This window comes from Papaver somniferum, chromosome 2 (assembly GCF_003573695.1).
Source record: "Papaver somniferum cultivar HN1 chromosome 2, ASM357369v1, whole genome shotgun sequence".
NCBI classification, from domain to species: Eukaryota; Viridiplantae; Streptophyta; class Magnoliopsida; order Ranunculales; family Papaveraceae; genus Papaver; species Papaver somniferum.
The window spans coordinates 71,050,770-71,122,858 of NC_039359.1; the positions used below are offsets into that span (position 1 = coordinate 71,050,770).

The 72,089-nt window shown below is 38.1% G+C and overlaps 2 protein-coding genes and 5 long non-coding RNA genes across 11 annotated transcripts; 4 read left to right on the forward strand and 3 right to left on the reverse strand.

The window, feature by feature from the left end:
* The first annotated feature begins 20,153 nt into the window (after positions 1-20,153).
* LOC113347982 lies at positions 20,154-21,517 on the forward strand. The gene is made up of 3 exons (XR_003359369.1): positions 20,154-20,921; positions 21,180-21,260; positions 21,410-21,517. It is a non-coding gene; the product is annotated as an uncharacterized LOC113347982 (long non-coding RNA).
* Positions 21,518-21,638: 121 nt separating this feature from the next.
* On the forward strand, positions 21,639-23,253 carry LOC113347983. 2 transcript variants are annotated; one of them, XR_003359371.1, is made up of 3 exons: positions 21,639-21,776; positions 21,983-22,048; positions 22,179-23,253. It is a non-coding gene; the product is annotated as an uncharacterized LOC113347983 (long non-coding RNA). The 2 variants fall into 2 exon arrangements; XR_003359370.1 differs by lacking the exon at positions 21,983-22,048.
* Positions 23,254-30,259: 7,006 nt separating this feature from the next.
* LOC113351353 (uncharacterized mitochondrial protein AtMg00810-like) lies at positions 30,260-30,789 on the forward strand. The gene is made up of 2 exons (XM_026595356.1): positions 30,260-30,560; positions 30,719-30,789. The coding sequence occupies exons 1-2, from the start codon at positions 30,260-30,262 to the stop codon at positions 30,787-30,789; spliced, it is 372 nt and encodes a 123-aa protein (XP_026451141.1).
* Positions 30,790-32,516: 1,727 nt separating this feature from the next.
* On the reverse strand, positions 32,517-35,312 carry LOC113347984. Of its 3 annotated transcripts, XM_026591676.1 has the most exons (8): positions 35,249-35,312; positions 34,719-35,100; positions 34,462-34,595; positions 34,213-34,329; positions 33,941-34,103; positions 33,749-33,820; positions 33,210-33,600; positions 32,517-33,039 (listed from the first exon to the last, which is right to left on the reverse strand). In XM_026591676.1, exons 2-8 carry the CDS (start codon positions 35,046-35,048, stop codon positions 32,669-32,671), a joined length of 1,578 nt encoding a protein of 525 aa, XP_026447461.1. In that variant the 5' UTR covers positions 35,049-35,100; positions 35,249-35,312; the 3' UTR covers positions 32,517-32,668. The 3 variants fall into 3 exon arrangements, with proteins under 3 accessions (XP_026447461.1, XP_026447462.1, XP_026447460.1); XM_026591677.1 differs by lacking the exon at positions 35,249-35,312 and having other exon boundaries at positions 33,749-33,817; positions 34,719-35,194; XM_026591675.1 differs by lacking the exon at positions 35,249-35,312 and having other exon boundaries at positions 34,719-35,194.
* A 585-nt stretch (positions 35,313-35,897) lies between these two features.
* LOC113347986 lies at positions 35,898-38,158 on the forward strand. Its single transcript, XR_003359372.1, has 2 exons — positions 35,898-36,123; positions 37,748-38,158. It is a non-coding gene; the product is annotated as an uncharacterized LOC113347986 (long non-coding RNA).
* A 10,984-nt stretch (positions 38,159-49,142) lies between these two features.
* LOC113353500 lies at positions 49,143-50,164 on the reverse strand. Of its 2 annotated transcripts, none has more exons than XR_003361338.1 (2): positions 50,065-50,164; positions 49,143-49,452 (listed from the first exon to the last, which is right to left on the reverse strand). It is a non-coding gene; the product is annotated as an uncharacterized LOC113353500 (long non-coding RNA). The 2 variants fall into 2 exon arrangements; XR_003361339.1 differs by having other exon boundaries at positions 49,654-50,155.
* Positions 50,165-65,638: 15,474 nt separating this feature from the next.
* LOC113353501 lies at positions 65,639-66,672 on the reverse strand. The gene is made up of 3 exons (XR_003361340.1): positions 66,201-66,672; positions 65,863-65,939; positions 65,639-65,707 (listed from the first exon to the last, which is right to left on the reverse strand). It is a non-coding gene; the product is annotated as an uncharacterized LOC113353501 (long non-coding RNA).
* Between the last annotated feature and the right edge of the window lie 5,417 nt (positions 66,673-72,089).

Genomic DNA, 72,089 nt, shown 5'->3' on the forward strand with positions numbered 1-72,089 from the left:
CAATGATGATCTGAGGAGTTTAGAATTTTGAAGATTGTTTTTTTCCTCTTTTTTGAGCTAAGAATTTGTTTTTCAGCTAGGGATTTGTTTTAAAATTGTTGATGGGTAATTCGTTTTTCGAGATTAGGTTGAAATTTTAGGGGTTTATTTGATTTTAATTGGTTTTGGTTTTTGATTGAGTTGAAATTAGGGATTTCTCGTATCTGATTTGGTTGTGAACTGTGGAAATTACAGCGAGAATGGTGATATGCTAGTGTTGTTGGTTTGATAATCAGATTGGATTGACAGTGTTGATGCTGGTGTTGTGGCTTTGTGATAGAAGGGAAGGACCAGATGGGTAATTACAGATTTCAAGCTTTTGCCATTGAAATACAAGGAAGAATCTGTGAGTTGATCTGCTTGTGCTGGTACTGAATGTGAGAATACTGGAAGATCGAAAGGATATGGATTTGTAAGTATTTTTTTCATCTTCTGTTGTGGGTTTATGTTACTTATTCATAATCTTGATCAATACTGACACTTGTGCTTGATTTTCTGGTTATTAGGTTACTTTTAGTGATCCTGAAGCTGTAACTAGGGCTTGTTTGGATCCAAGTCTTGTTATTGATGGTTGGAGAGCTAATTGCAATTTGGCTTCGCAGCCGGCTTCAGTAATCTCCGCATCCAGTAGGTATAATTCTTCAAGACCCTTGTTGTGATTTTTTTTTCTTAATTTTCAGTTTCAATTCCCTTGGAAATGACTTATTACCCTTGAGTTTGGGTGATATATTGTTTTGTTTCTTGTACTGATTATGATTGTTTCTTTTTCATTCTTCTTCTGTCTAGGATTAGGGATGAAATTGTTGTTGCAAGAATGGGTGAATATGAATGACTGAATGTGTGTGTGTTCGATTATGATTTGTCCCATGATATTGCAAGAGACAGTGAACTGTGATCTGAGATGGAGTAATGGTGGTAATGGTCTCAAACAGTGACCATAAAGAGAGGTTGAGATTCAGAATTGGCAAGATGGAGCTGTGAATGGATTATATAGATGTGTCACTCTTTTTCAGAATTGGCAAGATGGAGCTGTGAATGGATTTGGGTTTTCCAATGGGTCATACTGCTATGGTGGGTACCTGATTGTTCACTCTTTTTTTGATTCTTATTCTCAACCTTTTCGATATATCTCTTATGTGGCAATGAATGAACTGATGCCTGATGTTGTGTAAGTCTCAAGGCCAGGGCTATTTCAAGATGAAAATCCACCAAGAAAGTCAGTCAGTAAGCATATATGAAGTTGTTATCATAAATGGTATTGCTTAATTTTCTGCTGTCAGAGCACGTCCTATCTCATACTGATGTCTCCGCTATCAGTTTGTCGAAACTTGTAGACTCGACTCGTGACAGTGGTTGGACCTATCCAAATTGCAGAAATATTAATTTCTCTTTTCGAACAGTTTGCAACATGAGAAAGTGCAGTACCCCTAAACCGCGGGATCACAGGTTTGTGCTGTTTTTTCCCCAAGTGTTTGGAATTGAAATTAAAATCAAAACAGATGTTGAAGTAAAAGGATCAAGTAAATCGTTCTTAGCTGCATCTTCAACAACAATGAACAAGAACAAAATCGCACAATACAGGGGCTGGTGACTGACACAATGGATATAAGAAGAATGTTGCTTGAAATACAGGGAAACCGTCAAAGCACTCATGAGAACCATCAAAGCACTCCTGAGAACCGTCAAAACACCTCTTGAGATGATTGTTGAGGGACCAACAGTTGAGATGTGCATCTCTGTTTCTTTTTTTAGCTTTATGTAAAATCAAGTGGTATCGTGTTTTTCTTCAGTTTAGAATTAGCTTTATGTTTCACTTTTGAAATTTGTAGTGGTATCATTTCTTTTCTTCAGTTTAGAATGTTAAGTTTCTTAATTAGTGGTGTCATTTAATGAACAATGTAGATATTTTCTATTAATGATTTGCTTCTTTTCGAAAAAATTTAGTAGTCTAACTTTGATGAATTACAATTTCTGAGTAAATTTGAAAAATATGAGACCTACTTTTATAAATTTGTAATACGACGGATAATTCCTTCCCAAAAATTTGAAGCTCTGCGTTGCAAATGCGTATATATATTCCACGATTATAAACGTGGCCCATATTATATTTGTATCTACAAAAATTATGCGTGGTAAATATAATTATTTATATGATATAATAATACGTAGTATATAATTATTATTCACGATGTTATTACGTGTTGAAAATAATATATATTAGCGACGGGTGTATCCGCAGCTTATGCGTCAATTTTATAACGCATTAATGCGTTGAAAATAAGGATTGTTTGTGACATCTTCAACCGTTATACATAAGATTTATTACCGACGGGTGTAACCGCTGTGTATGCGCTCATTTTATAACGTATTAATGCGTTGAAAATAAGGATTGTTTGTAGCATCTTCAACCGTTATACATAAGATTTATTATTGACGGGTGTATCCGCTGCGTATGCGCCAATTTTATACGCATTAATGCGTTGAAAATAAGGATTGTTTGTGGCATCTTCAATCGTTATAAATACAAACTTTTTGTTACATACAGGAATGTCACATAAAGGATTTTTCGGTATAAATGAAAAAAACAGTATTTGTGACGAAGAAACATTTTTGTGACACAAAAAACTACTGAAAAAACCTTCGACATAAGTGACGCTTTTAGCGTCGGTTGGATTATTTGCAACACCTGTTTTTATAACGCACTTCTCGACAGCAAAAAAAAACGTCAGAAAAATATATTTGTGACATAAAATCAAATATTTGTGACGATATTTTTCATTGAAAAAACCATGTTTTGTTGTAGTGTTCACAAGCTACATCCACGGCCAACACCATCAAAAAAACTTCCATTAAATCAAAGACCGTTACATGCTTTTTCTGCAACCCAAGACAAGACCCGAAGAGTTAAAATAAATACCCGAGAACACCACTGAAGAAACCTACTCTTCAAACTATTCATCAAACCAACCTCATATCTTCTCTTCTACACCGTCTTTACAGCTGCTAATAATAGGGAAGAAACATGGAAACACAAAAAACTTTGTTTAGGGTAAAGCCCTACCGATCCACCAGAATCCTAAGCACAAGAATCTATCACTTTTCTAGGTTTGATTGTTTCTACGTCTCTAATTCTAATCATATATATCGATTCTTTATTATATAAATGAGAAATCTTACGCTGATGTGGCGGCTCCACATTTAGTCTCACAAACTCTGTAAATATAGATTGCCACTTGGCATATTATTGGTTAAGAAAACATAATAAGCTATAAAAAAATTAAGATGATATTAGTTGAGCTATAAAAACACTAGCCATATTATTTGGGACTAGGGCTGCACAACGAGTAGGGTGGGTAGGATATGGCCTATTTCGCCACCCTACTCGCTAAATGGCGGCTAAGAAAAACTTTAGCCGCCACCCTACCCGCCTCTAAACGGGTAAGATCCTACCCTACCCATAGAATGGCGGGTCGGACAGGGTAGGGTGGCGGGTATAACTTTTTTTTTGTCTTTTTTTCTTCCAAAGTTTGGAAGATCATATACTCAGATTACCCAGTCAAATTCGGACTCGGGTTTATTAATCATGGAATTTTACCACTTTGTACAACAAATCTTTCTAAAAATTGTTGCAACCAATCACAAGAATCTTAGCAGCCAAGGATGAAGTAACTCATAAATGAAAAACATCAGGACAACCAGCCAGTATGTAACAAACTAAGGAAACAGTCGCAGCCAAATCAATGTCCCCTCGCAATCCCAGTAGCTCTGGTGGATTGACAAGATCACCAAACAACTAGGCATGTAACCTTATTCTTCAATCATCATCTACGATGATGGTATAAGCACTAAGATCACCAAACATCTCTGGAACATAATAAAATCCAGTCAAATCTCAATAACCATTGGCACCAAAATTCAATCATATCTCAATAATCATTGGCATCAAAATCACTCAAGCTCAAATTGCCCAATCGAACATGAAATAACACACAGCAAGACCTCGGGTATTCAGTTTTGGACTTTTGCTCTTATGTGTAGTGAGAATGTTCATTAATGTACTTACAGTAAACATTCACTATATTCAGTTTTGGACTTTTGCTCTAATGTGTAGTGAGTGAGAATGTTCATTTACAGTAAACAGTATCCAAATCTTATCACTAATCAAAATATCAAACATTAATTAGATTGTTTATACCTGACTCGATGGCATCATCGTCGTCCTCCTCAGCTCCAACCGAAGAAGAGATCCATATGAATTGGTCTTATGTGTAGTGGATACATTCATCCCATTTATTACCCTCTGCATTAACACTCTACTCAAAGTGCTTCCATGCTTTAGATGTCCTCTTACTTTTCTTTCTGCCGCTGACCTGAGATTGAGAAGATGGTGGAGGTGCAGATGGCGGTGATGCAACAGTGCTAACCCTTCGTTGCACATATTCAGATGCAGCTTGATGGGGAATTGGAGGCTCACATTAAGCCTGCACTACACGTCAAAGCCAATCATTCGTAAGTTCTAATTTCAGTACATAGCAATCCAGCACTTGAAATGAGCCGAAAGGGTATGTGATACCAACATATGATAGTAATAACAACAATGATATAGAACTTTAAGAGTGACAGAAAAGATGCTGAACTTGTTTTCTAATTCCACTAAGCACAACAACAAAAAATACCAACACACTGCAGATTGTAACTTAAACATAAATCTCCACCTGCTTCTCAATCCTATCCCCATCATTCAATAACACTCACACCACAACCTGAAACACACAAGCACCAATCACTCTCCTTATGCGCATTACACAGCTGCTCTATATTACTACCTAATTGAACCGACTCCCAATAAAAACTAAATTATTCCAGAATTAAGCGAGTCCTACAAGATTTATCTTACTTAAGTGGTTGAAGCTATCTAGAAGTCAAAGTACTAGAAGTCACATTTCACAAACATATATACAGTAATATGAAAATCATGATGATAGAAGTAAAAATAGTCCAGTCACATTTCACAAGCATATATACTGGACTCCAGTATCAACTTCCTATTTAAACTAAATGAGACAAGCGACTCATATGATAGTAATAACGATGTCAAGGGATAACATCTGTGCAATTTTTAACACGTAAATATAGTACAGTGAAAAACGTTGATAGTAAGGGTTAATCCTTTTTTGAAATCAGCGAAACTACAAAAAAAAATCTCTCCTTTTCTCATTCACCTGGAAAAGGTCTTAAATGTACACCCTCACCTAACCTGATGATAATGTTCAATCTACTACTGCTGTGAGCAGAAGCTAAAGCTAATTCTGAGTAGGAAAAAAGCATGTCTCCATTTAAAGGCATGGGTTTTAGAGACAAATCATGAAGAGACAATTTATCAATCAGTTTACATATGACCACAAATTTTAAATCCCATTCAATTGCCTTTTGTTCCCATCTCCTAACAGAATCGCATTGAAACTCGTCATTCATGAGGAACAAACTAAATTTCTATGAGAAATTTCATCAATCAGTTAACATGCATGTCAATTTCTCACGATAGCAATAATGTTACTCAACTGATTTCAACTAATTTCTTCAAATACAAATGAAATCACCAAGCAATACAACATATAAAAGAAAAACTCATTCAAATTATTAAAAAAAAATGATACTTATGTGATTATCGGTGTGTATACATATTTCATCATCAAACACGTGTATGTGAGAAGACACGTGGAGAGCATGCGGACCAAGTCATCAAAACATAATGACACACGCCCACAGCCAAGAAGCCCATCCCATCGACGTCGGATCTTCGCCCAAACAAATCCAAGGGCAGAAGTTAAAAGATGTACCAAAAGCACGGTGTACTGCGGAGCACCAAATAACTCCCGAAGAGTTGCTTTATCTCATCCCCCAAAAAGAAGCCAAGATCAACGGTGAAGAGAAGGTTTACTGACATGGACGTGACAGGGGCAGAAGACACTTGTCTGACACGAGCATGCGTCTCAACTACCCGCATTAAACACTCTGAGCAGTGTACCTGTCGATCAACCCGTGGAACGAACGAGGATGACTCTGCGTGATCAAGCAATGAACAAAGACCCTTGCGTGATGGACACAAAGCACAAGAAGATAAGGTTCCAACGGCTCTCAGAAACGGGTCCCACACTCTAACCCTATAAATACCCCATCTCCACCAAGAGAGAGGGGATCGAAAAAAGAGAGGGAGGTTCAGAGGGAAGTCGAGAGAGAAGAATTGTTAGTGTAAGTTTACCTTTTAAAATTCGCAGACCTATGTAAACTCCAAAGTCATTCGACTACCTCTGTAATCATCAAATGCATAGTGAAAACGACAACCCCGTGGATGTAGGCCTTAGTGCTGAACCACGTAAATCCCAGTCTTATTTACATTTCATCACTTTACATCCATTTCATACTCCACGAGTATTACTTTTACACTTCGTTTTCTTTATCTTCCTCTATGTGAACGCCTCTGGTGATGATATTAGACGAGGAAATGATAAACCCGAAGGTTTTGAGCCAAGGAATCAATACAATCGTCTCATCAGTGCGACCATGTGTATAGAATGCGAACATTGTTTGTGAACATATAGATGCCTTCGTGATTCACGTGTTCACAATCTGGCGCTAGAAACAGGGACTTCGTCCCGGTAAAAGTTTTATCTTATCCTGTGATTTCACCTTAAACTAGCATATGATTGCCCTGCTTCATTAGCTCTAGCAGTATTTATCTTTTGTTAACTTTATTATCTTCAAAAACACACCCATTATCTTCATTAGCTCTAGCAGTATCTATCAGTGCAGTTTAAACTGGTTAAAAGATTTATTGCTTAGATCCACGGATTTACATTTTTTAGATCTCGTACGAATCTGTTTCTTCGGTGGGTTTTCGTACATTTTCAAAGGATCTACGTGCATCTTCCAAGGGATCTTCACGCGTTTTCATATATTTTCAATGAGTTCGCACTTTTAATAGACCTTAACCCATGTATTTTAACTCATATGTTTTAATCAAGTGAGCCTCCCTAAAGTTTTCTCTGTGGCCCTCGGGCAGTTTCTCCCCATCTTGGAATAGGGTATTTCGCAAACTAACCCGATCCGCACAGACATTTCTGTTTCTCGCTGTTTGAAATTCCCTTGTGCAGAAAGAAAGCAACAAAAGGACCCAAGATGGAAAAGACGCAGGAGGCAGGAAAATCCAAAGCCTCGTCAAAGGAAGCACCAAGGACAACCCCAGTCATCACCCGCAGCAAGCAGAAAGGATACAAAGCCAAAATGACTAGTCATAGGCAGGATACTGCGGAAATCACTTCGCCTATGAACGCTAACTCCGTTGCAGCCGCGGCTCTCAGAGAAGCGGCGACAAAGTACAGTACGGCTGCGGCAGCCCCGAAGGCTGCAGAAACCAGCAAAACTTTTGCTACGAATCAATTCCATCAACCAAAAGAAAAGGTGGATGAATCCAGAACACATCAACCCGCGCATCCGCCAACCTTCGGAATGCCATCAACAAACGATCAGAATCAAATTGTGCTGGAGGTTCTAACACCGCAGATGGGAACTCAGCCTGATTTGGAAATGCCAACAATCGAAGCTGATCCTCTACCACCTTTAGTGCAAACCGTAGAAGAAGGCGGCACCATGGCCGTAGTAGCACGAGCTGGGACTCCTAATCAGGGGTCAAACCAATCACATCGATTGATGGCTGAGCTTGAAGAATTGAAGAAGAGCCAGCAGGTTTACGCAGATGTCGTAGCTTTGCTGGCCAGAGAAAATCAAGATTTAAAAGACCGGATTTCCCTAAGCACGAAGACCATCCAACAACTTGATGAAGCAAATTCAAAGGCACCAGAACCTAATCGAGACCGAAGAGTCATCGTAGCAGACGCGGCTAGGGGAAGTAGCACATCCGACTCAGATTATAATGACGAAGAGTCAGACTATCACGGGAAGGAGAGCGTAGGGCACCACCGCGCGATGGAAGAGCTGCGTGATGAAATGATGGCTCAGATCAGGCAGTTAAAAACAAGACAAGGCGGGGGAAGGTTAGAAGATGTCATGATAGAAGCTAACTCCACGCCCCTAACTCATCGCCTGGCCAACACCCCTATTCCGCTGAAGTGACCTGTCCCGACCTTCGAATGCTATGACGGATCCAGTGATCCCGCTGCACATATTCGGTATTACAACCGTGTCTTAGCCAGATGGAGTCAGAACGACGTCGTACTCTGTAGATACTTCCCATCAAGCCTGAAGGGATCAGCTTTGTCTTGGTTTGATAATTTTCCGCCTGACTCCATCCACTCCTACGATCAACTCGCAGAAAAGTTCTTAAGAACTTACATGTATAACAAGGCTGTTAACATCGGAATGGATAAGCTGTTTCGCTGGCAATTGGCTACAAGGAAAACACGAGGGAATACACTAACAGATGGCACAAGATCTGCCAAGCCATAGGGAGTGTGGACCCAGTAGTAAGTATCAACTGCTACAAGTGGGGATTAGACCGAATGAGTCCACTGTTTGTTGAGATTCATGGAAGCGTGCCTAAGACAGAAGGAGATCTTCGAATAATTATTGAAAAGTACGCTCGTCTTGAAGAAATCCAGTGTGATAACCCGAGGGCATACCCGCAGAGGTCTCACCGTACCAATTCCGCAGAACAAACCAATGGGGCCAAAAGAAATAGTTCAGTGGAACGGCCTCACGAAGATAAGAAGGAACAAAGAGATGAACGACGAAAAGACGATCGAAAATTCGAAGATCAAGTTTACACGAAGCTCAATGCTAGCTATGCTCGGATCTTGCGAGAGATCAAAGGAAGGGAAAATTTAGAGTGGTCGTGGTCTAAGGGAAAACAGCCTCCAAGAACCGAGAAGTCTAAAGATTACTGTGAATATCACTGCTTCAACGGACACCAGACCGAGAAATGCAAAAACCTCAAAATAATGATCCAAAAACTGATTGATGCTGGCGAACTCCAACATTACATACGAAAGGAGGCCTCCGAGGATAGATCCAAACGGACCAAGTCAGTCCAACTGCCAGAGGGAAACCGCACAATCAACACCATCTCGTGTTCCGAAGCCGCGGGGCCCTCCCTTACAGCGCATATAGGAAAGAGGCTACGGAAGCAGTTCGAGGACCACTGCGAATTATATAAGATTGATGGTGTAGAGGTGGACGAGCACGAAGAGTGCATGGACGCACCTATTATCTTCGATGCTGAAGATATCGAAGAAGATATGGAAGATCATAACGATCCCTTGGTCCTAACACTACCAGTGGCTGGATGTAACCTCAAAACTCATAGACGGGGGAAGCTCAGTAAACGTTCTATTCTACGACGCATTCAAACGAATGAAGCTCCCTGATGAACAGCTAATGACCTCTTATTACACCATCTACAGATTCAATGGAGCACCCACGAAGCCATTGGGAGACATCGTGTTGCAGGTTAACGCCGGACCCATGAAAGTAGAAACACGATTCAGCGTGGTTGACGCCCCATCCCCCTATAACGCCATTATTGGAAGAAAGTGGTTACATAAACTCAAAGGAGTGGCGGAAACTCACTACCAATATCTCAGATTCCCTACACCTGAGGGAGTGATGGAAATCAAGGGAGATCGGGTCTCTGCAAAAGAGTGCCAAACCACTCAGGATCGTATCAACAGCGAACAAGAAGAGCAGCGAAAAACCCGAAGAATTAAAAATAAAGAAGCCGCGAAAGAAAAGGCCATAGACCTGTTCCTAAAGGAAACCACAGGGAGGGGTTTGACAAAAAATGATAATGTCCTAAACACAGAAACAGTTACTTCAGCAGCCAACGAAGGACAGAAAAATACCAAATAACAATCAAAGAACGTCCCAGTCCTCGGGGATCCGAAGCCGGTGTTCACACCAGTAGAGCCCGTAAAACAAATCAACATAGGAACGGAAGAAAACCCGAAGATGATCAAAGTAGGGACCATAATGGACGAAAGAAGAGAAGATTCCTTAACCAAATTACTTAAAGAATACGCGGATGTATTCTCCTGGAAGCTAGGAGATATGCCGTGGATTGACCCGAAAATAATCCAACACGAGCTGCGCATCAAACCAGGCACGACACCTTTCAGGAAGAAAATAAGAAAAGTTGCACCGGAGTATCATAAGGCAGTGGAAAAAGAACTTCGGAAACTACTAGAAGAAGGGTTCATCAAGGAAGTCAAGTACCCTACATGGATCTCCAACATGGTCGTCGTTCCTAAGAAAAATGGAGGGTTTAGGATATGCATCGATTTTACTAACCTCAACAAGGCATGTCCAAAGGACAGCTATCCCCTGCCAAGCATAAATCAGCTGGTTGAAGCAGTAGAAGGATACGAAGAGCTGTCATTCATGGATGGATATTCTGGCTACAACCAAGTAGCCCTAGAAGAAGAAGATCAACTACACACAGCATTCTACACCCCACATGGCCTTTATTGCTACACTAGAATGCCCTTTGGACTTCGAAACGCAGGGGAAACATACCAAAGAATGGTCGATGCTATCTTCAGGCCATGGATTGGTAGTACCTTAGAAGTCTACGTTGATGACATGCTCGTCAAAATTAAGCTGCGCAAAGATCACCACCAGGATCTGAGAGATATCTTCGAAGCAATAAGGAAACATCACATGAAAGTAAATCCAGAAAAATGCACTTTCGGTGTCACCTCAAGGAAATTCCTCGGATATCTGGTAAAAGAAAAGGCCATTGAGGTAGACCCAGTGAAGATTCAGTCCATAGTAGAGAAATGCCATTCCCGAAGAATTTAAAAGAAGTGCAGAAGCTCAATGGGTCCATAGCAGCCTTGGGCAGATTTATTGCCCGATCCTCGGACAAATGCAAACATTTTTTCAATATTCTCAAAAAAGGGAGTAAGTTTGAATGGACCGCAGAATATGAAGAAGCCTTCCAAAAAATAAAAGAACACCTGGCTTCAATTCCAATCCTGCAGAAGCCTGATCCTGATGAAGTTTTGGCATTGTACATAGCAGCGACAGAAGACGCAGTTAGCGCAGTATTGGTCAAAACCAATACGAAGATAGAACAGCCTATCTATTATGTCATTAAGACCCTCAATTCTGCGGAAAGGAACTACACGAAGATCGAACAACTTATCCCGGCATTGGTGTGGGATACTCAAAAGCTGAGAACCTATTTCCTAACTCACTACATCCGCGTCCCATGCAAAGCACCACTGGAAGCAGTCCTCAAAAGCGCGGGAAAAGTAGGCAGAATAGCCAAGTGGAACACCCACCTGGACCAATTCAACATCATTCATGAAATTCAACATTCCCAAAAATCCCAAGTTTTGGCGGATTTCTTAGCAGACCTCCCCCTGGACAACGACGAAGAGATTAAGGGAATTCCAGAAGCCGATGAAGAAAGCAAGGATCGAATTGATGTCCTCGAACACGCGAGTCAAAGACAATGGGAAGTCTTCGTCGATGGTTCCAAAAATAAGGAAGGGGCAGGAATAGGCATTGTCATCACCACCCCAACTGGAGAAAGGATCGTACAGGCACTCAGGTTAGAATTCAAAGAGCATACTAACAACATCGTCGAATACGAGGCAGTCGTACATGCCCTCCGCTTAATAATAGAGATGGGGGTAATCGATGTAAGACTGAAAAGTGATTCACAGCTTGTCATACGGCAAATAGGGCTCGAGTACAATGTGTACGACGACACCCTCTCAGCTTACATGGCCTTGGTCCAAACATTGGCATCACAAATCCCGAACATCAAGTTCCGGCACTTATGCAGAAGGGATCTCAGGCACGCGGATGCCCTAGCATATATATCATCCATGCTGAAGGACAAAAGCATCGAAGCTATTAAAATAACAAGGGTATACGAGCCTTCAATTGCATCTCAATTCTCCTTTGTTACCAATCAAGATATAGTGGAAGAAAATATCGAAGATCAGGTAGGAGAAGACATCCATAACGATTTTGACGAAGAAGATATCCTGTCAAGAGCAAATCAAGACGAAGATTTCAGCAACGAAGATGATTGGAGAATGGTGATCCATGCGTTTCTCGAAGATGGAACCTTACCCGCGGATCATAAACAAGCCAGGAAAATACTCTCCAAAGTAGGAAGATATGATCTTCGGGATGGGGTCATGTACAAGAAATCCTTTCTCGGACCGTTACTACGTTGCTTGTCCAGAAAAGAGCGGCATCGAATTCTAAAAGACATCCATTATGGTGACGCAGGGAATCATAGCGGTATGAGATCACTAGCCGACAAAGCAAAAATGCAAGGATATTACTGGCCCACAATGATACAGGATGCCGCAAGAATGTCCCGACGATGTGAAGAATGTCAGCATTTCGCCAAAAAGATACACGCGCCAGAAAAAACGTTAAATTCTGTAGATATCCCGTGGCCATTTGCAAAATGGGGCATAGATATCGTCGGGCCTTTCATCGAAGGATCAGGGAAAAGACGATTTTTGATAGTAGCCACGGACTACTTCAGTAAATGGGTGGAAACTAAAGCCTTAGCCAGGATCAGAGACGTGGATGTGTTTACTTTCATATTCCAAAACATCATTTGCAGGTTCGGCATACCAGCGGAAATCGTGTCCGATAATGGTAAGCAATTACAGGGGAAAAATATAGACATACTCTTCGATACTTTCAAAATAAGGAAGAACAAATCCACCCCCATATACCCTCAAAGCAACGGACAAGCGGAAGCCACTAACAAGACCCTCGCCCTTATCCTCAAAAAGCAATTAGACGAACATAAGGGGCGATGGTGTGAACAGCTGCACAATGTGTTATGGGCATACAGGACAACACGAAGATCTGCCACTGGGGAATCCCCGTTTCTCCTCACTTATGGAGCTGAAGAAGTCATCCCAACAGAGATCCTCATGACAACCACAAAGACCGAAGCATGGGAGAAAAATATCACAACAGACATGATGTTAGAGAGATTGGACGACCTGGAAGGAAGGAGGGAAGCAGCATTGCAGAAGATGGAAAATTATCAACGAAGACTAGCGAGGGAGTACAACAAAAAGGTAAAGCTTCGAAATTTTGTAGAGGGGCAGTATGTGCTAAGAACAATCCTACAATATCAACGAGAGAAGAAATGGGGAAAGTTAGCACCTACATGGGGAGGACCTTTTATAATACACGACATTACGGGAAACGGTTCCTACTATCTTCGCAATCTGAAAGGCGAGGTCCTCCGGTATCCTCGGAATGCCAAGTGGCTCAAACCGTACTACCCATAGGAGTAACACAGCTTTGCATCTGCGTGAAGAACACCAGAAGAAGAAGGCAGCGTAACCGCTTTACATGTTTCTATCTCTGGACGAGGAGTAGCAGGCCTCAACCTATCAATCAAACAAGCTTTCTGAAACCTTCAAGTAAACAAAACTTATTAACAATATTGGGGAAAGTAGTTAATCTACAATCTCTCAGGGTTCCCCCATCAGTGTCTATGAGTGTAAGACCAGGGGGAAGGCACCCAGCAGAAAGAGATACCCAACCAATCTTAAGGCAACGGGTCGACGGAATGGGTGTATGTAAATATTTTAACCCGATATCCTAGAACGTTGCCTCGGCCCCCACCATCTGGGAATCCTCTGGCCCAGGGTTCTCCAGCGGGGTGACAGGTCTCAAGACGATCACGAAGGTACCTCCCTTCGGTATCGCACCCAAACACTTAAAACATTCTTCTTTTGTTTTTAATGTCTTTCCTCACAATGCTTAAAATAAAAAACAAACTGATACTGCAGATATACCAAAAGAATGATCCATTTCATAAGGGTTGGTTACAAAGAGCGGCAAGGCCAATTCAAAGAAACACATCAAAAACATTCTCTTTACAAAATACTAGCAAAATCTAACTGAAGGCTAAACGCCGTGGTTTCTACTTGGAAGATGCTGCCCCATCAGCAGGGTTGTTCCGAAGAGTTGAAGGGACGCTCCCACCTGAAGAGGGTCCCAAGGAGCCAGGAAAGGAGGCAGGTACAGGACGACGCGGATAGATCTTTACGAGGCCATGATCGGTCTTAAGGCCAAGCTCAATCTTATCCAGCATCTTGTTTGTCTCCTTCGCCAATTGACACCGAGCCTTATGCATAATAACTGTCGTTCGCTGGTGGGATTGAGATAACAACGAGGACAGACGATTCACTTCTTTAGAAGCAGCACCAACGACCTCCTCGCGTAATGCCACTAGACTCTTAAAATAATTAGTCTGTCCTTCCTGCTGCACTAAGGAAGATTGAGCCTTTTCAAATTTTTCATTTGCAGCGGGGAGTTGTCCCTCGAGCTCTGAAAAAGACAACACAAGGGAGTTAGCACAGAAAAGACATAATCACACTCGATGAAATGAGGTTATACCTTCGACACAAGCCGAAGGCTCTTCATACTCATTAACAACCGCGTCTCGCGCTTCGTCAAGATAGTCATATTCCTCGGGTAGTTTCTTATAATCTAGTTGAAGGTTGGTGAGAGCAAATTGACTTGCATCTAATTCTACCTGCTTCATCGAATCCATGTGACGAAGATGGTAGACTTCGTTGTTTATCTCTGTTACCCCTTTGTTAAGTATGTACATGCATACTTCGAGATTTCTCTCAGACTCAGCCTGGAGGGCTATTTCAGCGCGAGACGCAGCAAGGGCTTTGCTGAGAACCCCAACCTCGGCTTTGGCATCGTCGCTTTCTATGGTAAGACACAACATACTCTCCCTAATTCCCGGAAACGGAAGGGAGCGAGCCTTTCGTAATTCCTCTTCCAGAAGATGTATTCTAGCCTCTAATAACGAAGTACGCTCACGGGACTCCCGCAGATTCTCACGTGTCCACAGTAGCGTACCATTGAACAAAATACGGTCATGGTTATACAGATTCTGCATATCAACCATCTGAACATTCCTTGCGCACCATCCCTCAGCCCGAGCGTCCCACTTTTTGTCTTCGCTCTTAATTTTTTCGACCAACTCTTTGATACAAGATTTTTTTCGTGCCCTTTCATTCCGAAGTCATATCAGCTCGGGGACTCCACCCACTGAAGATAGGGTGGGGAGACTCAGACAGAACAACAAAGTAGTAGAAAGGAATTACGAGGGATAAAAGATGGAGAAGAACTAAACCTGTGAAAGCTGAAACTTTGCCGCGAGTTTGCTCTAACTCAGCGCGAACGGTGGCAAGCTCTGAACGAAGACCAGCCTCAGTTTCACCCAGCCTTTCTTTCTTTTTAAGGCTATTCTTCAGTTCTTCTATCTACACCTCAGCCGCAGATAATGCCTTTTCCCTGTGACGAAGCTTAGCCTCCATCTTCAAAGATTTCTCTTTAAAGAATTGATACATCACATGGTTACAATGCTCACTCCTCATCATCTACACATCAAACGGCAAACATTATTACACCGAAGGATTCGAGTGTCACGAAGAGATATGTACGAGTACTTACCTCTAAGACACGCTGTTGGGTAAAACCATATTGGTACCCATCGGCTATGGCCATCATTTCAGCAACATAAGATGGAGGGTCCGCTGCGAGGGTAGCCTCTGGAACACTCAAGCTTTTCCCCCACATCTCGGCAACACGCGCCTCGGAAGATAGTTCCATCATCCGAAGAGTATAAGCATCAGAATCTTTCTCGCCAGCAACCACCGGGGCAGGATGGGGAACAAACAACAGACTCTTTTTCTTGAGCCAATCCATTATGGCATCCTCACCCTCAAACATCAGCGAGTGAGGGAAATCCTCGGAAGGTGAGTCAACCACAGACTTCCCCTTTGTTGTCATTTCCCCATCAGCACAAGTCTCGGCATCACCACGCGCAATGTGATCATCCGCGCCCTCATTCTGAACAGCAGCATTTTCCTTACCAAAAACCCCGAGCACATCCCAATCATCATTGGGGGAAAGCAAAGAAAAGTCTTCGGGAAAACCGAGGGCATCATCAAAGAGTTCCTTTGCAGAATATGTCCTGTCAAAGGAGAACTCTTGAGAAATGGTGGGGAGAGTTTCCGCAGCCTCACCCCCTCCGGTAAATTCCGTACCACCAGGGTTATCACCAGCAGGAGCAGACATTTCCGCGGTAACACTTCCCTCGGCCACCGCGGTATTATTTCCCCCATCAACACCATCACAATCCGCACCAACCTCTTCCTCGACATCAGGAGGGGAAGTATCAGTGCGTTCTTCCCCATCAGACATTTCCTCATCCTCGGTAAACTCTTCGTTCACTGGACTGGTAACTTCTTCATGAACCTCAGCCTCACCCGTCACAATGGTATAAGACTGCTTGGGCCCAATCTTTTTCTTTTTCGACACCTGCAAACCAATACACGTTCCACAAAAAGAGTTATTTCCTCATACACAAAGTTTGATTTTCAAAAAAGGAGGGACGCGGCCAGAATCTGCAATAACCATACCTTGGTAGTAGCGACACTCTTCGGTGGAAGTATAGCACCAGAACCCTCTTCCTCGTCTCCATCAACAACGTCGAGAGCATAAAGAAAGTTCATGCCCTCTAAATTTAAACGCCAGGGACAGAAATCTCCATAACGAGCAGGAGGAGATTCACGAGGCCTGCTACTCTCAGAAGGACGCCAACCGCGCGGACCGGGAATCCAACCATACGCCCAAGGACCAACAATTTCAATAACAGTGGCATGCCACTCATAATCATGGTCACGCTTGATCCTTTCACGAGCAGGACAAAGTTTCCGCTGAGCCGACCCCTCGGTGCCTGGAACGTATTTCAGTTTGGCATCGCTCACCTCACTTAAGAGACGAATTTCGCCCCGAGGAGCAGCGAGGTTACGAAGACTAACACTCCACGGTTTACGGTTCCTACTATTGACATAATCCCCAAAGGAGCTGTTGAAGTTTTCAGGAGTATACCACTCCCTCTCAGCGGGATTTGGAACGTAACATGTCATCGTCGTCTCCACCTTACTCCGCAGATAACACTCCCTCAGTGCACGGAGATAGTTCCCCGATAATTGCGACACGGAACGACTATGATTATTGGTGGAAGATCCTTCGCGACCAGCCAGCACATCATAATAAAAGGAATCACCATACTTATACAATGCAGCATAAGACCCGCCTCGAAGGCTCCAACCGTAGTCAACGGATGAAACTCATCAAACTGATACTTCGAGATGAGCTCGTAAGTAATATCATCCTCAGGGGCATAGAAACGAACCTCGAAGGCTTGGAGCTCATGCTTTTCCTTGAAAACTTCAAGGTCAATGTGCTTAAACGTGACTTTCTTCTTGCTAACCGAAACGCTGCGTATCACCGGGACATCCTCCTCTTCTTCCGCGGGATCAGACGAACCAACAAAAGCTTCGGAAGCTTTTCTTTTGAAAGGAGGATTTTTAGATGATTCAACTCTCGGCACAACACCTTTGGAGTTCTTCCCTTTGAAAGAAAGTACTGGAGGCGGCAGCAGAGGGTTCTGCACGGGCATTATAGAACGAAGAGGGGGAATATCGAAGGTGTCACTGCGAGGAGGTGTCTGCGTACACCTGGAGTCATCACGAGGACGAGATGGAGCACGGCTGGCAGTGTATCGAGACCCGGAAGGGACCCTTCGATGGATCCCCCTTCCTAGGAGGTGAAGCCTTCGTCCCAGAAGAAGACAAAACTCTATTACCGCGGGGATCCATCTGTGACAATTTAGAGAGATCTCCCCCATGTGGAGATGTATCAGACTCTCTACGCGGAGGGGATCTCGGCAGACTGGAAGGCGGAGTTTGATAAGGAAGCCGCGGACGGTCAGACATGGCTGCGAGGAGGTACAAAAAACAAGTTAGAAGCAAACATGAGGGCATCACCAAAGATCAAAAAACCACAAAATTAACAGTTCATCTCAGCATAGCCTATAAACCCTAAAAAAAAAAAATCAATACAATTGAAACACTGGTCTCCTCGATTTGAGAAGAAGAACAAGGGCAAACTAGCATACATGCATCGAAAGATGTTCTTTATCACAAACAAGGTACAACAGCAGCAGGAAATTTACAATCAACACAAAATTTAAAACAACAGAAACGAAGAAAAGAAACCTTACCGCACAAACAAAATACCAAAAGAAGACAAATGAGATAACAAAGAAGAAACGAGCGTGATTAATGCTAGGGCAGAGAGAATTTAATGGTTGAAGAACAAAGGATGAAGTCTGATAGGGAGAATGAAATTAATTTTCAAGGAGAATGAAATTAATTTTTTCTCCTCTCCTTTATATACTCGAAAGAAAGAGAAGGAAGTTAATGGAGGAATGAGAAACGTGCCCATTAAATGAGCAGTTAATGCACGAGTGAGAAACATACCCAAGTATCTAGGAGAAGTTATTAGGAGAGAGGAGGAATATGTAACGTCTGTTTTCGTCAATGCTCCCACTAAACACTCAAGCCCGAAGAAAAGGGGCAAATTGTGTGTACATATTTCATCATCAAACACGTGTATGTTAGAAGACACGTGGAGAGCATGCGGACCAAGTCATCAAAACATGATGACACACGCCCACAGCCAAGAATCCCATCCCGTCGACGTCGGATCTTCGCCCAAACAAATCCAAGGGCAGAAGTTAAAGGATGTACCAAAAGCACGGTGTACTGCGGAGCACCAAATAACTCCCTAAGAGTTGATTTATATCATCCCCCAAAAAGAGCCAAGATCAACGGTGAAGAGAAGGTTGACTGACATGGACGTGACAGGGGCAGAAGACACTTGTCTGACACCAGCATGCGTCTCAACTACCCGCATTAAACACTCTGAGCAGTGTACGTGTCGATCAACCCGTGGAACGAACGAGGATGACTCTGCGTGATCAAGCAATGAACAAAGACCCCTGCGTGATGGACACAAAGCACAAGAAGATAAGGTTCCAACGGCTCTCAGAAACGGGTCCCACACTCTAACCCTATAAATACCCCATCTCCACCAAGAGAGAGGGGATCGAAAAAGAGAGGGAGGTTCAGAGGGAAGTCGAGAGAGAAGAATTGTTAGTGTAAGTTTACATTTTAAAATTTGCAGACCTATGTAAACTCCAAAGTCATTCGACTATCTCTGTAATCATCAAATGCATAGTGAAAACGACAACCCCGTGGATGTAGGTCTTAGTGCTGAACCACGTAAATCCCAGTCTTATTTACATTTCAGCACTTTACATCCATTTTATACTCCACGAGTATTACTTTTACACTTCGTTTTCTTTATCTTCCTCTATGTGAACGCCTCTGGTGATGATATTAGACGAGGCAATGATAAACCTGAAGGTTTTGAGCCAAGGAATCAATGCAATCGTCTCATCAGTGCGAGCATGTGTATAGAATGCGAACATTTTTTGTGAACATATAGATGCCTTCGTGATTTACGTGTTGACAATCGGCTTACCTAAGATTGGAACAATGTCTTCTCCATCATATTTTGGTGAAGGAGGGCCGGAATTAGACTATTATAGTGTCAACGAACCAACCAAGTAAATGGTTGTATACGTGACCCTGAAAGATGAACATGATATTGAGAGAGTAAAATATACGGTTACAAGTTAGAACTTAGAACCCTAGTTCAGTTCAGTTTCTGGGAAGAAAGGGGCTGGGATTTTGTGTTCGATTTGAGGTGAAGAAGAAAGAAGAAAGGGGTTGGGAATCTGGGACATTCTATGAATTTTTGTTTTTGGTATGATTAAAGAAAAAAACAATTTTACTTTTACCCCTGATATGTTTCAAAACGACGAGAAAATGAGCAGGAGAAGAAAACAGTACAAGGACCATTAAATCATTCAATATGTTAGCGGGTAGGCTACCGGATATGTTAATTTCGAGCTTCACCCGTTATCCTACCCATTTAATAGCGGATAAAAAATCTCTAACCGTTGCCCTACCCGTCAGATAGTGGGTAGGATAGGATACGGTTAAAATACTGACGGGTATGATAGAAATGGCGGGTATGGGTAGGGTATGTGCACCCCTATCTGAGACACACAAAAACCATATCATGTAAAATTGATACAAAAACTCCATTTCAAAGTAAAATGATTTAAATTTAATTTTTATAATCCCTATCCTACTCTTTACTGTATATATCCTTATCAATCTATCTTCTCCACTCGTTTAATATTTCATTTCTTCTTTCTTCTCCCCACCACCACCAGCTGCTCCTCCTACCGCAGCACCACCACTGAGCCATTGTCACTTCAAGATATGCCATGATCACCGTCGCCTCTTCCTCTAGCACCTCCTACTTCTTCTCTCAGAACGTCGTACCCGTTATCAATTTCTGATCCTCCATCAACGCCAGATCCACCTCCTCTTCGTCCTCCTTCCTCACCAGCGGCACTTACACCTTCTCCAACTCCAATACAATCAAATCTCACTTCTAAACCACCTCCACCATCACCACAGCCAATTTTACGCCCTTCAATTAGTTCTAGTTTGATTAATTTTGGTTGATTTTTAACTTATATTGATTTTGTTCGATTGGTATTTAATCTCTCAATGAAAATCTAAATTTGATCAGATCCAATTTGTTTTTGAAAAATTTAGCGATTTTTCTTTTTAATTTTCAGAGATTGTTATCCCATCGATTGGATGGAATTTTGCTCTTAACAAATGATTTAGATCTTCTTACCAATAAATCGAATTGAAATTTCTGAACGGATACAAAAGGGAAGGGTATCTCTTTGAAGGATAAATTTAGGGGGAACTCATTTGGAATGTGGCATAAATGATTCGTAAAAATTGGGAGTTGTGTTTTATTATCGCAAACATAATCTGGGATCAGAAGATTATGAAGATAAAGCACAAAAATGCAAGAGGAAAAGGGTGGAATTCAATACGTTCAAGATGGTAAGAAGCTTACTTTCTTTAAATTTTGGAACTTTATGATTATGACCGACATGAAAATTTTACATTTGAGGTATAATTTGCTTAGTTCTTTAACTCCGACACTTTTTTTTGTTAATAAATAACAAAATGTTGATTCATTTTTTTCTTGTTAGGTTAATCTTGTCATGTTTGTGCACATGATTTGGTTTGTTTTCTGTCTGTTTTTTGTGTTTCTTGATTAGTACCAATGATAGTTCTGAATATACTATGAGTTAACAGATGTGGAGGCAACTTAGAATTGAGGTACCACTTACTGGGTAACAACGAAAAAAGGAAAGCACAAAACATCGTTCTTACCAGGTAAGTTGATCCTGCTCACTAATTAAACTTTCACAAACGAGTTGAATTTAGTGCAGCTTCTGTCTTTTTAATGAGACTAAAGTATATTACATTGTTGTATGCTGCTACTGTTGTATTTCTTAGGCGTTAACTAATATACTTTTATTCAGGATAATTTGTTGGACGTACGACAGCTCTTTCAATGGCTCTTGTTTTGGTTATAAATGCGAGAAAGCTTGTACATAAGGAAGGAAACATGTTTGCACTTTATAGGCAAGTGAAGACCTTTTCTCCCTTTCTTCTCCAATTCTTCCAATTAGTCGCTCTAGCCTGTATCGTTGTTTACTGTATAAGATCCTTTATGGAATTCCTCATCCAGTTTTGTGAAATTCCTAATGCAGTTAGGTCTCCAAGTTCGTTAACAACGTGGTGGTTGGTGGTATTAGCGCTCTTTGTATGGATGCACTTAATGGGTGCTTTGATTGCGTCCAGCTGATACTGTACATCATGCAAGCACTACGCATAATCCCATTACAGGTACAAAATTATACACTATCGCATTACAGTTACAAAATTATAAACACTATATAACTAATTAGGACATATGCTTCAAAAGAAAAAAAAATCTAATTATATAGTTCATGAATTTAATAGGAATAGAAATCCAGGCCAATATATAGTTCATGAATTTAGATTACATTGAATCATTTAATTGTCATCTTGACTTTTATAATCTTTTCTAGGTACACAACAAGTCCACATATGTTCACTGGAGATACTGAAAATGAATTTGCACGAAACCAATTTTGGTATCATTTTTTTTTTGTTCATTTTGCTGAAACCAATATTGGTTTCATCTAATTTTGGTAATTTTTTTTAATTTATGTCAATGAAACCAATCTTGTTTGGTCATATGATTTTTTTTTTCTGTTGAAACAGGTGGTGGTCGGCGGCGGTGGGGCTGGTGGTGGTCTACGACGGCGGATCTGGTGATCCGTGGCGGAGGTGGTAATCTTAATTTTACTCTTGAGTGCGAATGTTATCAGCTTGGGATGGAAATATATACACCACCACAATAGTTTTTAGAAAACATTTTTAGCCCAAAAAGTGTAGGAAAAGAAAAATTAAAACGCTACCAATTTCAGTTTCATATAAAGTTGGTAAAACCGATTTTGATTTCATGTAACTTTTCCTTAATTTTTTTGAAATTTTTCGGTGAAACCAACATTGTTGGTAATAAATAGTATTTTATTGAAACAAGCATTTATTTCATCTGCGTTTGATCAATATTTTTTGAGGTTTTATTGACGAAACTAAACTTTTCTAAGTGATTTTTTTTGTTGAAACAATTTTGGTTTCATCTGATTTGTTTTTTATTTTCTATGAAACCAGTTTTGGTTTCATCAATATTTCATTAATGATACAGAGATGAATTGTTTTTTGATGAAACCAGTTTTGGTTTCATCAAAAATTTAGTTACGCAGGTGATGGTATTGGCAGTTGTGGTGCTACTGGGGGTGGTAATGGCGGTGGTGTTGTTGACATCGGCGGTGGTTGGCGTTGGTGGTTGCTAGTGGTGGTTGGATTTGTTCTAAGAGGCGACGGTGGTGGTTTTATGAATATTTGGTGGTGGTGGGTGGTGGATGACGTTACCATAAGTTGCTGGTTGGTGGTGGCGGTGGTATGTGAGATGGTCGACGACATTGGCGGTGGTCCGTGATAATGGTGGTCGGCATCGGCGATGGTAGAGTCAATTCCTAACTTAAGCAGAAGTATTAGAAGAAGGTGTGGGAGGAGGAAGCAGAGAAAAAATGTGGGGATACCTTAATGCTTTGGAATTGCCTTATAAAAGTAACCAGTTATAAGGGAGGTTGGTTTAGTAGAGGGGCGGTAGTGTGATAGTAATGTCCCTCTAGTTGGTTAGAAGATGTCCTATAAAAGGTGTAAATTAACTAGATTAAGCTCCCCATTTTTTAACCTAAATCAAAGCTAAATTGAAAATTTGTTTTCTTTATTCTTCTCTTCTCCTCCTCCCATCAACCGTAACCTCCATTAAAACTCAAAATTTCATCATCTTCGATTAATCGACTATTCGAAAATTAATCAAGTGTAGTGTAATGACTTATATGAGGTATGTTTTGAAAACCCAATTACGATTTGGTTTATTTTGTTCGATTTAAGTTTAATTTATATCAAAAATTAGGGTTTTAGATGAAAATTGAAATTGAAATTTCTGGGTTTATGTGAGTTACGGTTGATTTTAACTCAATTACGAACCGTAACTGGATATTTTGATGTTGTTACGATTGGTAATAGTTCAATTACCAACCGTATGTTCTTATATCTGAGAATTTTTTTCAGTTACGGTTGGTAACCATTTTAGTTTACGAACCGTAACTCAGTTACGGTTGGTATCGAGCATTTGCTTACCAACCTTAATTGAGTTACGGTTGGTATCGAGCATTTAGTTACCAACCGTAACTGGTTTTACGATTGAGTTTTCTTCAAATTTAACCAGTTACGGTTGGTAGTTCATCTTTTACGAACCGTAACTTCGATTTACGGTTGGTTATGAGCAAAATTCCAACCGTAATTAGCTCTGAAAATGTAAAAAAAATGAATTTTTTTACGTATTTTAGATAATTTTGACCAACAAAAAGCTAGTTGGGACTAATTTAGAAGTATACCCGATTATTTTCAGGTCTTGGTTCTTCATTTTGTTGGTTAATTTCTTCAATTGATTGAGATTGACCTTCTCCTCTAAACTTTTTTTTTTTTTGAACTCTGAAAATCTGATTTTGGTTTGGATTTTGAGTTAATATAAGTGAAATTAATCATTAACACTAAACTTGATTGTCATCATTAAACTAGGTTATCAATTATGAGGATTAATTTTTTCCAATATTTTTTTTATAAAGGATACCTTGAATGATCATGTAATGACCCTTTTTGTCATATTAGAATGCCGACCCTCTAACAAACCATGCCGCCCCTATAACAGGTTACTTATAAAAAGGAAGAAGATTATAGAGTCAATTCCTACCTTCTGGTCAATTGTGGTTGGTGTAATCTATCCTTCACCCATTATTCATTTTTTGACTGAGATTTGGCTTCTTGGTCCCCAGTTTACATGTTGATTGTAGTGCCTTACTGACATGTATATGCCTGTTTGGCTTGGAAATTTTATCATTAGCAGTTTCTGGGTTTACCTTCGCCTCAAAAACTCTTGATTGAAGAAGACAAAAAGGTTTGACTCTGATACGTGAATTGAAATTTATAACTCTATATGATTATGTTTCATGATATTCCCTTTGATACATGTGATGATTTATCCTGATTTATATATGTCGAGGGATTAGTTGTTGAAACCTGACATTCTAATCTGTGAATGTTTGACACTAACATTATGGTTTCATCTTATTTTTATGATGAAACCAAAATCGGTTTCATCATATTAATGATGAAACTAAAATCGGTTTCATCTAATTTTTGATCGGTGGTGGTGATGGGCGGTCGTGGTGCTGGTGGCGGTGTGGCAGTTGGTGCTGGTTTTGGTCGGTAGTGGTCAACGGCGTTGGTGATCGGCGGTGGTCGATAGTGGTGGTGATGGCTGGTGGCGGTGGTGGCAGATGGTGGTGGTGCTGCTGCTGGTGCGGTGGTGGTGGTGGACGACGGCAGTGGAGCGGCGGCGGTAGTGCGGTGGCGATGGTGGTGACGGTCGGCGGTGGTAGACGGTGGCGGTGGTTGACGGTGGTGGTTGTGGTAAACGACGGTGGAGGTGCGGTGGTAGTCGTCGAAGGTGGTGGTGGAGGTGCGTTGGTGGAGGTGCAGTGGTGGTGGGGGTGCGGTGGTGGAGGTGCAGTGGTGGTGGTCGGAGGTGGTGGTTGGCGGTGATGGTGGTCAGTGATGGTGGCACGATGGTATGTTGTTGTTGGTGGAAATTATAAAATTAAAGGTGGGGTTGATTTTTGTTTTTGTTGGGGTGATTTAAACTAGAAGGATAATATAAACAATTTATGTTAAATGTGGTTTTTGTGAAAAAATTATTTTGTTAGAGTTTTTGTGCACGGATAGTGACACATCTGATATTGTAACTCTGGGACTAACTCAAAAAGTCAGTCCACAGGGTGCAACCCTTAGGCTCAAGCGACACGATCGTTTCAAAGAAGAATAAGCGACTCTTTAGCCAAGAGATACGACATATGAACCTACTTGTGTACTGTGTTCTGGTCACCGTAGGAGGCAACGGTTCAAATATTATAAAGTAGTGCAATCGTTGTCTTCCTTTGTCTTATTCCTAAATTCTAAATTCTTAGTCGGGCAAGTGCGTTCATGTACAGGGTAATCGATTCTCTGTCCGGAGGAAGGATTTTATATTCAAATATGGTAAGGATTGTTGCACAAAGTTTCATCGACACTGACGTTCATGTACTGGGTAATTGATTCTCTGGCGCCAAGGAAGGATTAAATGTGGTAAGGATGGCTAAAAGTTTAATCGACACGGACGCATCTCATGGAAAAACTGAAAACTTAAAGTCATGGTCATTACAACTGTCCTACAGTAACGGGCTCGATAAAAGGGAAACCCTCTATATTTTTCTATTCCATGATCTGAAATTTGGTGTTTTCGAAGTGACAATATGGGATTGGTCGTGATTTTTATTACAAAAGACAGCAAAAATGAACGAGAGAATGATAACTTTCATGTATCATTAACCCATTAACATTAAAGTTACGGATATTACTTTGAAACAATGCACAAAATTATAGTATAGCATGATCATTAGTTTCTGGAATACAACTGAAAGCTGATGTCTGCAAAGAACACTTCAAATGGGATCTGTAACAGATAATGACAAAGACATTACCCAACTCAGAGGCCAAGCAAGACTGTTGTTTATTATCGCCTAGAAAGAACACGCAGTCATTATTTTCTTAATCATGTATCCGGTAAGTTCACTTTATGTACGTCTTTATATTTGAACATATACGTGTCTATAAGATTTACAGTAAAAGATACATCTGTTGGAAGTTCGTATTTTGAGACCATTGAAGTTCATGAGGTTAGGAAGTAAAATAGGCACTCTTTTGGTTGAACATTAAATATATGATGAAATTCCAGAATAATAGGTTAATTATTTTGACATATTTTTAACCTTTTATTTCGTTTGTTCTCAAAATGGTATCGCTCTGCCACTCGCTAAAACCAAGTGTCTGTTAAAATTGCTTAGGTTTTCTAGATGTGAGCATTGTTGAAAAATAAACCAAGATACTATGAAGAAGACAGAAGGGATCAACAAGTGTTGTTGATACAATAGTATGGATAAACTATGAGAGTTGATAGAATGTGGTTGGATCAACTGGTACAATTGACATGAAGTGAATGGATAAACAAGCGTTGTTGATCCATGGTACGGTTTTTAGAAGTTTACTTGGGTTGCAAGTATTACTGGTTTTAAGAGTTTATTTACGTAAGAATTGTTTAGAAGTTTCTTGTTAGAGTTTGATTTTGTTTAAGAAAGTCTTTTTACTTGAGAGTCAAGTTTGTTAATCATATAAATAGGTTGTTAAGCCATGAGTCGAAACACATCAATTAAGAGAAGTTTGTTTGAGTTTAGTTTTGTGTTATTTCATTAAGTCTTTGATATCAGATTTTCTACATCTGGTATCAGAGCACTGGTATCAGATTCTAGGGATGTGGGTATGAGTTGTTGAGTTGAAGAAGATGACGAGTTTAAGTTCAATTAAGGTACCTGTGTTTGAAGGTAAAAACTTCGAGCACTAGAGGTTGCAGATGGAGAATATTTTCACATACCAAGAGGTATGGGATATTGTGAAAGATGGTTATGTAGAACTAGTAGAAGGAGTTGTAGTTGAAGGAGCTGCGCAAACCCTATTAACTGAAAACAGAAAGAAGAATTCTAAAGCCACATACATTCTTCATCAAGGTATTCATGAATCTCTCATGGATAGAGTGATTTATAATAAGCAAGCTAAAGCCGCATGGGATGGTTTGGTAAGATACTACACGGGATCTGACAAAGTCAAGAAGGTTAGAGTACAAACTCTGAAGAGAAAGTATGAATTGCTGCAAATGGAAACTACTGAAAAAATATCAGATGTTTTCTCAAAAACATTAAACCTCGTAAATGAGATGAAAGCTAATGGTGATACTATAGAAGATTCAACCATTGTAGAGAAGAGTTTAAGAAGCTTGCCTGAGAAATTTGAATCAAAGGTTACTGCCATAGAAGAATGCAACACAGTTCCAACTATGACTCTTAATGAGTTGTTGGGTTCATTACAAGCTTATGAACAAAGATTACAAGAGAAAATAGTTGCTGCAAAACAAGTTGAAGAGGCACTTCAGAGTCAAGTTAGCTGGAGAAACAATCAAGGAAAACCTAATGCTGGAGGTTTTCAAGGAGGATACAACAATGGTGGGAGATCAAATAATGATAGTTATAGGAAGCCATTTGATAGATCAAAAATACAGTGTTATAATTGTGGAGATTTTGGACATATTGCTGCTGAGTGTCCAGAACCAAGAAAGACAGTTGCTAATAATTACAAAGCAAATTTCAAATCTAATATTGCAAAAATTCAAGAAGAAGAAGAAAGAGAAAAGAAGGATGAAAACATGACTTGCATGTCACACAACAGAAGAACAACCACAACTTAAGTGGTATTTAGATAATGGTTGTAGCAATCATATGTGTGGAAGAAAAGATTTACTTGATAAGCTTGATGAGTTTGTTAGATCAACAGTAAAATTGGTTAACAGTTCTACAATTCCAGTTATGGGAAAAGGAAGAATTGGAATTGTTCTTAAGAATGGTTCAAAATCATACATCATGGATGTATTTTACGTTCCAGGTTTACATCAAAATTTGATGAGTATGGGTCAGTTGTCTGAAAGAGGATATTCTATGAATATTTATAATGGTTTATGCTTCAGATAGAAGAAGAAGGTTGATAGCTAAAGTTCAGATGACCAAGAATAGGTTATTTCCTTTGAATATTCAACATCAAAAGGAAAGCTGTTATAGTAGCAGTGTTCATGATGATTCTTGGTTATGGCATAAGAGGATGGGACATGTGAACTTTAACAGTTTTCAAACTTTAGCAAAGAAGGAGATGGTGTGAGGCTTACCCTTTATTGACGTACCAGAATCAAGATGTGAAAATTATATCTTTGGCAAGCAGCCCAGTCAACAAAGTTAGAAGAGATGATCAACAATTGTAGATTGTTCATAGTGATTTGTGTGGTCCTATTGAAGTAACTTCACATGGAGGTAATAATTATTTTATAACTTTCATTGATGATTTTAGTAGAAAGGCATGGGTTTATTTGCTTAAACAAAAGAGTGATGCATTTCAAACTTTTAAAAGTTTCAAAGCTTATACTGAGAAACAAATTGGTAAGAGTATCAAGATCTTGAGAACTGATATAGGAAAAGAATATACTATTGTTGACAAGTTTATTGAAGAACATGGCATTCAACATCAACTAACTGCAAGATATACACCACAACAGAATGGAGTTGCAGAGAGGAAGAATAGAACCCTAATGGAGATGGAAAGAATTATAAGAAGAACAAAAGATTTACCAAAAAGTTTTTGGGGTTATGCAGTTGACACAGCTATGTATTTACTCAATAGATGTCCAAAACATGGTTTGAACAACATAACACCAGAAGAAGCTTAGAGAGGTGTAAGACCAAGTGTAAGACATCTGAGAGTTTTTGGGTGTATTTCATATGCACATGTACCCAAAGAACTAAGAAAGAAATTGGATGACAAGAGTGAGAAGTGTATCCTTGTTGGTTATAGTTCAGTAACCAAAGGATATAAATTATACAACCCAAAAGCAGGAAAATTGTTTACAAGTAGAGATGTGATCTTTAATGAAGATTCAAAATGGACCTGGAATAATGGATCAACAACGAATGTTGATCCACATAATACTAGATCAACAATGAATGTTAATTCAAATAATAATGGATCAACAAGGAATGTTGATCCACCTACTGTTGTCAGAACAGTTCCAATTGTAGTTGAAGAAGAAGTACAAGTTCAAGACAATATTGAAAAACAACATGAGGAAGCAAAAACTGAAACAATAACAAAACAAGAAAATACAATACCAAGAAAAAAATATATCATACCTTCTAGGTTGAATGATTATGTTTTAACAAGAGATGATGAAGATGATGATGATGTAGTGAACTTTGCATTGTTTGGAGATTGTGATCCTGTAGCTTATGAAGAAGTTGTTAAAGAACAAGGTTGGATTCAAGCCATGAATGAATAATTGGAGTCAATTGAGAAGAATAACACTTGGGAACTGACAACACTTCCACCAGGAAAGAAACCTATTGGTGTCAAGTGCGTTTACAAAAAAAAAAATAAGTCAAATGGTGAAAAAGAAAGATTGAAAGCAATTTTAGTTGTTAAGGGATACAGACGGAGACAAGGAGTTGATTATACAGAAGTGTTTGCACCAGTTGCAAGACTTGATACAGTAAGAATGATTATTGCTTTAGCTGCACAAAAGAATTGGAAGATTTTTCAGACGGATGTGAAGTCAGCATTCTTGAATGGAGTATTGGAAGAAGAAGTTTATGTTGAGCAACATTATGGAGGGGAAGGAGAATGAAGTATACAAGCTAAACAAAGCTTTGTATGGTCTGAAACAAGCACCAAGAGCTTGGTATACAAGAATAGATTCTTATTTTCTCAAGAAAGGTTTTACAAGATGTCCACATGAGCATACTTTGTATTTGAAAGATGATAGTCTTTGCAGTCATATTATAGTATGCTTATATGTGGATGATCTCATATTTACTGGAAATAGTTCAGAGATGATCAACGATTTCAGGGAGTATATGGTGAAGGAGTTTGAGATGACAGATCTTCGTTTGATGTCATATTTTCTCGGTATTGAAGTTCAACAAACTGAAAGACTAGTTTTTATTAATCAACAAAGGTATGCTGAAGGAATTTTGAAGCGTTTCAAGATGGATAATTGTAATCCAATTTTAACACCAGTAGAAGAAAGACTGAAGTTGACAAAAGATGGATCAGGAGAGCTTGTGAATTCAACAGATTTTAAAGGTCTTGTTGGATGTTTAAGATATTTGACTACTACAAGACATGATATCATGTATGCAGTTGGGTTGGTTAGTAGGTTTATGGAAGCTCCTATACAATCACATTTACAAGCTGCAAAACGTATTCTGAAGTATGTAAAAGGAACAACAAGCATGGGAATCTTCTGTACTGTTTTAGAAGATCCAAAACTGGTTGGTTTTACTGATAGTGATTGGGCTGGAGATACAAAAGGAAGAAGAAGTACATCAGGTTATGGATTTCAGTTGGGAACTTGGTTTTTCTCTTGGTCATCTAAGAAGCAACAAGTTGTTGCACTATCTACAACATAAGCTGAGTATATAGCTGCTAGCAACTGTGCTACACAGGTTGTATGGTTAAGAATGATGTTGAAGTCATTGTTTCAAGAACAAACAACACCAACAACAATAGTTTGTGATAATAAGTCGACAATTTCACTAACTAAGAATCCAGTACTTCATGGAAGAAGTAAGCATATTGATATCAAATATCATTACATCAGAGAACTTGTACGAAATAAGGAGATAGATGTTGAGTTTGTTGAAAGTGAAGAGCAAGTGGCTGATATTTTCACCAAGTCTTTGAAGTCTAACACTTTCATTTACTTATGTGGAAATCTTGAAATGATTAGAAAAGAGTATCTTGGTTTAAGGGAGGATGTTGAAGAATAAACCAAGATACTATGAAGAAGAAAGAAGGGATCAACAAGTGTTGTTGATACAATAGTATGGATAAACTATGAGAGTTGACAGAATGTGGTTGGATCAACTGGTACAGTTGACATGAAGTGAATGGATAAACAAGCGTTGTTGATCCATGATACGGTTTTTAGAAGTTTACTTGGGTTGTAAGTATTACTGGTTTTAAGAGTTTATTTACGTAAGAATTGTCTAGAAATTTCTTGTTAGAGTTTGATTTTGTTTAGGAAAGTCATTTTACTTGAGAGTCAAGTTTGTTAATCATATAAATAGGTTGTTGAGCCATGAGTCGAAACACATCAATTAAAAGAAGTTTGTTTAAATTTAGTTTTGTGTTATTTCATTAAGTCTTTGAAATCAGATTTTCTACAAGCATCCTTCATCCCCACATGTCTTTCGCATCATTTTTCTAGGAATATCATGGACAAAGGAGGCCATTGGTTTACAATCATTACTGTGGAGGCACTTTTTTTTTAAGTATTTTAGGATCTCTGGAACGACACCGAAGAGCTTCTTCATTAGAAGGAAAATCTCATAATCTTGGGTGATATCTTTGCGGATACTTTCACTTCTGCAACAATTTTTACCGTGGAGGAATGTTTGTTTAATGGCCACTTATTTAAGTATTTACCGATCGATTATCTACTCTTCACACCTTCTTGGTTACTTTTTTTTTTTTGACTAATTAATGTATTTATTGAGTACATTCAGAAAGTCACATTCATTTGTTTGATTTTCATCAACAATGAAGCTTTCTAAATGCCTAAAAACCGTGAGGTTCATAAGCTAAGTTGTCTACCGGAAATTACCTCTATGGCATTAGAGAAATATCTGACCTAATAAATATAGAAAGATTTTGGACATCAGAGACAAATATGCACAAGGAAGAAGGAGATAGATGAAATAGATATCTGACATTCATGACCACAAACCTTCAACTAATGAAAAAGATCACTACAGGAGATCCAGTAAAAGACATAAATCAATTGATGAATTAGCCCCGTGCATTTGCACGGGATAAAAAGACCTTGTATATATATGTATATAGAAACTAACTTGGCAGTTAAAAAGTCCTAATTTTGGGAACAAGTTCTCCTAACTTAGCTCTTATGTTCAAACTTTAGGAACAACCTTTCATAGGATAGAGTTTGACTTTTGGTCAAACTAACCACCGAATAAACCCCACATAGCCCTGTATGATCTTTACAAACATCTAGGAAAGCTCAATAGTTATGTCCCTTCCAAGCACACCAAGAGATATAGCCCTGTATGATCTTTACAAACATCTAGGAAGGCTCTATAGTTACGTTCCTTCCAAATACACCAAGAGATGGCATCAGGAAGAACACGCAGCACCAAGAATTTTATTATATAAAATTCTTGTTTTATTGGTAACAAACCAAGATTATACAGATATATATATACAAAATACATCAAAATCAAATCGTAACAAGAACAACATACTTATATAATAGAAAATCCTGATGAGGAAAAGAGAAGGAATTCAAAACATAACAACATTCACTAATTAGATAAATTATAATGATAAAACATGATTATGATGGAGATCCATGATTTAATTACTTGCTCATTCTCTTTTCAGTTAGTTATCACTTCATTTCCTTTAGAGAGGATATATTCATCCAATTTGAGCATGGTCTTATAAATCATGTCCTTAATCATGTAAGGTTCGGGAACCATCTCATTTACTTTCTCATACTTCACAGACCACTTCACAATGCCTCCACTTTTTTCATCCTTGTCATCTTGTTCATCAACAATGTTACCATCACCATTTTTAGTACAAACATCAATCCTGGGAGTAACTGTGACCTGAGGTTCATAACTTTTGTAAAGATTTAATAAATCTCCACCAATAACACTGTAGGTTATTGTCTTGGTTAGTTCATCCAATTTTTCTAATTTTTTCATCTCTTCCATCATAACGGGAGCCCCTTCAACCAATGTACCTACAGATAAAACACGACCTTTACCGGATGAGTCATATCTGGCCTTTGATTTCTAATTCATTTTTTTTTTTGAAGCATTCTAATTCATGTTATATAGTTGCTTGTCGCAAGCTTAAGATATGCAATAAATTTGAGTGGAGTAGGCTAGTTGTAATAAATTGTGATCTTACTTGGATTCATTTTCCAAAGGGTAACAGATCCATTCTTTTCTCCATTCATATCTTCAATTACTTCAATACTCTTATAAGTCTCTGGCAAAACCTCGGGAAGAATAGAAGACCAAGTTTTAAGAGTTTCCCAAAACATGTCAGCTGAGCTTCTAAATTCTACTACCACCTCAAGGTTTACTGCATCAGTGTGTTTAGACGGCCTCCATTTGGTTCTTCCCCTCATAACCTCCTTTCCGTTCTCAAGTTGAAGCATGTGTTGACATTCGGTACAACCACTAGTTTCAACAACTCTTGTCAAAGACTTTAGCTCATCGCCTACTCCACATTCCCTCCTAAATTCCAAAGCAAGGTCATAAAGCTCTTGACTTTTTAAGATCCGCGTAGGAGAATTCTGCGAAATTAATTTGACATATTTATTGTTTATCAGAAACAAACAAAGGCCAGACTACATGGAACAACTATAAGTACCTAAGATATACCAATCAGCACGCAATAAGAAAAGAAGAGCAAGATAGTTTCTTAATGGAATGTCTGTCTACCTCGAGAATCCACTGAATGTATTTGCCAAAATTCACATGCTGGTTAACATCTAAATCACTCCAACGTGCCTGCTAATTTTGTATTGCTATTGTTAGCCGATCTTTAAGTGGGTGTCAATGTGAGCGAATTCAAGAAAAAGTGATAAAAGTGAGAAATGAGCAAGATATAAGTCTTAACTAAAGTTAACTTACGATTACACCAGTTTGGACAAAGTCAGCTTTGTCGTCATGAACCTTTGATAGTTTGATGTCATCCCAGATAGGATAATCCGTTATATGTGGTGTTATTTCATCTCTAACTTCCTCAGGGATTTTAGACAATTTTCTTGTTCCTTTATTCATCATAATCCACACACTGCATTAAGATTGATATTAAGCAGCCCATAAGTAATAGGATCTGCAACAACAAAAGTACAAAACTATGATACTTTTAAGTAGTAAATATTTAATGTCATAAAGCATACCTCTTAGCTTGAGCGAGAGTTTCACCAGTTTTGGCATCACGAAGAAGCCAATGGTTAGCGAAACCATCTTTTATAGGTGCACCACCAAACCAATTATCTATTTCAACTACATCACCCCTGCGACCATATATATATCTTCAATCAAATTAAGTGTACGAATATGAGGTATTCGTAATATATAACCGAACGCCCATGCATCTTGATGAACATGGCAACACCGAGAAGACAAAATAGCAAGAATTGGCTTACCATGAAGGATATCTATCTACAACAACCTGCATCTTAGCAACAACCCATATTAGATTTCTTATAGTCATCTCTGGTGTCGAATTAAATCCATCACCGAGCAGTCCAACATCCCTAATATGGTTAGCAGCTGTTTCCTGCTTCCAAATAAATGATCGAGCCTAAGACATTTTAACTTCCATAATACCGATAGATAAAGAAAACAGGCCTATGAGGAAAATATAAAGACATGCATATAAGTACGCAGTATGTATTCTTGCCTGTAAATGATTCAACAATGTTCCTATAGTTGCCTTCCGCTTGGGGCCAATCTCATACGATCCAATTGTGAAATTCCCCCGATAAACTTTGCCATTAATCTTTTCAGGTGTTTGGGCAATCGCTGTAACCCTGCACCCCATAAAAGACCGTTTCGTGTTCGATTTCATGCCAAAGGGAATCACATTGTCTGATCCTCTACTAATCTTTGTCACCAATGTTGTTCGTAGTGAATCATTAGCAGGGTTTAATGCTGACAAGGCCGCAAAAATGGTACTAGCCATGATTAAAGTAGAGTTTAGGAAGAGTATTTTATCTAATCCCAGTCGCATGTAAATGCACACACGTTGACACGTACCGATGAGAAGATATCTCCAAAGTCCACTAAAATTAGTTAAACGTGAACAATAAACATTTCTAAGAACAATTAAAGAAAGTAAGATAGAACAAGCCACAGAAAATTAATTAAAGAAAATAAGATAGAATAAACCACAGAAAATTAACTAAATGAAATGAAATTCTACTCACGTACACTGATCTAACAGCTGGATATGTCAGTTCTTGTGATCTATACGTACTTCACTACTTGTTTAAATAGGCCCTTAATTAGGTTTATCTTGCTGAAATAGCGCACTTGCTCAATAAGTCACTTGGGTGCATCTAACTTTATCCAGCGGTCTAATAGTGAGAGAAACCTACCTGTGTACCTATGTACTTGGGTGCATTTAAGTTTATCCAGCGGTCTAATAATTAAATTATCTCTCACAAGTGACAAGACTCTTCCGAGCCAACCTAATTAAAATTCTTTGAAATCAGTATTTAGGCCATTTTTCCTGATTTTGGGTCTAAGATAACCTTAATTTACCAGCTATAACAATTATACTAGTGGCATGTGTCATGCTATGGAGCACGAACACGTCTATTTTAGTACCATGTCCACATCCAACACACGGGAGAGGACTTCTCCGCGGCAGACACAGCAACGTAGCATGCATAAGTCACACACAATTCTAGCTAGTATATATTCGTACAAATAATGTCTGAATTTTTCTTGTACAGATTATTACACTAGTATAGTGTAGAACAATCTTCAAAGGAATCCAAAGATTTCTATTTTGGCTGGCAGACGAACAAGGTTTGGTTTTTGCTAGTTAGATCGATGGAGCTGGTTAGATCAAAATCGGTAGGAAATGACGTTATAGTCCCTTTACTTGTTAACTTAACCAGTTGGAGCTGGTTAGAACAAAATCGGTAGGACGTTACAGTCCCTTTACTTGTTAACTTAACCAAACCAGTTGTGGGTGAAGTTAGTAAGTCATACCCGTACCCAGCTTCCCTGCCCTTTCTTCTTCTTCTTCGTTCTCCTCTGGGTTCAATCTTCATCGATGGAAGGGAAATCGAATTCAGGTGACCTAGATATAATTAATGTTCTTATTCTGCCATGTGATTATGCTGATATGAAGTGTGTTCGCTTTGAGCTTCAATTTTTTGTTTTTGTGTTCAATTTGAATGCTTAGGGTAAGACATTTGTGGGTTGAGATAAAACTAGGACCAAGATGTTCATATATGGGGTTTAGAGTAATTTAATTGCTGTTGAATATCTGGGTTAGGCACGATTTAGCGCATGTTTGTTGGTATAGTTGCATATGGTTATTAGTGATGCCCATTTTATCTTAAGATAATTAATTATGTTGGTCAGAATATCTGGGTTAGGCACGATTTAGCGCATGTTTGTTGGTATAGTTGCATATGGTTATTAGTGATGCCCATTTTATCTTAAGATAATTAACTTGGTCAGATTTTGGCATGGTATTGTTTCTGTAAAAGTATGTGTAACTTGCTTTATGTAGTATAAACGACGGTAGGGCGTTCGTATTTATGTAAGAGATGTTATGATCTCAATCTTGGTTAAGATAACTAGGTAAGTTGGGCATGGTACTCTTGTTGTAGAAGTCTATGGAAATATATGCAACTTGTTTTATGTAGTATAGACGACAATAGGGCATTAGTATTCATGTAAGAGATGTTATGATGTCCAGTGTCCTTGGATACGACCAGCTCTATTATAAGTCAGAATATCGGTACTTTAAGAACAACTAGAAGTAAATAAATACCTATTCACTAGTTGCGCTCATAGATTCTGAAACTTGAATGGAAATCAGATTTTTACCTAGAGCTTGCCTCGGGATTATGTGTTGCAAGGATTACAATTTTTATAACCACTGAAACAAAATCTGTGTATCTGTCCTTGTGTGACCAAGCTACCCATGACAGGGGCTTCACCTCGTCGAATTGATGCATCAAAGTACTTGGTTATGTGGAATACCCGTGCAAGTAGACTCATTTATGTATTATTGTAATTTAAGATCTTGAGGAGTATGCTTCAAGTACTTTAGCTTGCAATGAATTGAAAGGCCAAGTGTGATTTGTTCTGCAACTACTTATTTCAATTTTGAATTTGTTTACTTCAAAAATGTTTTAGTACTCACAGATTTTTCCTCTAAGAATATAAACTTCATATCAAACATAGATCTGGCGTGAATGCTTCACTGTCTTAACCTACCCAAATGAACATTATGGGGTTTTGTTGAACAATATTTTTGAAGGATTCCTATTTGCATTACAAGTGTGATATTTTTCATCCGTTCATTTTGTAATCTCCCACCATTCTAGTTGTTTATCACTATGGTGTATTTCTCGAGCTAAAAGTGATACATCAAGCCATGGGAGAGTGTAGCTCCGTCGTTTAGCTTTAATGTTCTAGCCTTTTTTTTTTCTTTTTCAGTAGTGTAATTGATTTTTCTGCAGATGCCTTGGTTGTAATGGTAAATTCAGTGATTATAGGTCTATTTTGACCCTGTTCTGAATCATGTTAAGTTCATTGGAGATTTTATTTTATTTTACTGGAAAAACAACTACGTTCAATATGTCAACATAGATTCAGCACGCATATTTCATTTTTGAAGGAAATACCATCTCCTGTGGAGGTTCAGCTAGTTCTGACAGTTGCATGTTATTGATGGATTGGCAGGGAGGTACACAGAATAAATCAGGAATATACTTTTACTCCCCATAGCAGAAGAAAATAGCTAAAGAGTCTATAGAACCGCAATAAAAGATTATAGGTAAAAAGATTTTTATTGAGAATTTGCCAGCAAAGAAGTTTTACAGAGCAAAGGAGTATTATCATCAATACTTAGCAAAGGGCGGTCGCTTTGGTTTTCAAGCAGTCAACTGAGAAAGGTTGCAATGATCCTATTGAGTCACATTCTAAACAAGATGTTTTCTGTTTACATGCAGTGTAGGTATGTGAGGTCTCTGTGCTCTCTATAAAATATAAAAATCGAAGAAAATAAATATGTTGTGGGTTTTGGCAACTTTCACATGTAGCTACTGAACATATCAGATGTGTGTAATTGATATCAAGGTATCTATTTTAATATATACGATCGTCGGGACAAACTAGTCATTCTAATTTATACTCCCCATGGACTAGAAGACCCAACTTATTTTATACGACCAAGTAGTGCTTTACCGAATTTATTTTATAGGACTGTGAATGTATACTGCCATGGTAACAAAAAATGAAGAGCAGGTTCTAATACTTCATATGCATCTGTTTGTCGGCACTCATGGTTTCATAAAGTGTTAGCTTTTGACAGGTTTTGAGGTTAAATAAGTTTTTGGAAGCAGAGTACAATAAGATCAAGAAGCAAAAATGGAAGTAATGGAGTGAGTGACGAAAAAAAAGGATAACAGGGGTGAAGAAGAAGCGCAAAATATAACTAGGTTAGAGTGAAAAAACATAACTTACATATATAGAATCCATATTTGATTCGGGTTATAAAAATTACCCATATTACAAACCGGATTTAAAGACTAACTATAGTTGGCTCCTATTAACTATAGTTAAGGGGTACATTCGGGATAGAAAATCGAAACTTATAAAACATGGAAAGAAAACTGATTTTGTCCGTCTATTTACCAAAACTCAAACTTTGTTTGTTTGTCAGGCAAAGTCGAAATGTTTGGATTTCTACGAGGATAGCTCTATAGTATACGTTTATTCATTCACAATTTTAATTGTTTTTTACGAATTCCCATCGTAGTATATATTTTTCTTCAATCTCATAATTTTATTTTATTTTTTTTGAGACGAAAGGGGTGAAATTTTGTTAAGAAAAAAGGAAAAATAGAAATTTACAACTTGAGCATCCAATTGATTCATCCCAAATCCACACTTCAACTTAAACGTATACTACAGTCTTACAGCCAAAGTCACGGCATGCTTTAAACAAAACTTGCTTCCCAATTTAAAATCAGGTCATTGAGATTGGTCCCCATAAACCACTTCAAAACTGAACCCCATTGAAAAATGCATCTCTTGATCTCAATTATGATCATTTCTTTCGACCAACCACTGTACTTGGCCATCGTTCTACTATTTATTTCTAGCTAGATTGACCATACAATGGCAATGGGAAGCATCCACCATACTTTTTTGACAATTAGTTTGTTTTCACTTGAATTCCAAACCTCAAACTGAGACTTCTCAGAATTCCTATGTGTCCAGCCAGCATTCATTCTTGAGCTGAAATATATCCATAATGCCTTTGAGAATTCACAGTTGACAAGGAGGTGATCTACAGTTTCAAGTTCTCTGTCACAAAGGCAACATGTGGTATTATTTATCTGACAACCTCTTTTTAATAGATTTTCGCAAGTTCGAATTGCATTGTTTATACCAAACCATACCAACAGTTGAACTTTTGGGTGGATATGCTTCCTCCAGATAAGTTTGACAGAAGTGCATGTATGTAAGTTAAGCATTTGCCAATTATACCCCTCTTTGATAGTGTATCCTGAAGTTGATGAGAACTTAATAACATCCTATGACTCAGTGAGTATTGGTGCTTACCCAGAATATGGAGAAGTTCATTCAACTCAGCTGTTATTACAGGAGAAGAAGGCTCTCTTAAATTTATTCTCCAGGTCCCTTGATGCACCAGATCTGCCACTTTAGCATACTTTTGTGATGCTGCTTTCACTACACCAAATTTAGTGATTAGCAAGGACAACCGGCTATTGCAAAGTGGGGTCGCAACAGCTCTGTTACGAAAGTCGGTGTGGCAATTTTTCGCAACGGCTTCATTTCCATTGCAAATTTCCGTTCGTAACATCGTTTAACTGTTGCAAAGTCAAAATTTCGCAACTGGTTAAACAGTTGCGAAACTAGATGGTCGCAACAGTTTCAAACGGTTGCAAAACTGGAATATCGTAACGGAATGCTGCAGTTGCGAAATTTTTGCAACATCAAATAAATAGTGGTTTTAACCAGTCAAAACCAGGTATTGACCGGTCAAAACCAGGTCAATATTAGAGTTTCTGCAACAAATTTAAGTTTCATGTTCCTTTCGAAATCAAATTAGTCGAACAGAAGTATCAAAAATGTACTCTTTTAATTCACAATGATACACCATGATGCACTCCATATACACCAAAAAGTATGAAGCACATCACAAAAATCATATGAAAGATTGTCATGTGGATATATTTATAAATTCAGTATAAGACTACGGTTCTTACAAAATGATCTAAAGAAAAAAGAACTCTCACATTCGCCTACGGGAACCAGCTAACCAGGTGAACATTTTCTGCTGCATGAGGTATTCCTGGTGCTTGAAGTTTATGTTGTCACCATGGGTTGTGAGGAATTTCAACTGGAGGAACCAGCAAGAGCAGTGTGATAGATATCGCACGCCCAGTGAAGCTGCTCAAAATGTACAACAAACAATGGACCATTTTACTATTAGTATTTTATATGACAAGCAATAATTGAGTAGGTGATAAGTCTGTATCTTTAAATGTGTAAATACGACAACACAATTGTTGGTTCGTTCGACCGATACGACGAAGAATGGACTACATAGTAACAATCATTTTTCATGGTCCAGTTTTTAAACTCCCTTTTATTTCTTTATTTACTTCAATTCTACTGTTCCACAAGAGTAGAAAATTTGTTGGATAAAAGGCAGAGTGGGTAATGGGTGTAACCAACTTCTATTTTGGTTCAGCTAGACCATGCAAAGTCACTATAATTGTAATAATTCAGGTACAAAGGGAGAGACAAATTCTACCTGGAAATATCTGTGGGATCCATGAAAATTGCAATTTGTTTTGGGTAACATGATTTAATAAAGGGAAAAAGCCACGTAAAATCGATGTAAAATTTCAAATGAACTATAAATAGTGAAGTAGGTATGGGCAGTATATTGAGGTCTACATGCAAATAATAGCAATTCCAAAATAGTATATTATTACCTTGTATGAATAATGTGTATGAATATCAACTGAAGACATAAAGCAAGTCTGTGAAGGATGTGCCTGAAAAACAAACCAGGAAGTTAGTGAATGAAGTGATTGTATACTTTTGTGACTAGGACAACACATATCAAGGATTAAAGATGTGCATGATATCATATGATTGATATCAAGTTGAAGTATTTATAGACACATTATGCGCCCAAAGTGAGGCAAGGATTAGATAAAAATAAGTCCTTGAATAAAAAATAGGATAACTAGTTGAAAGGTGATTTTTCTTACTTACATGAATCCACCCAAGGGGCAAAAGAGAGAGTTTGTCTTGAAAATCGAAAATTTCTTCTTCATTCATCGTCGAGCACTGGACAAACTACAAACATTTAATCACGAATAACATTCAAATTAAGATAAGAAGTGAATCCCATGCAGGTGCAGAAGATTTAGGAAGAACACAAACGGTACAAATAAGTTTCCTTTTGATTTAGTGAGCTCTATGGATAGTTTTCATCTTAATTATATGAAATTAGACTGACATCCTATACAAGTCAAATAATTTAGCTAGATCGGCGGGGATCATCTACAAAAGAGCAAAACATTACTTACAAAGTCCGAAGTTGCCTCCTGCTTTGGAATTACCAGTGTTGTAATATGGAATACTCTGTTTTCTGCAATTGGTTGCAAAAGTCAGAATATATATAATATTCATAACAGTTTGCTGCAAATTTCAACATTCAGAAGAACTTACCGGTTTACCAGCAAGAACCCCACATGTTTCTAAATATTTCTTACAGGCTGCAAAGGGAGCATTTATTTTCACTTTATAAGGATTAACTATGTACTTGATGACACTCAACTACTTTCCCTGATATCATATTCGTAAATAAAGACGTCGTCTCCTTCATTATTGGCTTCAGAAATTCTTTACAGTTCATGTTGGAACAAAGGAGAATATTTGGTTTCTCTATTTATGATTGGCTTACACTGCAAGAAAATATTCTCTAGATATGATGCTATCTATACGAATATGTGGCATGTATAGGATATATATATACACGTCTTGTAAAACCTCCATTGATAATAAGAAACCCTAATCATTCTTCTCCCGTGGACGTAGGCTATAGCCGAACCACGTTAAACTGTTTCTTCTTTAATCTGTTTTAGTTAACTGCATAACATCTTATGCAGATCCAATATTGACTGCATAACATCTTAAGCATACTGCATAACATCTTATGCATAACAACATGGTATCAGGGGATCGTTAACGATCCTGGCGGTTTCTCTGTAATCAAGTTTCCTTTCTCTGTGTATTTACTATGGCACAATCAGATCATAATACTAATTTGCATTTAACCTCTGTCTTGCTGAACGATGTCAATTATGTCAGCTGGTCTAGGGCTGCTGCTCTTGCTCTTGGGGGTAAAAGAAAATCTGGGTATATTGGTGAGAATAGTACTTTTCCAGATGTTAAGGATCCAAAGTATGATGATTGTATTGCTGATGATCAACTTGTTCGCACGTGGCTTCTTCAGTCGATGGAACCACATATTTCAGATATTTTTTCGTTCTCCGAATCTGCAAAGGATTTGTGGAAGTCTGTTGCTAGTTTGTATGGCTTACGGAATAATGCTGCTCGGGTGTTTGAGCTGAAACGTGGGATTGCCGAGGTTGAACAAGGTACGAAAAGTTTTACTGAGCATTTTGGTTATTTAAAAAAGAAGTGGGATGACCTTGATACATATCGTCCTCATACAACTGATGCCAGAACTCTCTTGAAGAGGTTTGAGGAGGATAAAATCTTTAATGTGCTCAGTAGTCTCAAACCAGAATATGAATCTCTTAGAAACACTATTCTCATGAGTGCTGATTTGCCAAGTCTGTCTAGTGTATGTGCGACTGTGCAGCGTGAAGAGACCCGTAAGAAATTTATGAATCATGTTTCTAAAAGCACTGTAAATCTGGATGCTGCTGAATCCAGTGCTCTTCTGAGCTCCAGAGATGATAAACGCAGAGCCATGGACAAGAATTCTCGTGCTAAGGGTAAGAGAGAAGTTTTTCATTGTGATCATTTTAATAAAACTGGTCACACCAAGGATCGTTGTTGGGATATTTATCCTCATCTTAAAGCTAATTTTGACAAAAATAAGCTTGCTCGAGCTGCTGTAGCTGATAATTCATCCTTTACTATAGACCAGTTGAAGGATTTCTTTCACCAGTTGGGTAATAAGAATGAGCGCAAGGCCAACCAACCTGCTAGCCTTTCTTACTATGCCTATTTCCAACCGCCATATTTGGATTATTGATTCAGGAGCTACAGATCATAAGGCAAATGATCCTTCGTCAGTTCATGCATTTATTCGCAGCTCTCATAAAAATGTGTCTGTTGCTAATGGCTCTACTGCTCCTGTGATGGGCAGTGGGAAAGTGCATTTTTTTCCAGATTGTCCGCCATCTAATGCACTTGTTGTTCCCTCGTTTCCTACTCAGTTGTTATCTGCTGGTCAAATCACTAATTCTCTGAATTGTGATGTTACATTTACCACTACCTCGGTCATCTTTCAGGATCGAAAGACGAAGAAGACGATTGGTAGAGGCATCTTTTCTCATGGATTGTACCTGTTACGCTCTAGTGACATGGTATGTCTCACTCAAAGATCTACTCCGCAGTTTCTTTATCATCAAAGACTCCAGTCGTGTTTTGTCTAGGATTTTTCCCACATTTTCTGTTCAGTCTCAAGTCTGTGATGTTTTCCATTTTTCTAAACAATCTCGTTTTCCATTTCCTAACTCTGTGACTCGAGCTACAATGCCTTTTGAATTAATTCATTCTGATTTATGGGGTCCTGCTCCAATTGATGCTTATGATGGGTATAAATATTTTGTTATCTTTATAGATGATTGGTCACGTGCTACATGGATCTATTTACTCAAATCCAAAACTGAAGTTTCATCTGTATTTGCGGATTTTCATTGTATGATACGCAACCAATTTGATGCACAGGTTAAAATTTTTAGATCAGATAATGGCACTGAGTTTGTCAAAGGCCCTCTTCCAGGTTATTTGCGTAGTCATGGTATTATCCATCAAACTAGCTGTGTTGGTACTTCACAGCAAAATGGTGTTGCTGAAAGGAAACTTCGTCATATTATGGAAACAACCCGTGCTCTTATGATTCAGATGCATGTTCCAAAGAAATTCTGGTCTCATGGTTCTCTGACGGCCACTTACTTGATCAATCGTATGCCTAGTCGTGTGCTTGAGTTCAAATCTCCATTAGAGGTTTTAAAACATCATCAGATTGGCATTTCTCATCTCAGAGTTTTCGGTTGTGTTTGTTATGTACATTTACAGGCTAAGCATCGTGATAAACTGGATTCACGGGCAACTAAGTGTGTGTTCTTTGGTTACTCATCTACAAAGAAAGGTTATATTTGTTATCATCCACCCACTAGAAAGCTACAAATTTCTCGTGATGTTGTGTTTGATGAAACAGTGGCTTATTTTCAGTGTGATTCTGGCAGTCGGTTTCAGGGGAAGTGTTATACAGATTTGGAACCACTTCCAGTTATTAATGAGATACCTACTGCAACAGATTCCCACAGAGATAATGGTGATGGGGTAGAGTTGGTGGAAGTACCTAATGCAGTGTTGGATGTGCATAATGAAGCAGTTCATGAAGAAGCTTCAGACAATAATGTTAGTGTTACTGATGATAATACAGGACTACAACATGTGCCGCATCAAGTTCCAGAAACTGAGGTTATGGTTCCACAAGATCATCAACCAGTGGTACCAATTGTCAGAACCTCAAGTCGTGAGAAGAAGGCTCCAGAGAAATACAAAGATTTCTTTACATATCATTCCACTGCGTATCCTATACAAGCACATTTAACTTATGATCATGTAGGTTCTTCACACTCTGCATTTCTAAGTGCTATATCCAGTCATCAAGAACCTAAAAACTACAATGAAGCAAAGTCTAATCCAAAATGGAGGGCACCAATGGAGAATGAGTTACGTGCCTTAGATGTAAATAATACATACAGTATTGTCAAGTTGCCTCCCGGGAAGAAGACTCTTGGATTTAGATGGGTGTACAAAATTAAATACAGAAGTGATGGAACTGTTGAGCGTTATAAGGCAAGATTAGTGGCAAGAGGTTTTACTCAGAGATATGGAGAAGACTACACAGAAACCTTTGCACCAGTTGCAAAGATGAATACGTTTCATGTTCTTATGTCTCTTGCAGTTAATAAAGATTGGAAATTGTTTCAAATGGATGTGAAGAATGCATTCTTACAAGGTGATCTAGAAGAAGAGGTGTATATGAGTATACCACCTGGACACCCTCGAGAAGGAGAGAGCAATATGGTTTGCAAGCTTAAGAAGGCAATATATGGTTTAAAGTAATCACCACGTGCATGGTATGCAAAGCTAAGTTCAGTACTCATCCAGAATAAGTTCAAAAGGAGCTCTGCCGATTCTTCCTTGTTTATTAAAAGAAGTAATCTTGGTAGAACTATAGTTCTAATGTATGTTGATGACCTTGTGATTACAGGAGACAATCAACAAGAAATTAGAAATCTTAAAGCAATGCTTCATTCCAGATTTGACATCAAGGATTTAGGAATACTGAAGTATTTCCTGGGATTAGAAGTTGCTTACTCAAAGAAGGGTATTTTTCTGAATCAAAGAAAATATGTGTTGGACCTGCTGAAGGCTACAGGAAAAATGGGAGTAAAGCCTTGTGATACTCCTACAGAACATGGCAACAAACTTTATAATAATGGTGATGTGTTAAGTGACATTGGGTCATATCAAAGGTTAGTAGGCAAGTTAATTTATCTCACTGTTACCAGACCTGACATAGCACATGCAGTAAGCTTAGTCAGTCGTTATATGCATACACCTCGTGTTAAACATTTGAATGCAGTAACTAGGATTCTACAGTATTTAAAAGGATCACCAGGAAGAGGAGTTTTGATGACAAAGAATGAAGCCTATTCAATTTCTAGCTACTGTATAACAGCATATTCAAATGCTGATTATGCTGGATGTCCAGTTGATCGTAAATCAACAACAGGGTATTGCATATTTTTTGGTGGTAATCTGGTTACATGGAGAAGCAAGAAACAAAATGTTGTTTCTCGATCAAGTGCTGAAGCAGAATACAGAGCCATGGCTTCAACAACATGTGAGATTGTTTGGCTGCGAGCATTACTTAAAGATTTGGGTTTTCTGTCACCTCAGCCAGCTAAGATGTTCTGTGACAATCAAGCAGCGATACAAATCGCATCAAATCCCACCTTTCATGAGCGTACAAAGCACATAGAAGTGGATTGTCATTTTGTTAGAGAGAAGGTATTGGCCAAAGTAATATGCACTCCCTTCATTCGTAGTCATCAACAACTGGCAGATGTTTTTACTAAGGGTTTACCTGTCAAGCAATTCAATGGAATTCTATCCAAGTTGGGCTCCATTGATATCTTCGCACCAACTTGAGGGGGAGTGTTGGAACAAAGGAGAATATTTGGTTTCTCTATTTATGATTGGCTTACACTGCAAGAAAATATTCTCTAGATATGTTGCTATCTATACGAATATGTGGCATGTATAGGATATATATATATACACGTCTTTTAAAACCTCCATTGATAATAAGAAACCCTAATCATTCTTCTCCCGTGGACGTAGGCTATAGCCGAACCACGTTAATCTGTTTCTTCTTTAATCTGTTTTAGTTAACTGCATAACATCTTATGCAGATCCAATATTGACTACATAACATCTTAAGCATACTGCATAACATCTTATGCATAACAACAGTTCATTACAGAGAAATGCCTAAGAATAGATTCCATCTGCATGCATTAATAGAGTAATGGTGAGGAGTATGAAAAAGATCCAATTAGATGCAACATGAAACACTAAAGTATTTTAAGTTATTTAAAAATATGAACCGTGACCCCAATGATATATCTAGGGGTTTGTGCAAAACAAGTATCGTCATTTCACTCCGTCAGAATCAGGGGCACATGAATGTTCATTCCCTTTTTTTGCTGAGCAAAGATATACATGTCTAACCTCTTAGTGGCTATATAGACTAAAAGGTGAAGGCAACTATATAACTTCCACTTAGAAGCATACATAAAAGACAGGATAATTTCTATCAGCAAAGAGTTACCTACCTCAATGTCCGCAAAATCATTAGTGTGATAAAGCTCCCTGCGTAGATTATGCGGCTTCCTTCCAACTGCAGTCTCTTCAAGAATCACATACCATCGACCTCTAAACCAATAACTACCATCTGGTTCCTTCCATAAGCTGGTTTACTTTCAAAGTTAACGAACTGAATAATGTATAACATTGTAAAAGCTGTATTTTCAAGTATCACCTTTCAATATGTACAGCCCATAGGTCACTAGAAAGAAGCTTGTCCCTTTCTGTTCTTCTCGGCTTTTTCCCTTTTGGTGGTTCAGGAAGGTCAGCTTTCTTCCCCTCTTTCCTAGCCTCACAAAATTCACAAATCCAATCCCCATCTGGAATCTCCTTCAATGGAGGTCTAAGACATTTAAGATGAAAACCACCCAAGCAATCGTCACACTCAATCATATACTACGATACTTTTGAATACTTGGTCCCATATATCTCGCACTACCTTCTTCCTTCTTTTTGCCAGCAACCACAATATTCTCACCATTGTCCATGTCCCAGGATTCTATCCCCTGACGTACATAACGTCAGCATACAACTTGAATAAGCAAAACCAAAATAAATCCCCCAAGTGTTAGAAAGTAGAAAAAGAAGCTTCAGTAAGAGATGATTGAACCAGGAGGAACAACAACGAGTTCTTTCCGAGACTATGGAGAGCCAAAAGCATATTTGGTTTTATGGCCACAGACTCACAAGTGCCACCTCGCCATTTTTCATGTTTATTACAGCTTTATCAAGCCCACCAATTACTTCATCTGATCAGTCAAACAAATTTGTTAGCCATCTCTATACAAGCATAGAACAGCAAGAAGATAAAATGACTCATCAGTACCATTATTTGTTTGAACTCGAAAAGCTCTTTCCATGGACCTATATGCCACTATAATAAATATCCTCGTTAAATTGGGGGCTATAAAATTTAATTGGGGGCCATGATATTTTCTTTGCACCCCAAAATTTTCAGGGGCGTATTCATCAGATTATGAAATACTGTTTTACCCTTGACTAATTTTTTTTCAAATAATGACCCTAATTAATGACCCTTGAAAGACAATAACGACTTTAAGGGTCGTCATACACATAATAAAAACAATAACGATCCTTCCAAAGGGTCGTCAGTGTATTGATCTTTATATGATGACTCCAAATTGTCGTACATTTCCGCCATTAATGACTCTTCGAAGAAGATAACGACTCTTTTATAAGATATAACGTCTGTTTAGAGTCGTCACTGAAACTGTCAAAACATTAACGACTGCTTACTGCAGTCAGATAACGACTCTTTTATAAAAGATAACGACTGTTTAGAGTCGTCACTGAAACAGTCTAAACATTAACAACTGTTTAGCGTCGTCAATGAACCACTTCAATACCATGATGACTTTTCATACGGATCTGGGCGAAAAAAAATAAATTATCCATGATCTCAGAGATTTTTCATACACATGGATAAATAAAAAATTGAAAAAAAAAATTAAACTCTAATTAAGTAAGATTATCACTAATTAATTAAGTTTATTACTAATTATGCAGGGGTTTTTTAGCCATTTAAAAAAGAACCTGATAAGGGGTGGCCCAAATTAGTGTGGGTGACCTTTTTTGTCCTCTAGTGGGAGGCCCCCAATTAAAAGTTTTGGCCTCCAATCAAGCTAGGATAAATATCCCCTGCTCATTGTTCTACAGTATTTCCCGCTAGATATGCATTAATCACAAACAAGACTGCTATAAAAAAAATTCTTGCACCAGCAATTAAAATAGCTCATGGAGTCCTTATTAATAAATCTTTCATTACGCATCCGGATCATTTCAGTAGGCTACTTTGTATAAGGATCTATGCAGGTACACGCCATGGGAAGAAGCTCCTAAACATTCCAAGAAAACATAAAAGATGAACTCGAAGTATTAATATATATGTATCACATTCATGATTTAGCGAAGTTAAATTAAGCCAAGTGTTCTGCGGTGCGTATAAAGATGTAGATCACCTAAACTGAGTAGGGAAGTAATTAAAGAACAAATGAGCCCATATATGGTCCAAACTGAGTAGGGAAGTAATGCATGACATTGCTTGTGTTTCCTTTCCACAATGACCCCAAATCCTTTTTCCTTGATTATTCGTCCAAAACACTCTCCAATTACCTTGTAGGGTTCAGATAGCCTGCCTAGCTAACATGATCATCTCATCCTGGTTCTGAACCAACCTAAACACAATATATTCCAGTCACATTCATTTACTGAAAATTCAATATACTGCCATAAATTTTTTTTATCAACTGAAACAAAGTTAAGACATCTTTATCATCAATTTAACATTATTGAGTAAAATCAAACAAAACATAGCTTGCAGTTATATCTAATTGAAAAGGAAAAACAATAAATCAAAACTAGGGTTTGGTTTATACCTTTGTTCTACATCTGACATTTTAAGGGAAAGAAAAACAAATTACTTAAATTTGAGGAAAGCGTTAACGATTCTCCAAATGGGTTTATAAAGAAATCTCATGAAAAAAGAGAAGGGGTTTCGGGGGAAATCTCGTGCCAAAAAACACTCATAGAACATAGAAACACTTGCAATCAGATTAACTCTGATTTCCCTCTTTAGGTCAAAAAATTGTAATTTGCAAATAATTTATAATAAGATTTATCCAGATAATGACATGGTGAGCATGAATCTGAACTAAGATCAGAAATCAGGTTAAAGATTTTGAGGGAAAAAATCAAAAGGAGAAGAAGAATTTCTGAATCTAGGGTTTACTTCGTAGAAGTGAAACAAAAATGGTGAAAAATAGTTCATGTGCTGGTAATGACGATACCTTTCTTCCTCGACAACGGCAATAAGGGTTAATCTTAATGATAACGATGGTGGTGGTAGTAGAAAAAGGAAAACTCACAGGAAGAACGAGAGAGAAGAGAAGAAAATGAGATAGAGAAAGTGAGGTTGTTCAATGATTAAAGAGATAAGAGACCCGAGTCAGCTTTCCCAAGCATCTGAATGGGCTGAGTAATGAGTCAGTTGAAAGTGTAGGAAACCGCACTGATTTTCCGCGCGCGCACAATTGGATTTAGTTGCGAATCGCAACTGAATTAAACAGCTTCTAGCTTTGTAACTGTTGCGAACTTTTTGCAACTGCAATTAGCAACAGAAAGTTCGCAACAGCCACTAAGTTGTTGCGAAATCTAGTTACTAATCCCTGAATTTGGTATAGTGTTTGTATGCTCTTTTGTGAGTATCCTTGAATGGAGTTGTGCTTTTTCAAGCATCATGCTAGAACTTGACTTCTTTTACCCTACCAATTAAGAATGAAGAATTCCATTGAACTAGTCCCTCCTCGCGCTGTATTCTTTTCCAATAACCTCTACCATGAGGCTTCTTATACTCTTTTTGTCAAATGTCTTGTTCATCTGATTTTGTCTGTTGTTGTATGATCTTTCTCAGTAAGCCTTGTTTCTCTTGAGTATATCTCAAGCTCCATTTGGCCAGTATAGCTTTGTTAGTAGCTTTTAAGTTTCTTATTCCCAATCCTTTAAATTTTTTTTTATAGGTCTGAAGTATTTTGGTCTATTTGACTCTTCTCTCTTATGAATTAAACAGATAAATGCACAGTTAGTTCTCCAATCCATTTTTTTCCGCCTCATGGAACTCTTGTATCACAGCTATCACATCTAATTTATTCACTCGCCACGCCACTTTGTAAAATTCAAGCGGATACCCATCAGGTCCATGGGACCTATTTTTACCACACCCTTATATAGTTTGACAAACCTCAGTTTCATCAAGTGGTCTCTCTTCGCATGATTACTCTTCAGCTGAGATTTTTGTGAAAGTAGTAGTGTCTAGTGGAGGTCTCCGGAGATGAGCATCTTCGAATAGGTTGGAGAAGTAATGAGCAAGGTCTTCTCTTATATCATTTTGGTTAAAATTGTCATGTTCATTAATCACCAGTTTGTGTACTTTATTTCTCCTTCTTCTTCCATTAGCTATCTGATGCAAATATTTGGTGTTGTACTCTCCTTCTTCCAAATTCCTAATTTTATCTCTTGACAGCATTTTTCTGTGTTCCTAGCTCCATTCTTATCCTTTTCAGCTTAGTCTTTATTGTATCTCTAGCAATGAATTCATTCTCTGGAAGTAGGACTCCTTCTTCTTTTGCTAATGAGTCTTCTTTTCGTTCTTCCACCTTTCCATATTGTTCTCGACTCCATCTTTTTAAGAACCATTTCAAATTTTGTAATTTTTTTGTAAAAATAAAGCTAGGTGACCCTTTATGTTGCCTTGTGTTCCACCATATTCATAAATTCTTCAGGAATGAGGGATTGTAAATCCAGAATATCTCTAGATTAAAAGGAGCTCTATTTCTCAAAATAACATCAGTGTAGAGCAATGGTCTGATGAGATTCTTGACAGCATTGACTGTACAACATTGGGGAGTTTTCTCTCATAAGCTCTAGAGATAATTATCCTGTCAAATCTATAGAGTATTGGATTTTTCCTAATCTAGACCCTCTTGGTTTGTTCCTCTCCCAGTTTCTTCTGACTGCATTGTACTCACCAGCATAGCAACAAGCATTAGATACCCATCCAGCAATGTAATTCAACTTTTTCCAGAACTGCTCTACGTCATCCTTATTACAAGGTGAATAAACATTATAGAAAGACCATTCAAAACCATCTTATTTATCTACAAATTTTAGACTCAAAATATTGTCTGATTTCTCTTTATCTATACAGTCCATAACGTATTCATCTTGAATTGTTAGTAGCCATCTAGATAAACCTATTAAAGGCACATACTCCACTTATTCCTGTCATGTCCCCAAAATTTATTCACATGCCAGTTATTCACTTCATCATTTTTGTCTCTTGAATTGCCATTACCACTGGTTTGTGCTTTTTTATTAGACCCTTTATTTCATCCAATTTGTTAACCCCATTCATTCCCCTGGCATTCTAAGTTACGATCTTAGGCCCTATTGATAACTTATTGACTCCCAATAACCATCTCCAAAGCTTTCCCAGCAATTGGGTTTTGTTTTGCATTATCAAGTAAATTCTTTTCATTCCTCTCAACAATTTCAGCAAGGATATGATGTACTTGTTGTATTCACACAAGGTGTCGATCACCAAGATTACAACTCACCTCCATAAGCAGTTCAACAATGTTGAATATGGTATCTATACGTTTCCCTGAGTTAGGGTACAAATTACTCAAATCAAATGTAACTAACCCATTTCTTACCTGAATCAGGGGCTGCTCTGTAGTGGTAATTTGATCTGTGGAGTGAATACCATCGCTTGTGAATCATCTACTTCAATGATGTCGTCAACTGATTCCGGTAGAGACACCAGTCCATCCAAGATTTCGTTTGAACCAGAATGATGAGGAACTGTTTCACTGCGTCTCTAATTTTTTCTGTAGATGAAACGGTAAGTCTTATTGCTTCCTCCTTACCGCGTACCAATGTCGGAGTTGTCTCCATCTCGGGTGCATTTAGAATCTCGGCCTCTACCGGACGTCTGACCTTTCCTTTAAAGTTATTAAAAAGGCTAGCAATTTGATTACGACCCCCTCTGTGACCATTTCCCAGATTAGAATTTAGATTTACGTGTTTTTATTTGTTTTTAAAATACTCCTGCTGACTGGATTTAGCTTTACTGAATTGTGTATCGATTTCAAATTTTGAAAACAGCCTTATCCAGTTCCTCTAACCGTCTTCTACATTACTTATGTCACCGACGACTAGTATCTTTTAAAAAAATACGGCTCCCACATAATAGCCACTGTGAGGATCTTCCCATGAATCTCCACCCCTGTTGCTACCGAAATTGTTTTCAGATCTCCTTTAACTGATATCCTGCATATCTCTGTATTTCAGAAGCAAGTTTCCTTATCAATTGTTGCTAATCCCCCAAGCTTGTCCATATTAAACTTGGTGTGAGACCATAAATGTAATGGAAATCCTTTAATTCCCACCCACCATTTACAAGCTTTTAATTTTTCTAGAGAAATCATCTCATCAATGCAAGCTTTCTGTCTGATTTCGATATGTGTCCTTCCACCGACCATTTAATTGGTTTCCAGCACTGTATCCATTCTTTATCTGAGTTAGGATGGAAAATAGCTCTGCTTTCACCTGGGGGACTTAACTTTAAGAATCTGTTCCAACTCAACTTAGCAACAATTAATTTTGCTACTTTCTTCCATCCCATGTTGCCATTAACTGTGACAGAGACCACTCTTGACATTTTATTCTTGATGTTAGAGTTCCTTGCCGCCAGATCCTTTACAAATAATATGCAGTGGGAAAAACTTGAATAGATCTTGTGTTATCTCCTAATATATCTTCTCCAAAATTGCACCTTGACTCCACCATCCTCCTACGTTTGGACCTTTGGGAATACAAATTGAGTTATTCTTCATCTTGCTTCCATCATGACGAGCAACTCTCAAAAATTCGCCCCTGTCGTTCTTTTTGAGTTTTTTCAGGAAAGAGAACCTCCATTCTCTTCTAGTCCATCTAATTTCGTCTTCTCTGCTAGTCGAGCTCGTTAATTTTACCAAGCAATTGGATCCCGACCGCCGCAAAGTGATCCCGACCTAACTTGGCCAGCCAGTTAAGATAGGTTAACTTCATCCATACCTGGCCTAGAAAGATTCATAGTGATCACCACCTTCCCCTCTTCTTTTTCATCCAATTAGAACGCTCATAGCCTACATACTCCGCTACCGATAGCTAGCCGAAGTAGGCTAGTCGAGCTTCAAAAATACCTAGTTAGGTTAAATATGTTTTCCATAACAGTCCTGGATTCATCTCGACCGCTTGACTTCGCTAGTTAATTTCACCGGTCTAGATCAATACACCGAATTTAGGGATTAGCAACGGTATCTGGCAGTTACAAAGTAGGGTTGCAACAGTTTCCTCTGTTGCGAAAGTCGATGTTGCAGTTTTTCGCAACAACAACATTATCATTGCGATTTTTTCTCCGCAAAAGTTTGAAACTGTTGCAACGCTAAGATATCGCAACTGTCTGAAACAGTTGCGAATTCGATGGTCGCAACAGCTTTAAATAGTTGCGAACTGGAATATCGCAACAGGCCGACTCAGTTGCAAAAGTTTGTAACATCAACAAAATAGCGGTTTCGACCAGTCAAAACCATGTCAATATTAGAGTTCCTTGTAGCAAAATCAAGTTTACCCTGTTCATTTGAAATAAAATTAATCAATAGCAGTATCAAGATAGTGTTCTTAGAGTTAATTCACCATGATGAACTCGTACACAAAATGTATGAAGCACGCCATAAAAATCATATGACGGAATCTATAAACTCAATATCACACCAAGGTTCTAACAAAATGATTTAAAGAAAAAAGAACTCTCACATTCTTTGGAACTAAGGAAACCAGCTACCTAGGTGAACATTTCTACTGCATGAGGCATGCCCAAAGGTTGAAGTTTAAGTTGTCACCATGGGTTGTGAGGCATTTCTACTGGAGGAACTAGCAAGAGCAACGTGCTAGCTAGATGTGGCACGCCCACTTTCACTGAAGCTGCTAAAAATCTACAATAAAACAATGAACCAATTTACTATAAGTATTCAGTGTGCGAAATGAGAACACTATCGTTTTACTTGCCAGATATGTGAATGCCTAACCCTCAACACCAAGCACCATGTCAGTAAGAACAACACAGAGATGATAACAAAGTGATTTGAAAGCCTGGAGCGTGCAGAACTAGGTGAAGGGCCATCTATGTTACTTTGCAGTTCCTGAATTAAGTGCATCCACTTTCGCACATGCAAAAAATGTCTTAGTCTTAAAAGGCACCAAAAAGAGAGTGTAATGATACTGACATATATGTGCGAGTAAGAGAGGGTGGCATCAACTTTCGTGAAATTAAACGACATAAAAAGATACTCTTAGAGAGAGAGAGAGTGAGGCAGGAGGAGCATCTACTTACTTTTCTTTTTCCATAGCATTCATTGCAGCAGCTCAACTTCTTAATACATCAAAATCCTCTAATGTAGCTTTTGCGCCTTCCAACATAATCATCTAAATTTAGGGCAAGGGTAAAGCTAAATTAGAATCTTCATAAGAAATGGGTTTCAAAAACCAGTATTTGATATTCGCCAATAGTGAACATATGCACCTGATCATGAACTCGCAATTCGAAACCAAATTAGCAAACCAAAGCAATAACAGGTGGTAGTGGAATGGACTGGTGTTACAATGTTGGCTTATGGATTGGAGGCATTCATTCCCTTGCTCCGCGATGTGTTCATAGAAAACCTGGACACAGTAAAAAGTTGAAGCCTTACTACTTCAATTAACTAAATTTCCTGAACTCAGACCAAAGAGATCAGTAAAACACTCACAATAAAGTGCTTATTTCTTGTTGTTGAGCTACGTAAATGGGCAACGCAAATATGAGTTTCTTCACTAGCACTTTCCTTGTACCTTGAAATCAAAGGCCAACATGCCTTGTACCTTGAAATCAAGGGACAATATTTTGAACCAACTACCTGAATATCCAGCATTCTTAGTGAGATGTAATTCAGCAAACAAGGTAAACAAATATGATAAAGAAAACAAGGGATGGTCATTGGAAGCTAGAACTGGAATTGATATGATTACAGTGAGATTTTGTTTGCCTTTTTTGACATTTAGAACTACAGTTCCACCTAGATGCCATGGCAAAGTATTACATGCTTAAAGCAAGGTTTTTTTAAAATAAAAAATAACTATGAACAAACTTCTTGAGTTTCCCAATGTACTCAGAATAGAGGTTCATACTTCTCTTTACACAATTCCCAAAATTTCTTCCCATGTGAACAGTCAACAACTTCATCAGATGTTCCCTGCATAGGGATACAAAAGAGATGCATGTTATGATAGTCTCCACAAATTGCATTGAAGATCTAGGTAATTTGAAATGTGAGAATGTAAAGACTCACATGAAATGTTAGCACGGGACATCATAGAGGTTCATACTTCTCTTTACACAATTCCAAAAATTGCTTCCCATGTGAACAGTCAACAACTTCGTCAGATGTTCCCTGCATAGGATACATAAGAGATGCATGTTATGATAGTCTCCACAAATTGCATTGAAGAGCTAGGTAATTTGAAAGGTGAGAATGGAAAGACTCACATGAATTATTAGCACAGGACAGCTAACTAACGAGATTTTGTCAATGTTATGCACATAAACAAGAGGTAAAGAAAAGCTCAGACATACAACAGGAATAATTACGCAAGTCACTAGAAACAAAGAACAATAAAATAGTTGATTATAGAAATACAACCTTGTAGATGTCAAACCAGTATGTCCGCTTTACAAGATACAAGTCTGATAGTATGGGGCTGGAGAACAACGGATCTAAATGGAGGCAAACGAGTTGTTAGGATCCAGCGTGAGACCACTTCCTGTTTTGCGCCCTAGATTTCTTCTAAGCACTTATATACACCTTCTACATCTGCGTACGTGTTACGCTCACTTGGATACCAAACAGGACATGTGAAATTAGAAGTTATCAGGTTATTGAACAAACATATTATGCATCCAAACTTATTCCCTGGAGATAAAAGTCAAACTGAGCTAAACAATACTCAACCAATAACATATTTTTGTACAAAAAGAGACAGTTAGACTAGTTAAGTTCAGATCCAAAAATAGCCGATGGAAATGAAATATACATGATAGATCAGTTTCAGTTTTCCAAATTGGAGAGATCAAGTTACGTACATAGAAAAACTACACTTTGAACCAAATAATTTTCATCAAACTTATTTCATTACTTCCTCAATAAATAAAACATAAATTCAGCAGTTGTGGCTTTACATTCTAGACAATGAACTGGATATGTGTTCAACTGACCTGAAAGCAAGAGCACAACTGACGTGAAGAGTGTATAATCCAGATTCCAGTTTTCGGTCGTTGCTCATCCTCATCCATCTGTGATATTGCAAGCTGAAGAAACATGGTTACAATATGTTTGACTTAAAGGTAGATAATATCATGTTGATACCATGCAATAAAAAAAAAGATGTGAAAAGTGAGAGACCTCTCATTCTTTCGGTCTCTGCTTTAACTCTATCGGAATATCTGCACAATATTAAAAGTTGTTGGAATCCCATTAAGTCATTTCAGGAAATGTCAAACACATATCTCTAGATGCAACATCTAGCTTATAACAATTCAAAATGAAGTAGGAATTTATGATACAACTTTTAGTTGTCAATAAATTACGAGTGAATAACAAAAAAACTTGAATGGATATTACCGTATGTATAGCTCCATAAGCCGGTCTATTTTTTTACACTCATGTTCCACAAACTTACTCAGCAATCGCTCTCTTCTTGAACCTCTTTTGATGCCACCTGAACAAGACCGGATAGCCCATACAAGGTCAAGTGAATCAAATCAAGCAACTCTAACTGAAGGTAGAAGCAGGATGGCTAATTAACCAAATGGTTCTTCATATATACCCAATAAGTGAAGAGAATACGACCATATACAACCAGATTTAGCCCATACAAAGGAAGAGACTAAGTAATTAACCTAAAAATATTAGACATGGAGTCATCGGTAATGAAATTAATAACACTTTCCTTTTATATACCCACACTGAAATTGTGTTCAGAATATAAATTACAGAAAAACAGGATTACACTGATTATTAACGAAGAACTTATAGAAAGATAAGAAAGGTTTACACTTACAGTGTGGGGTGTAATCCATAGGAGAAGCAACAAAAATCTGATATTGAAGCATCATCATCAAAAAATCATAATCAAGTCATAAAAACAAAAACCTAGCTCTAAAACATGATAATAAACAATCTACAGAACCTATAATCAAAGATACTCGAAAATTAAAACTTTATTGTTTCTTACCAAGTATGCATGGTTTGATGAAGATGACTCCTCGAGATTGAAAACCCTAACCACACTTCAACAAAGAGCCATTCACTAAATCAAATTAATCATCCAAATCAAACTAGGGGTTTTAATAAATATTTGGGTTTTAAGAAAACACTAACCTTATAATATCGAATAACTCCTCAACTGTTGTTTTCTTTGTGATTCAAATCGTCCTCAACAGTGGTGTTAGGGTTTTTACTTATAGTGATCAGATCTAAAGATTCAACAATCTTTTAGTATAGAGAGAGTGAAAGAAAATAAATTCAGAGGTGGTGGTGGTGAGTGAAGGCGGCCGCAGAGCAGAGCTAGGGTTTTGTTGAGAGAGAAATAAATAAACAAGAAGAAAGTGAAGTGAAGTGAGAATAAAATCTCTTTCGATAGTAAAGGTTTGCCGAGTCAGTTTTGTTCTGAATGGGCTGAATAGCAAACTGACCGAGTCAGCTACAAAGTGTAGGCAGTCACACTGGTTTTTAGCACGCGTACAACTGGATTTAGTTGCGAATCGCAACAGAATCAAGCAGTTGCGAGTTTCGTAACTGTTTCAACCTGTTGCGAAATTTTTGCAATTGAAATTAGCAACAGAAAATTCGCAACAGATGCTAAGCTGTTGCGAATATGAGTTGCTAAACCCCACATTTGGTGTAGTTGATTTAACCCTGGTCTACCAAAGAGGTTCCATGACTGCTACTAGTCGTCCCTCTTCTCAACGGACCAATAATATTGTCTATATCTCACATGTTCATCAATCAATGGTCGACCAAAGAGGACCGGTCATGCTTTTTAAAATTATACGAAAAGCATTTAAGAATGCCCGTTTAAGTCGCATGTGTCAAATATTTTAAACATTAATTTTAAAGCATTTGCGGCAGATCCAAATTATATTATCAAAGATATATTACGTGCATGGATTTTGTTCAAAGACATAACAACATCCAATCGAAGAGCACCACGTCTATGGGTGCTTCTCCTGGAAATCCAGGGGAGACTCGAATTTCCACTCTCTACATGTAACATAACTTACATGTGAATGGTCGAAACTCGCATATCCGACATGCACGTTCAACACCACATATTTAGTGATTAAACAATCACTTCATCTTATATATCCACCTCTCATAACCACTTTTTATTTCAAGGTGAGGTGTTAGAATAATCACGTCTCACACAACACAGCTTGTCAACCTAGTCATGCTAGACAAGCTAGTGATGTAAGATGATTTCTTTCATATTTTTACTCGAGAAATCAACAATGTCACAAATGGGGGGGATGTTCATCAGGGTATCGGTCTGGCGGCCTACAACGTGAGGTGTCCAACACACTCATAATGAGAAAGTGTCACGAAAGGCGGACAGTTTATGAGTATAGGAGTGGTGGATGCAGATGCATCATGTTTCTCCTTGACAATAGGAACATGGTTCTCATCACTCTCATAAAATCTTCACAACCTCCACTACTTCACAACCTCAACGTTCAATGAGATTAATTAAGATGTTCGACTATGACTTACTATAAAATAGATTTTCAATCTATTGAATGAAGAATAAACACAAGTATACAAAAAACACATAGAACATACAACATACACCTTGTAATCAAGTTCCATCTTCTTTTGATACACAGTCATAAAAAACCACACCTTACAGAGTATATCTCTCTGATCTCAACACCTTCTCTGCTTCCCTCCCTAAAATTAACCGTTCTCCTTCATTTTGTGACCGAAGCAAGATTGCAACGGCCATTTCTTGGTTTATTTCAGAATTGTAGAGATTGATCCCTCGAATCTAAATTACTCATGTGCAGTACATTTGTTTAGTTTCTAACCCCTTCTCTGTATACTGTGATGTATTTGTCCGTTTCACGTATCCAAGCTTTATTAAAAAAATTGACTTCCTACAAACAAGTAAAATATTATGTCTTAGTAATCTAAGTTCATAACCTACACCTAAAAATGTCGCAGATGTATCGACAAACTACAGTAGAATACAATTCACAACAACATCCGTAATCTTCAACTTCTAAATCTAATAGACCCCGGATGTTGGAAAACTATCGATTAGGAAAAAAATAAAAGAAATACCTTAATTAGCTGAATATACCCAAGAGAATCAATAGATTCAAATTTTTTAATCAAACTCAATCATTTTGTGATTAATCGATTAAGCTTAAATCTTTGTTGAAATCAAAGAGTCACAGAAAAAATGCTTTAATCAATTTTGTTGATGAAATTTTCTGCAGCTGAATCTCAGAGTAAATCTGATGAATTTTTCGGTGAAATCGATGGCGGTTGCAGGGACAAACCACGAAGTCGTGTGATGTGAATAAACGGAGGTGAAAGATAAGATGTAGTAATGTCTCAACCGTTTTTCTATCAACGCGTTAACTTGTTTATCTACCTCCCAACTGACTCCAATTCTAATTTTCAGACATATTATGTGAAAAACTAATTTCAGTTGATTTTAAATTTTTTTCTTCTGATTTTCGGTGATTAATGAAGAGTTTTAATGGGATAAAAATGTTGGAGAAAAGAACGAGAATCGTTGGGATGCTAGATAGCCCTTGAGTGTGAGAAGAAAATTGGGAGTTGATAGTAGTAATAAATGGTAACAAGGTAACTTGGAATGTCCTTGAGTGTGAGAAGAAAATTGCCCACGACCCTCCCGAAACTTTGTAACACATGCTAATTATTACAACGATTATTCAACGTGATAAAGTTACCAATGTTGTTACGACGTTACAAAATAAATAACCGTTAGAAAATCGAGCGTTACAAAATTCCCTAATTCGTGCATCGTACATATGCATACTCATTTGTAATTGTAATATTTAATTTATTAAAATCTACTAGTATTTGTATTGATATTCGTCTATTTGATTTGGTATAAAAAGAACACCAGTGATGTAATCTCTGCCCCACTCCTCTTAGTGACATGATGAATTGTCACAATAATTTTTTTTCTTCTTTAGCAATTTATTATTATTATTGAGAAGTCGCACTCTAATGTACATATTTTTGATTTTATGATGTGTCCGCATTTTTGATGGTTGAAACATCCGTCACGTTAGTGCTTCCCAGGCTGCCAATCCTCATCGTGCTGGTAAGTCAGGTCACTGTTGGAAGTATGAAAAATGTACCTTCTCTGTCGGTAACAGGACAGAGCCATATGAGAACTGAGACCTGAGAGGACAGTTGTCTTCCCTAGTTTTGGGAAGATAATTAAGGTACTGTTAGATCATTTGATACTTGCCCCAACTACTACGAGTTTAAATGAAAGTGAAAAGAATATCTAGGTATGATTTACACTTGGGTCGATAACCAGGTAATCGGCTCCTAATTCTCCCTAAGAAAACAGTTTGTAAATAAATATTGAATGGTCAGCGTAGCAAGGTGTCAGAAGCTCAAATATTACAATAGATGCATTGAGAAAGATTCATAGTGATCTCTCGTCGTCTCCTAGGCATGAATCTGGAGGCATTTTTCTCATTGAAACTGTTTTCATCCACGGTTTTAGAAGTAATTGCTTTTATTTATCCGTTTCAACAGATGAGATTGACTGAGCACAGTGATCCAGAAGCATAACATGCTTGTAACATTCACAAGTCCAAATTATTTCTTTGATTGCAATGTTATGGACAACATCCGAAACTACTTGCTTGTCTAGTATTCGTGCTCGTTAGTAATGTACTTTGCCCAAGAAAAATAGAAATGGTGACCCAGCTGACTTGAGAACCAGACACTTTCTAGGCCTAGTCGACCCAGCTAACTTAAGAACCAGAGACTCTTTGTAGTACTTGCAAATTCTTTTTTCTAATACATTTTCGTTTCAATCTAAAAAGAAAAAAAAGCACTATACGAAGTTGAGGTACATCATTCGAACTCTTTGTGATTTTGAAAATTCTGGCATGCCTGCCTAATTTATTTGCCGGCTTATTTAAGCCTCTCCTCTCTAACTTAAAAGACCAATTAAGAAACTTTCTAGCTATGCATCTCACATCTGACAAGATCGGCTGATTTTGCCAAATACTGCTAAAATTTTCTTCTAATCCAGTGATAATCTTCTTTCGAAAATTGGCTGATTTCCCAAATAATACTACTGAAATTTATATTGTCGATGGACACATCTATGACTAGACCAATGTGGTCATACTATAAAAAGACATCTAATTGCTGAGAGATACCATTTAGGAGATAGGGAGCGCATGCGCGGGCATAAGAAAATCGTCTTACAAACAGAGTAAACACAACGTCTACATACAGACAGCACCAAACAAGAACACATGTCCGAGGCACACACGAAGCAGAAAATATAAGACACACACAGACTCGTTAAGAGCCACCTTCGTTACCAGTTGCACTACTAAAGAGTCATGACTCATGACAGTTATTTTTCCAGGATTTGAACTGAACTAGCTACCGGGGTGAATCAGTCGGTTGTGGACTAGTAATAGCAGATTCGAGAGAGGAGTTGATCCAGGTAAAAATCCAATGAACAATCTCTGGGCAAAATACTTTTAATAGATAAAATGCTCCATAATAAGCTGGTTCAGTTATCGATCTATCTCCTCTGCATGCTCCATTCACAATCATCTTTGCACAAAATTCTGAACTAATAGGCTTTGTGCCTAATAAGAACGTTTCGATCGTGCCCTGCACCATATGAGTAACTAAAGTCAGTCAGATATATGATAATAAGAAATTACTGAGCATTGGCAATTAAGTTAACTAACATATCCTACATCCATGTTCTCTTTGTCAACTTGCATTACACCTTCCTTGCTTAAGGTCTTTCCTTGCACTACAAGAAAAACTGGATTAAGCAACCAGGCAATTTTGGTTGCAAAAGCCCATATTAAGTCGCACTAACCCTTAGAGCGACTTAATTTGGCTCTCGCTCTTGAGTTGTAAAAGGTGGGATCTCTATAGGTCTAGAGCAGCTAGGCACTCGTTCTAAGAATGTTTCAACTACCATCAGCGATTAACAAATATGCTTGCTTTCAGTTTATTCCAATTATCCTAGAGTGAGTTGCTCTAAATTTATTTCAACCATCTTAGCGAGTAATATGTTACGTTGACAAAGGTTTAAAGCAACTTAACTGACCAATAATAAGTTGCTCAAGGGTATTGGATGTACAAGATTTTAGTCGGTGCAAACTTTCAGCTTGTCTGAAATTAGTTGCTATAACCTTTGAGTTTGTCAAAAATTAGTTGCTCATTACACAGAATGTTCCGGTTCATTTAAAGGCTTCCGACCAATTTTGACTCGGCTGAATAAAAAATGAAATCATAATTAAACAAAAAGCAAATACACAACAAACTAAATGCAAAATTAATTTAATTTAATATCATTAAATTCAATTTAAAACATCAATTGTTAATCAGGAAAAATTACAATCTCATTTTACAAAAAATAAATAAAAATACAATCTCATTTCTTTAAAAAAACAAATTACAAACTCTTCAACATACTTTAAGTTTGAAGGCTACATCATGTTTCTTCTTACCAAATACTTAAAGCTTTGAAGGCCACATCATGCTTCTTCTGAAACTCACTCAGATTCATACTTTTGCGACCTGATACCATATTTTCTAGATCTGGTTTTGATGTCAAAGTTTAGGATGCAAAAGTAGAAGGATACCCAACAATCCTAGCTACTGCAGAATCAGCACCAACAATCCTCAGCTGCTCAGCACGCCATCATCTGCTCTTGTTGTGAGTCTCTAGATGCAACTTATTCAGCCATTCCACCTGTGCGAAGCTCTCAGCAATTCAGTGCAATAACCTCAAACCAAAATCCTACAACATACACAACCAGCACCCATCATGTCATCCATTTCTTCATCACCAGAAGTACCATGAACAAAACATCAACAACAAATCTTCCCCTGCAATAGAAGACCCATTGAATTCCTTCTGTTGTGCTATTTGAGAAGCAATACTGTGATCAAGAAAATATAGAGCAGCTACCATCACAGCTGGTATAATGGCATAAATGACATTTTATGCAGCCTGGCATAAATGACATTTTCAAGAGAATTAAACTCAAATAAAAGTTGAATGCATGTGTTAGAGAGAAAACTAGCTGGATATTATCAGTACCTTCTCGCCAATAGCCTCACCCCCAGGATATTGAACTGATCATAAGAAGAAGTTAGATAAAGGAGCTTATACAACATTCAAAAACATAAACCTTTAAGTAAGTGTTGTACCAATTTGTTCCATTTGTTGATCATGATAATGATGCCCATATCCAGGGCTTGTTGTCGCATGAGCAATTAATCTTGTTGTATAGTGATTTATACCCAGAAAGTCTACCGAGTTCCTTAACAACTCTCTATCTTTATCTTAGAATTTGGGAAGCCGATCTCCAAGTTTCTCACGTATGGTCTTAGGATAGTCAAAATATATTGGATCCAAATACCACCCAAAATGAAAATCAAGACGCCTTGAAGCAGCAATTTTATCCTCCATCTTATCCGAAAAAGGCTCTGCCCATTCACAATCAACTACTATTCCTATTTCACCACCCTGCTGAGCCTACAAGAGATACAAAATTACGAACATGACAAATGGTGAAATTGATGGGAACTGTTAATAGGGACGACAACAACAGTACATTGAGACTATTTAGTACTCTTATAAGCATATATGTATTAAAGAATATAAATCCCGTGTCAGTTGAATGATGAGGTTGTTTTCACCATATTTTTTCGGCACTGCAGAGCATCTAACTGCTATTGTAAACAAACCTTTTTTTTCTTATCATTTGCACATAAATCGTCCGTGTTTGTAGCTTACTATAAGAGAAAATGGAAGTCTATCCGTATATTAATTATCAAACTTGTCGTATATGAGAGAATGTTTTTCTTTTTTTTTTGTTTCATTTTTCATAAGAGCCACACAAATAAAGAAATTTAAAATTTTAGACAATTATCAGGAAATGTAAAAGCATCAAAGCACAGATCGAAGAAATCACCTGAAACTTTTTCTTGTATATGGAAACAGGTGCTGCATGAGCCAGAAGTTGATAATGTACAGTCAGATATGGTTCAGTAGAAGAATTTTCACTTCTTCCAGTAGCAAATATCCCGATATCATGTCCATTTACCGAAGTTTGAAGAGGTTCGTTTAATGTGATCCAATGTTTTACTCGGTCCCCGAAACTCGCAAAACAAGTCTCAGCATATATTGCGAAATATTTTCTGCATGATTCCCAAATAAAGTATGGCATCCACTCATTAGTTCATAAGATACACAGAATGGGATATCCAAACCATAAATAAGATTTTATTATCAAACTTACACAATTTTGTCGGATAACCATCCTCCCACTGACTCTTGAAGATGGTTCGGTAGATCCCAATGATATAATGTCAAGTATGGATGCAAACCTGCAGAACAAACGATATTCAACTAAGAAGTTTAATCATCAATGGAAGGGACAGCCAAGTAATAAACAAGGACCTTTATCAAGCAGAGCATTAATGAGATTGTTGTAGTAGGCAACTCCTTCCTCATTGACCTTTGTTCCCAAACCATCTGCGCTAACAGAAAGAGACCTAAATTTAGTTCCATAAAGAGTTGACGGTTGAAATAAATGAAGAAACAAAAGAGAGTGATATTCTTTTACTTCACAACTCTCACAAAACAACAGTAAGAAATATTTAAATTTGACAAGGTAGCAGATAAATTACCAGGGAAAATACGAGACCATGAAACAGAAAAGCGGTAAGCCGCAAATCCCAGCTTGGACATAAGTTCCAACATCTTCCTATAGAAGGAAAACATGCTTCTTATTATTATCAAGTATATGATGAATTGTGATACTAGTACGATAAAATTACACAGAGCTTCTTAGCATCACAAAGATAATATATTACCGCTAAACTGGACAAGTACAAAACCATAAAGAAAATTCACTACCTTGTAGAGATGATAAAATCAAACACCTCTATGTTAAAACAATGACAAAGAAAAAAAAAAGTAAAAACACAAAGTGAAATCCCAAACATTATACACAAATAATACTTACAATCCAAAAATTGTCAACACCACCAAGTACAGCTGCAGCAAGCTTTGATCTAAAAGGATTCTAGACTCTGTACTCAATCACTTTACTACCACCTTTCATTCCACCACCACCACGACCTCCTTCTTTGCTGCCTCCTCTGCCTCTACCACCACCACGGCCTCAAAATTTTCAAATCAAACATTCCCATCTCTAATCTTTCCCCTAAAACCTCAATTTCAGTTTCAGTCACTTGATTCAATTACATCCAAGAACCCTAATATCTATATTGGGAAAGAACAGAAACCCTAGCTTCTCTAATCTTCATTAAAACTCACACATCAATCACTAATTCTTCCTCATCATACTGTGTTCACCAAACCCACTTTAATTTCTCAATTTCTAACTCCATTACGGATTCACCGAGGAAACCCTAGTTCTCGATTCATAACAGGACTCAATCATATTCTTCATAATTAGCAGAAACACCAACTCCTGCTTCTTTTATACATCCTCACAATATAAATTTCTTCAAGCCATACCTCAATATGACCTCTCGATTTTCAACTGAAGAAGAGCAGAAAAGAAGAACGAAAAAGAAGAAACAAGAAGAGAGAATAAGGAGAGAAAATGAGTTTCAAATAAGAAGGTGAAGAGGGGGAGAGGAGACGGAGATGACGAGTAAAAGATGGGTTGAGTGAATTAGATTTTCCCAAGTAATGGCGTCGGTCATCGATCTATGGAGGAGACGAAGAGCAGAGAAGATGAAGATAGAGCAAAACAGATAGAGTTCGAGTGGTTGGGAGGGTTTGGTGGGTGAATGAAAGTGATGGACGGAGTTCGTTGGATCCAGCCATACGGATTGAGAAAAGAATCTGACGGTTGAGAATTTATTTGTGATGCTTATACGGATTGAGACGCATTTGTGTTTCTTTTGTGTTATTACGAACTCATGTTTTCGGTTTAATTATCAACCTTTAACATGAAAAAAAATCCAAAAAAAATATAAATAAATTTAGAACATTGTTTTCGACATTCTGATATAAAAAAATCCAAAAAATGTATAAGAATGAATCGGGAAAATGAAAAATGAATTCGATAATTGGTGGGTTTCTTTGTGCTTTCTCTTTGTGTTTTTGTGCTTTCTCTTTGTGCTTCGGGTTTGAATTTCGACTAGTCATGAAGTAATTTTTACAAGTCATATAGGTCATGAAGTAGCTTTAGTTCACACTGGTAAACTCAGGTTATAATATTACTAGAGAAGGACCACGAAATTCATGATGGTTCAGACCTCAAACTTAGCTGGATACATCATCAAAATCGATAAATATGAAGCTCAATGTTGATTCGAACTCCAAATGTGGTATAACAACATACAAACTATGATCCAAGAACCTTTGGGAGGGTTTCTGACTTCAAACTTAGCATGATACATCATCGAAATCGATAAATATGAAGTTTAGTGTTGATTCGAACTCCAAATGTGGTATAACAACATACAAACTATGAGCCAAGAACCTCCGGGAGGGTTTCTAAATTAAAACTTAGCATGATACATCATCGAAATCGATAAATATGAAGTTCAGTTTTGATTCAAACTTCATATGTGGTATAACAACATACAAACTATGAGCCAAGAAGCTCTGGGAGGGTTCTGACTTCAAACTTATAATGATACATCATCTAAATCGATAAATATGAAGCTCAGTATTCATTAGAACTTCAAATGTGGCATATTGTACGCATACGATCGTAACCTGGCCGTGAATGGACTACTATAAGTCCATCTACTTCGTACGAACGATGAATTCATCCATTTACATGTAAGATTCCTTCGGAATATACCCTGAAACGTTAAACAAACCATGTTCTGGCATATTGTACGCATACGTTGGCTCCGAGATCGTAACCTTGTCGTGAGTGGACTACTATAAGTGCATCTACTTCGTACAAACGATGAATTCATCCATTTACAGATAAGATTCCTTCGGAATATATTTCCTGAGTTTAAACAAGACAAGCTTGAACTTGCAATTTTTCTTAGAAGTGTGTGTGAGAAATATAGCAAAAATGAACTATAGCCATGGTCAAGGTTTGCACAACAAGTATGCTTAACCTTAGGTACTTCATGTACTTTTGCCTTTGCACTTACGCTTCCGAACTATGTCAGGTCAACCAGGTATGCATACCGAGTATGGGTACCTTTGGCAGTTGTGAAATCATATCCAAAAAGTGTGCATACCTGTGTGCACACGTGTTCTTAAAAGTTCGCGAAGTCATATCAAAATAGGAATTATCGATATAATTTTAAATTTTCAAGGTTTCGGTAAAGCTCCGAGATCTATTTCATGTTGTAGGATAGTTTTTTGGTTTCTTTTGTTTGTTTGTTTTTTCTCATTTGGAACCAGTTAAAACAGTAGTAGCCAGAAAATGACCGAGCGGACTGGGATCGGTTTCAAACGCAACCGATCCATCAACAGTTCAGTGGTAGTTTTGAAATCGAAAACCGAGTGTATACGGTTTGGTCAATGGTTTTGCCTAAAAACCATACCGACATGCCATTGTGCACCCCTAATAGTAAACTAAGATAACAACCATGATCCGTATGACAGTAATCTAACCAATAAGAAACTAAAATGAGATCATTATCGGTTTCAAATGCCTACTTCCAAAACTGACTTCTCTTTTGAACATGTGGTGGCCGCTTAAACTTGGTTGCTCAGAGAGAGGTTGTACCAACCGATTCATTTTTTAGTTGCTAGGAGTCGGTGCCTCAAAGTGAATAGCTACTTGAGCACTTTTGAAGCTGCTATAGATGACTTGAAAGAGTGATGTAGCGAGCAAACACATTCAGTCGTGGCTAGATATTAGATGACACAGGTTTGTAGCCGCCAAACTTTATGGCAGTTGCAACTTTGGATGTTTAAACCCTTAAAGTGACTAAAATTATGGGCTCTTGCTGGGATTTTGGTCGCTTAAGCCATGTTTTCTTGTAGTGTTGGGTAATATCTGAATCAGTTACACCTGGAGACGCTATCGTTATTTTGACCCCATCATGCATGTTGGAGCCCAACTCTGTATCGTAGAAGTGTATCAATGCAGCTTTACTACCTGTAGTTTCACATAACAAATCATAATAAATACATTTGAAAGAAGATGTAACGTACTTAGATGAATGAATCAATCATAAATTAATTCGTTGATATACTCTTACAGCGTAAAAGGTAAGTCTTGGTGCAGGCAACTATCCGGTGACTGAAGCAATCACAACAATTCTACCTTTGCTTTTTAGAAGGTATGGAATTGCAAAATGAGTTGTATAAACTGATCCCCAAAAGTTAATGTTGCGTCTGTAACAATAAAACACTCAGGAAAGATGTTAGAAAGATGTAAGAATAAAAGGATTAATTTCTGGAAAATAAATAGACACTCAATTGGACTGCAAACAGAGGACAGAGTCACGTGTTCAACACGCTGTCCTTAACACGATATTTGACCGGTACGCCTCAAGAATGAGTGATGCCTATACCCTGTGGTCAAGTTCGTATCCTGGATAAAACTGCCCGTTGCAAGCACTGTTAGCACTACAGTACTTGCCCACTCTTACGACCTCAACAGCAATTGCCCACGGAATGAAAAATAAAGGACCACACAGGGGGAGAAGACGAAAAGAAGAGGATAGTAGCTCTTCTGGACACAAAACGAAATGAGAGAAAGTGATCGCTTTATATAGGGGAGAATAGAGAGAGGTCTCATAAACGCGCATTAAAACAATTTCAATTAATTCAGATTTTTTCCAACGGTTTGGAACGTTCATGCGTCATTATGTTTGATATAAAACGTTCATGCAAATTTAAATTTGAAATAAAAACGTTCATGCAAATTTAAGTTTGATATAAAACGTTCATGCAAATTAATGTTGATATAACGTTCATGCATAGACATAAAGTCGCCCAAAGATTTATTTTGTTTGAAATCTTTTAAGTATTAATTCAAAAATTCAAAAGAAGTTTTGCCAAAAAAGATAAGTCTTGACCCACACCCACACGGACGGACGGCGGCGCCGGCGTGCGTGCTTCGGTGCGAAGCACCGCGCGTGTGTGAAAATGTGTGATTGCACCAACTAGCCCATTGCCTAAGTCCTCTCCCTCGCACAAAAGTGTTAATGACCCAAGGGCCACTCTAATATCAAAATTTTCAATACTTATGGAGAGGTATCATCTTTAGTTTTCCCTATGTGGGACTAAAGGTTCATTCACAAAAAATGAGCTAGTATCCTTAGTGACCAATAGATCCTAAGTTCCAATCCCACCAAGACCAAAAACCAAACTACTTTATAAACTCATTTTCTCTAACAATCCCCCACATGAATGAAATACCGATAAAAAATCAGAAAACGGAAAGCGAGAAATACCACTTAGGCAAGAGGTGTCCATGAGGTCTTGAACCTTTGCTTAGTGAGAAATTGCCGGAACTACTTGATGGACAGTGAACGCGATGTCTTGAACTACCATCGTTTGGTGTAATCCGCGATAATAACCACGCGTGATATCTCTCTAGGTGCTGTCGAGTTCGTGCCGTTTTGTCCTTTTTGGCCCTGGACAAATCCCGTTTCTCCGAATGCTCTAGAGAATCAGCTCTCTTCTCATAGGAAGCGACCCACTTCCACATTCAGATAGGTGAGTTCTATCAAGAGTGTTTACTACTACACCCCACTTCAATCTAAAATTGAAACTATAGAACTCATTGAGACTTAATAGAAAGTCATCCTCACATGCAGTCACACTATCACGTCTACACCATAGGGAAGGGGCAGAGAATGAATTCTCTGATAGTGTTAACCTTGACCCGCCACAAACTAGTTTCTCATTCGAAACCTTGATCTTGGGATCTCCAGTCAGCAAGGTTGAGTATCCTTCATGGCAAGTTTATTTAATGAGCCTAAGCCCCATCCCATTAGATGCATTACTAACTATCTCCTTGGACAAACCTTTCGTCAAAGGGTCCGCGATATTCTCCTTGGACTTAACCCAATCAATGGAAATAACGCCTTTTGAGATTAGTTGTTTTAAGGTATCGTGTCTTCTTTTTATATGTATAGACTTCCCATTATAGTAGGTGTTTTTAGCTTTAGCTATGGCAACTTGATTATTACAATGTATAGATATAGCCGGCACAGGCCTATGCCAGAGAGGAATGTCTTCTAAAAAGCATCTTAGCCAAGCGGCTTCCTCTCCTGCTTTATCTAGCGCAATAAACTCAGATTCCATAGTGGATCGAGCTATGCAGGTCTGTTTGGAACTCTTCCAAGAAACAGCCCCACATGCTAGAGTGAAGACATATCCACTCGTAGACTTAGACTCCTCTGAGTCTGATATCCAGTTTGCATCACAAAATCCCTCAAGGACGGCAGGATACCTTTCATAATTCAAACAAAAGGTCAACGTGTATTTCAAATACCTCAACACTCTCAAAAGTGCATCCCAGTGTTCCTGCCCTGGATTACAAGTATACCTACTTAACCTACTCACAGCATAAGCAATGTCTGGCCTAGTACAGTTCATCAAATACATCAGACTTCCTATAACTCGTGAGTATTCAAGTTGTGATACTCCATTACCTCTGTTCTTTTTGAGTTTACAACAAGGATCATACGGAATATAAGCAGGTTTACAATCAAAATGATTGAATTTTCTAAGCACAGATTCAACATAATGAGATTGACTAAGACTATAACCGTTAGAATTTCTCCTAATTTTCATCCCTAAGATTACATCTGCAGGGCCAAAGTCTTTCATGTCAAAGTTCTCATTCAGCATGTTCTTAGTGCAATAAAAATTCCGAAAATTGTGGAAATGACCAGACTACCCTTATCGGAAATAAGTAAAGTAAATATTACAGACTGTTAAAATG

Bases quoted from the DNA above. Each gene is read 5' to 3' on its own strand.
- LOC113351353 (XM_026595356.1), top strand. From the start codon at position 30,260: ATGGATAATTGTAATCCAATTTTAACACCAGTAGAAGAAAGACTGAAG. The intron at 30,561-30,718 runs GTGATTGGGCTG...TGTGCTACACAG, and splicing joins ACTGGTTGGTTTTACTGATA to GTTGTATGGTTAAGAATGAT.
- LOC113347984 (XM_026591676.1), bottom strand. From the start codon at position 35,048: ATGCGACTGGGATTAGATAAAATACTCTTCCTAAACTCTACTTTAATC. The intron at 34,596-34,718 runs GCAAGAATACAT...ATTTGGAAGCAG, and splicing joins CATTGTTGAATCATTTACAG to GAAACAGCTGCTAACCATAT. The intron at 34,104-34,212 runs GTATGCTTTATG...ATCTTAATGCAG, and splicing joins ACTCTCGCTCAAGCTAAGAG to TGTGTGGATTATGATGAATA.